This window comes from Cucumis sativus, chromosome 6 (genome assembly GCF_000004075.3).
Source record: "Cucumis sativus cultivar 9930 chromosome 6, Cucumber_9930_V3, whole genome shotgun sequence".
NCBI classification, from domain to species: domain Eukaryota; kingdom Viridiplantae; phylum Streptophyta; class Magnoliopsida; order Cucurbitales; family Cucurbitaceae; genus Cucumis; species Cucumis sativus.
The window spans coordinates 9,751,045-9,823,133 of NC_026660.2; the positions used below are offsets into that span (position 1 = coordinate 9,751,045).

The 72,089-nt window shown below is 30.8% G+C and overlaps 5 protein-coding genes and 1 long non-coding RNA gene across 8 annotated transcripts; 4 read left to right on the forward strand and 2 right to left on the reverse strand.

Moving 5' to 3' along the window:
- The first annotated feature begins 11,128 nt into the window (after positions 1 to 11,128).
- On the forward strand, positions 11,129 to 13,256 carry LOC101219918 (peptidyl-prolyl cis-trans isomerase FKBP5). Its single transcript, XM_004149992.3, has 3 exons — positions 11,129 to 11,534; positions 11,746 to 11,934; positions 12,250 to 13,256. The coding sequence occupies exons 1-3, from the start codon at positions 11,349 to 11,351 to the stop codon at positions 12,742 to 12,744; spliced, it is 870 nt and encodes a 289-aa protein (XP_004150040.1). The 5' UTR covers positions 11,129 to 11,348; the 3' UTR covers positions 12,745 to 13,256.
- Positions 13,257 to 22,075: 8,819 nt separating this feature from the next.
- Positions 22,076 to 32,712, forward strand: LOC101220862 (cyclin-T1-3). The gene is made up of 7 exons (XM_011658676.2): positions 22,076 to 22,336; positions 22,946 to 23,181; positions 24,120 to 24,201; positions 29,830 to 29,964; positions 30,486 to 30,661; positions 30,760 to 30,911; positions 31,226 to 32,712. Exons 2-7 carry the CDS (start codon positions 22,949 to 22,951, stop codon positions 32,161 to 32,163), a joined length of 1,716 nt encoding a protein of 571 aa, XP_011656978.1. The 5' UTR covers positions 22,076 to 22,336; positions 22,946 to 22,948; the 3' UTR covers positions 32,164 to 32,712.
- Positions 32,713 to 33,165: 453 nt separating this feature from the next.
- On the forward strand, positions 33,166 to 37,309 carry LOC101220153 (uncharacterized protein At4g15545). 2 transcript variants are annotated; one of them, XM_031888057.1, is made up of 10 exons: positions 33,166 to 33,450; positions 33,543 to 33,826; positions 34,695 to 34,763; positions 35,425 to 35,475; positions 35,575 to 35,638; positions 35,767 to 35,838; positions 36,062 to 36,313; positions 36,523 to 36,568; positions 36,660 to 36,738; positions 36,836 to 37,309. In XM_031888057.1, exons 2-10 carry the CDS (start codon positions 33,554 to 33,556, stop codon positions 36,926 to 36,928), a joined length of 999 nt encoding a protein of 332 aa, XP_031743917.1. In that variant the 5' UTR covers positions 33,166 to 33,450; positions 33,543 to 33,553; the 3' UTR covers positions 36,929 to 37,309. The 2 variants fall into 2 exon arrangements, with proteins under 2 accessions (XP_031743917.1, XP_011656979.1); XM_011658677.2 differs by having other exon boundaries at positions 33,172 to 33,450; positions 33,547 to 33,826.
- On the reverse strand, positions 37,140 to 38,451 carry LOC116404727. Its single transcript, XR_004217759.1, has 2 exons — positions 38,047 to 38,451; positions 37,140 to 37,590 (listed from the first exon to the last, which is right to left on the reverse strand). It is a non-coding gene; the product is annotated as an uncharacterized LOC116404727 (long non-coding RNA).
- A 6,623-nt stretch (positions 38,452 to 45,074) lies between these two features.
- Positions 45,075 to 47,087, forward strand: LOC101221095. 2 transcript variants are annotated; one of them, XR_969742.2, is made up of 4 exons: positions 45,075 to 45,598; positions 45,731 to 45,874; positions 46,233 to 46,380; positions 46,524 to 47,087. XR_969742.2 is itself a non-coding variant. In XM_004149997.3 (4 exons), the coding sequence occupies exons 1-4, from the start codon at positions 45,173 to 45,175 to the stop codon at positions 46,605 to 46,607; spliced, it is 813 nt and encodes a 270-aa protein (XP_004150045.2). In that variant the 5' UTR covers positions 45,075 to 45,172; the 3' UTR covers positions 46,608 to 47,087. The 2 variants fall into 2 exon arrangements, 1 of the variants encoding a protein (XP_004150045.2); XM_004149997.3 differs by having other exon boundaries at positions 46,222 to 46,380.
- Positions 47,088 to 66,163: 19,076 nt separating this feature from the next.
- On the reverse strand, positions 66,164 to 68,844 carry LOC101220394 (LOB domain-containing protein 4). The gene is made up of 2 exons (XM_004149994.3): positions 68,508 to 68,844; positions 66,164 to 66,844 (listed from the first exon to the last, which is right to left on the reverse strand). The coding sequence occupies exons 1-2, from the start codon at positions 68,688 to 68,690 to the stop codon at positions 66,506 to 66,508; spliced, it is 522 nt and encodes a 173-aa protein (XP_004150042.1). The 5' UTR covers positions 68,691 to 68,844; the 3' UTR covers positions 66,164 to 66,505.
- Between the last annotated feature and the right edge of the window lie 3,245 nt (positions 68,845 to 72,089).

The window sequence follows — 72,089 nt, forward strand, 5'->3', positions numbered from 1 at the left end:
TAATGATAGAATGTATCTCTGTCTATATGATCATTTAGATATTGGTACATGATCTTGGTCAAATCTAAATCATGTACCAAATCTAAACGATTACACAATCTTGTACCAAATCTAAATGATATTGATACAAGATCTTGTACGAAATCTAAACAATTGTGTACCAAATCTAAATGATTACACAATCTTATACCACATTTGTACATGATTGTTTAGATCTTGGTAAACGATGGTGTAGTGAAAAAATAAGATAAAAGATGACGAACAAGGAAGAAATTATGAAAGAGGAAATGAAGATATCACAAACAAGAAGGATTGAAAATATGAAAAAGAAGAAGTAATAATATAAAGAAGATGCGCAGGAAAATCCAATACTCATCTCATAAAATTCAAAAGTAACCGGAGCAAATACGGAATTTAGATATTTTTTTTCGTTTGGTGTGTGTTTTTTTCTTTTAATTTGAAATTCTAGAGAATTGTGTAAAATTGAAATGTACATCCTTCTAGAAAATGATTATAATTAAAAGGTTTTAATATAATTTCAATGGTGTTTGGAAGAAAGACCTAAAAGATTCAATCAAGAGGTTCCCAAATGTCAAGAAAAATAAATTGAATTCCCAAGAAATGTTATTGTTGAAAATGAAACCTTTCTACCCTTTCAAAATCAGATTAAAAAAGAAATGAGCTCTAAGGTGTGTAAAAAGGAATAAAAGAAAAATATTGTAGAATTATTGGTGGATCCTTTGAAAAACGTTGGGAGTGTACGGATGATGTTTGAATTTATTGGTCACCTTCCACTTCTTTCTCTTGCTACCCCCATCTTCTTCTTTTTTATATCTTTTCCTTTTCTACTTTATTTAATACACTTTTCTCTTTCTCTTTTCCTTTTCTAAATCAAATTGGTTTAGTTTGGCACGTGTATCCAATTAGGGTCAGAAATTTTGCTAGTACCCTCAAGTACAATTTTATTTTTATTCCAAAAATATATATTTTTTAAATCATACGACACAACGACTTCTGACTTCTGACTTCTGTCGGTGTCTATTAATAACATTAATAACGACAGAAGGACTTCGCTACTTGATAGAAAGATCTATTAAGCTTCACGTTCAAATTTTGAAAGTTGTATTAAAATTAATCCAATCAATACTGTCACTAAATTTTAATATGCAATAATTTAATGTTTTATAGTATTATAAGTATGGATTTACATAAATTTGTATATATAAATGATGGTAAGAGTTTGTATATTTGTTGGATATACACACATTTGGTGTCCATGTAAAGTTAAGGTGTATAATAATTTAGCAAACACATTAAGTTGGAGGTTGAAGGTTGAAGGTTGAAGGTTAAGATATTGTTTATATTAGTTAGAAGGATAGAGAGTAATTTATTATGAAATGGAGAGAGTAGATGACAATTGACATAAACTATTACCGACAAAAATGTTAGGTTTGAAGGGCATAATTATAACATAACCAATTCTAATTAGCCCTTTCCCAAGCCGACTCATCTATTTCCCTCTTCCTTACATCCCCACTCCCAAATTACATATATCAACTCTTCTCATCTTCTACACCCTTCTTTCACCCTTCACAAATAAAATAAAATCTAGATAGTTACGGATTCTAACTCTACCACACACTAAATAATATCTAAATAAATGAAAGAGGTTTAGAGTGACACTACACCTAACAAAAATATGTCCAATTCTATAAGAAAAGCCTAATAAAAGAAAGTTCAAACTAGACTGAACAAACTCAATATATAACTCATGATCATGCCCTACACAGCCACACCAAATATTTGAGCCAAACAAACCTTACCTATCACCCAATTAAGTAATGGGAGAAGCCTACTCATCATATATACAACAACCTCCTCATGCTTAAACACGACCCATTCATGATTTGATGAGAGAGTGGTGTTTTCAGCCTAGGAAAGATATCTATTTGAGCTTACGGTTCCAACTTCTTTCTTTTTCGTTTTGAAGAAAAGAATAATAGAGTTAGGTTAGTTTCAAATAAAACAAAATGCTATCACTTCAACGATGGAGATGATCGAAAGTTTGTTGCATTACACATCACGTGCATGCTTTGGTTACTTTCTTAGGGATTTTAGTGCTTCAAGTGTTATTGCAAAAACCATACTTGTGAGCAAATCGATCTTCTTAATTGTTTTACAAATTTTTTTATTAAATATGGCACATAATTCACCTCAAAAATAGGTAACGATGATATTCGTGTTTGACACACTTCATAATTTAATATAGTTTTCAATACAAATTTTGAAAATGTGAGACGAAAAAAATAGATCGAACCCATCAAATTTTCACTCCGTACGTGTGTATTAAGGTAGAATATAATTGGAGTCAAATTGATTGTGATGTAATTGAAATTGAAATGAAAAGAAATATATTATATATATTGTTTATGTGGGAGAAAATTGTGACAACACAGTGCTGAAAAATCCAACTCTATTGACCAATAAAGCTGTACACAATTGATTGTATATTTAATGAAGATGAAGAAAAAATTGGAGCTCCAATTATGTTGGCCTCACAAAGCTCACATGGACAAGTAAATGTTGTATATATTTTAGCGTGTGAAAGCAAAGAAAATTTATTTACAAAACAACAAGAAAAAGAAAGGATTGAAAAGAATTTAATTTGATTTTTATTTTCAATAAAAGAGGCTGTGGTTTGAATTGTTCAATCTAGCTTTGCATGTGCAAATCTGACCATTCAAATAAGGTTTTAAGGAGTTATTGGAGTGGAAAATATGACTTATTTTAACTCTTAAATTTTGTACTATACTATCTAGTCAATCCTAACGTTTCTTTCTATGACAATTCTAGTACCGTTTTAAAAAAAGGAAGAATTGTAACAATCATCTTAATTTGAAGCACATTGAGTTCGGTAGTCAATATACATGCTTTGTAGCACTAGTTAGGGTTGGAAAGAGATTTTTTGGTGTGATTGTAATAATTTTTTACCCTAGAGAAAATTTTTCACATTAATACTAACTTTTTTTAAAAAAAAATTATTGTTTTCTTTTAATTTTTTATTTTATTTTATTGGAACGTAACAAAATACTAAAAGTTTAGTTATTCTACATTCGAAAAGTTCAAGAAATTGATGGACTCTAAGCACTAGAAAAGAAGCTTATGCATTTGGTTTTTAATCATTCCAAATTTAAATAACTTCAAACTTGGTATGTTATTGGTTCAAGTTCAAATGTGTGAGCGAACAATGCTTTGAGAGAGTGTTATCACTACAAGAGCTTTTAATTGTTCCGACACTTTTTTATCTTGATGCCATAACTTTTCGTGAGCAAAAACGTATCTCTCGAAAAAATATATTATTGTAATAGAAGAAGGAGAGATATTTATATATGATCGTAATACGTATTCCCACCGTTAATTTTTCATTCTTTCACTAGTTTAAAGTTTTTCTAGGTTGATTCTCTTATGTTATGTTGTTAGATATTCTACTGCCTTCTTTCAATCTCTCTGGCGTATAGTTTTGGCAACACACATTTAAGTTGTAGATGGAGAACAGTTGGTAGGTAGGAAGAGTATTCTCATTTTGTTCCAAAGGGTTTGGGTTTAGCAATGTGAAAAGTTTAACATATAAGTTCTTGCTTCTTTCTTTACGTAATGATTAATTATGATTATGTATAATGATTGTATAGTTTTAAACTTACAACTTGGGTTTAATTTGGTCATTGGTCAACATGTCTGCCTTGAATATGACACCTTTGTTTCTTCTTTTTATATTCAAAATCTGACTTTTAAAGTTATTTTGAAGTGTTTCATGTTTGACTCTAAGTCATCACCCTCACATCTATGGTAAAGTTTTGAACTTTTAAAGTATTTATTTTAATTTTATTTTAATTTATCTAAAAATGTTTGTTAAAATTGATATTTAATTCATATTTCTTTTGAAATTTTCATCCAATTAAGAACTTGATATATATATATATATAACAAAAACATGTGGGAAATGGGAGACTAAGAAACAACAGAAAAGAAAGAAGAACTTGCAAGATCTCTAACAATGGATAGGAGAGAGCGACCGTTGGGCAACAGCCCATATATTCAAGTGGGCCAACTTTGTCAGCTCATTGGGCTCCGTTGGATCCGTCGTCAACAAACATTTTTCTGTCTCGTTGACGTTTGGGCCAGACACAAGCAAGGCCCATCGTGTAGTCCACATCACGGCCCAGCTGTACAGAACAATATAAGTTAGTTCCTTTAGTATAGCAAATATGGAGATAGCATCTACTAGTGTGAATAAGATTATTAGAAAATGGGAGATGTGCACATCTATGGAATTATGTTAATCTCAACTTTGTCCCTCATTCTAGGATAGTTGGTAGATTCAAAAAGCAATGAGGTAAGATCTCCATTGCTTCACATCATCCCATGGTTAAGTTTCCCTTTCTTCAAACCAAAACAATTCCTCTTGTTATTCTTTCCTATACATTATGATTCAAAATGATCATTTGGTGTAAAGTTTGTTGTTTGTGTAGAAAAAATGACATCATAAGAAAAATGAAGTTTAGTTGTTAATTATTATATTGTGTTTTGAAATTTAAGAGGTAGTAGACATATTTGTAGACTCAATCTTAAAAAACTAAACACTAATTTAGTTACTAAATTGGTGGAAGTTACATTTTTTATAAACTTATGTTGCAAAATAGTTGAGAAATGATTAAAAACTCGAAGAATAAATATTTATTATTTATTATTGTAAAATAGTTGGAAATTGAATGAATCTAAATTATATCCCAAACACTCAACCTATGTCTAGAGCACATAAGCAACTTATCATAAAATTGTAAATAATAAAAAAATAGAAAAATAAGAACGACATAAAAAATTATACTGATTCGTCCAAAACTTGAAGCTATGTTCAATGTTTGACAATGTATTACAGGTTCTAGTATGATAGAGAACAATACAAAATTAAAAATTAAAAAACCTCATACTTACTCTTACATATCTATTTCTCCAAATAATCTAACAAAAGCCTATTTAAATAAGATGTCACAACCAGATATGTTTGGAATACACAATAAGAGAAACCCTAAATCCAATTTTAAAAATACATAGTATTATACTTAGGGAGAATTGTGGAAATAACAAATTCTTAAATAGCAAATTGAAAATAATATGAATTATAGCAAAATCGTTTCCTTCCCTCTTTTTTTACTATTATTTTAAATTCGATTATACCTCTTAATATAGAATAGATTTCAAATACAATATATTTGAATAGTTCCAAATATGAGGCAGAATATCGCAATTGACGAAGACGATGTATTTTTCAAATAACATTCAAATTTGGTACCAAATCTTATCTAAATCACTTATTTTGTTGCTAGAGAATATTGCACTAACGTCCCCTAAAATAATGTCAATATTTTCTACAGATTTTCGGTTTTTTTATATTTCAAACAATTTATTTAGATAATTCATAACATATATGTTTAATAACAATTTGAATTTAAATTTTAGATTATCTTCCTAAAATAATGTAAAAAATAAATACAATAAATTTGGATTTTTTATATTCCAAACAATTTAAACTCTTTCATAGAAGGTGTCCACACTTTCACTATCACGTTATGTTATTCATCAAGTCTGTCAAATCAAACCACTCAGAAAGAGCTATGAAGACTTCATCATTATCCAATATACAAATCATGGATCATTCAAAGGTTTTAGTATCACCAATCAAGTCCATTTAAGGACTATCCACACAATGGGATATGGATGAAGTTTATCGCAAAAAACCACCCAGTAAGAGTCTATAGACCATCAAGCTTATCGCAATAAACCACTCAAGATCAAGTGTTATGGATCACATAAGAGCTTTATTTTAGCAATATCAAGTGTTATCGTCATGTTCACTAAGGAATCTAGAACCACTTTCCTAGTTAGTCCTTTGGTTAAAGGATTAGCCAGGTTCTTCTCAGATCAAATAAACTCTAAGGAAATAGTCCCTTATTTTAGCAATTAGTTCACAACTCCAAGTTTAAGACCTATATGTCTTCTTTTGCCATTATAAACATTAAATAACTATGGCAACTTATGAATCATAGTATATAGACACTGGTACAGATGTTTCCCACAATGATATATATTCCAGTAGGCTTTTAATCCACTTAGTCTCTTGTTCTGCCAATTCTAATGCAATAAACTCATATTTCATAGTGAATTTGGTTATGCAAGTCTGTTTTGCCGACTTTCAAGATATTGCTCCACCTCCGAGCATAAATACGTACCCACTAGTAGAGTTAACCTCATCATTTTGTGTAACCCAAATTTCATCACAATATCCTTCTAATACAAGAGAAAATTTGTTAAAGTGCAAACAATAATTTTTTTTATCATTTAAGATATCTCAACAAATTACGTAAAACATCCCAATGGTATCTAATAGAATTATGTGTGTATCTACTTAATCTACTGACAACATGTGCAATATCAGGTCTAGTGTAGTTCATTAAATACATAACACTACCTATGATCTTTGAATATTCAAGTTAATACAGATTATCTCTCTTATTCTTCTTAAGATGTTTACTAGTGTTATGATATATATATATATACATATGTCCTTTATTGTCATTTTACATAGTCTCTAGGGTTTAGTTTATTCTCTATATAAATATGTAACATTGCTTTGACTCTATGATAATAAGACAGATACGTTTCTGAATTCTAAATTACAACTAGGATCATAGAGAGTTCTCACTAGAGAAACATCAAAGGAATCAAATTTCTTTAGTATTTTCTCAACGTAATGAGTTAGTTAACACAAGGACAAACCACTTTCAATTTTTCTAATTTTAACACAAAGAATTATGTCTACTTCTCCTAGGTCTTTCATTTCAAAATATGATGAATAGAAACAACTTGATATTATTTATTAATTCTATTTTTGTTCCAAAGATCATCATCAACATACAAACATATTCTTACACAATCATCTCCAAACAACTTTGAATAAACACATGTATTTGAAGAATTTACCTTAAACCCATTGTTTATCAAAGTATTATTAAATTTTTCATACCGTTGTTTAGGAGCTTGTTTAAGACCATAGAGATATTTTTTAAGTTTACATACTTTATTTTCTTGGCCTGTGATTTTGAACCCTTATGGTTGTATCATATAAATTTTTTCTTCAATATCACCATTTAGAAAAATAGTTTTTACGTCCATTTGGTAAATAAGAAGACTACGTATGACAGTTAGATAATCAAGGTTCTAATTTTAATTATCTTGGTTACAGGAGAATACGTGTCTAAGTAGTCAATACCTTATTTTTTAGTATACCCTACCACTACTGATCTAGCCTTATATCTTTCTATTGACCCATCTGGTCTTGTTTTTCTTTTGAAGATTCACTTACACTCAATTGGTTTACTTCATTTGGAAAGGTCTACTAATTCTCATGTTTGATTCATGGTTAGAGAATCTATTTCACTTTTAATAGCTTCCTCTCACATACTCGACTCTATAGATTTTTTGGCTTCTTAGTAAGTTTTAGAATCCTCATCTATTAGATTCAAACTCATGAAATTACAGTCGATTTTCTCGTACCTTTCCACTGCAAAAGTGCTTAAGAAATCCATTCCAAAACTTTTATCAGTTCTCTGTCTTTTACTTTTTCTAGGTTCTAATTCACATATTGCATTGGAATTATTAACAGTTTCATATTCAAATGTTTTACTAATAGTTGAGGAATTTGCAAGATCACACATACTACTATACAAGGAAGGAACAAACGTAGATTTGATTTTCTTTAAAGGAAAAACATGCTCAAAGAACTTTGCATCCCTTGATTCACTTATAGTTTTATCATTTAAACACATAAACCTATATGCAACACTATTTTGAGCATAACCATTAAATATACAGTCAAAGGTTTTAGACCCCAACATAGATTTCTTCAATCCAGGAAATAGTACATTAGCTAAACATCTCCAAACCCTCAAGTAAGAAAGATTTTATGCATATCCTTTCCACGGTTTGTAAGGAGTTTTATCTAGTTTTCTATGAGGAATCCTATTAAGAAAAAAACATGCAGAAAACACGACTTTCCCCCCACATGTTTTCAGATGGTTCATAACTAAATAACATAGCATCATCATTTACTTAAGAGTTCTATTTTTTCACTCTACTAAACCATTTTGTTGTGGTGAGTAAAAAGTAGTAAATTCATGAATAATACCATTTGATTCACAAAATTCCTTAAGAGATTTATCACTGTATCCACCACCCTTATCTGATCTTAATCTTTTTATCCTTTTACCTAATTGATCTTCAATTTATGCCTTAAATTTCAAAAACATGATACCAACTCCATCTTTTGTTTTAATAAGATAAATCTTAGTAAATCTAGAAAAATCATCAACAAAAGACACATAATAATCTTTTCCACCTCTATTTATAGTGTTTTTTAAACAAGCTAGATCATAATGAATTATTTCTAATAGTTCAGTACTTTTAGTCACAACTGGTTTGAATGGTTTCTTAAAATATTTACTGTCTACATAAACATGACATTTACCAGTTTCATGTGAATCAGATGCATTAATTAGTCTTAAATCCTTAAGCTTCCTAATTTATGCAAATTTTACATGACCTAGTCTGCATTGCCATATACCAACAGACTCAACTATGTAGGCGAAACCATAAGCATTTGCATTCATTGAAACGATATTAAGTACAAATAGGCCATTAGACATATACCCCTAACCGAAAAATTCTTCATTTTTTGGTGAGGACAACCTTGTCACCTTCCCGTATAATCTTAAGACTTGCTCGATTCAACAGACTTCCAGACACCAAGTTCCTACATAGGGAAGGGACATACAAAACATTACTTAAAGATAAAGTTTTTCTAGAGGTTAATTTCAAATAACCTTCCTTTTCTTGAGTACTTCTGCAGTAGCTAAGTTTCCCATATGAATACGCATTCTCCATATGTAGTATCCTTCATAGTCATGGAGAAGTTCTCGATTGGTGTAAAAGTGTCTTGAAGCTCCAATATCAAGAATCCAGCCAATTAGGTTAACCTCCACAACATTTTGCTATGACATTGTCATCTTGTTCAACAAGATTGGCTTGTGGTAAAGGTTTCTGGTTTAATCTCTCTTTCCTTTGATGATGTTGATAAGATTTGTGTCCCTTCTTCCTACAAACATAGCATATAAGCTTCTTCTCGATTTTTCTCCCAACAGCCTTGATTGTCCCTTCTTTTGTGAGGTTTTCCCATTATGCCTTTTAACCTACTTGAATTTGTCTTTGTTAGCAGCAAAAGATTCAATGAGGTTATCATTAACATAATTTAGATTCGTACAAGCGAGCTTATCTTTCAATATATTGGCTTCTTTTGTGCGCATATGACTATTCAACTTTTAAAGTTTCAAATCCTTTTTGTGCTTCAGGTAATTTGGAAAGTCGTTCCATGACGGAGGACATTTCTCGAACAATACATTTGCTTGGAGTATTTCGCACATATCCATTCCTTCAGATAAATCATTTGCCACCTAGGTTTTCATATTCATGATTTTGTTCCACAATAGGCTTGTCATCTGAAACTGCAACTAGTTTTCAACAATATACTTTTTAAGCCCTACATCATCTCGACGATATCAAGATTCCAAAATGCTCAAGTTATCATTGGAAGTTTTTTTAGCCGCGAACAGATCGAACATTGGATCCCACATGTGGTTCAACATATGTGCACAAACTGTCTTGTTGTCCTTTGCGTATTTCTCAGGATCGGTTGTGGATATCTGCTTCACTTGGCCAACGACAATGGTAGAAGGACCTGTGGATGATTTTGGATCAGAAGTAGGTGCTAAAATGTTACTAGAGGATCAAACGGTGGATCGGTGGTAAGAACATAATCCATTTTCAACTGCTTGAAGAAGATCAATAATTTTTTGGACCAGCGACGGTAATTTGTTCCATCGAGCAGTTCAAGTTTAGATAGATCCTGTAAAACTTTGTTGAAAGTCTTGATCGACATTGTGTTAATTGCTTTCAGACGATTCAAAATGAATGTCAAAATGTTGAACTCAAATAAATTGATGTGTCGTTATGAACCATTGCCTTGAAAGCAATTACAGTTGATCCAGGTGTCAATCATGTTGTCGATTGCTCCCCAAAGTCAACACAACTCCCCTACTCAGACGTGCACTTGTCGAAATAAGGAATAGAAACAAATCAAATAATGCTCATAACAATATTTTAAGGATTATGGAAATGGAAAAAGATAAAAAAATGGAGAGGAAAGATGAATGAAAGAAATTGAGATGATTTTTTGTGTTGCATTTGAAATGGTTGAGAAGTTGAATTTATAGGGAAGGTCTCAAACTGTAATGCCCAAAAAGACAACACACCTCAACGACTCAAATATGGCCCAAGCGGTGACTTGACTGACACTGAAGATTCGGCTAAAAATGACGACAGGAAGTTGACTTTGAACAAGTTTGAAACTAATGCTGAAATGGGCTTTAGATCGACGATCATTTTGAATAATATGTGCTAAAACTTTGAATATAATGATTATATATGTAACCGTGTGTGCATTGTTTTAAACAAAGAGTGTTGATTTAAAATGGATGGAAAGTAAAATGAAGAATGAAGGTTGGAAATTGATTTGAAGAAAAATAATTGAAAGGACATAAGAACACAAATGTATAAAAAGCAGGGCCCCTCTAAAGTGGGCGGCCTTTTAATCACCACATCCCATCTTTTCCCACCTACCTTTTTAGTTTGAATTCTTTTTTTGAAATTAAAAATAAAATTGTTTTATATACGTTTGAATTTATTGTTTTCTTTATATCTATTCCATCAACAAAGTTTTAAATAGTTAAATTTATAAAATTAAATTAAAATTAAAAAGAGAAACTTATAAATTTATAAAAGAGAAACTTATACAAACCTATTCAGGTTGTTGAGGCATGGTTGATGATGATCCAATCTTCCCCACATTTTATTTTTTTAAAATAAAATTATAATTATAAGAATTAAAAAATTAAAAAATTAAAACCAAATTTGAAAATAAAAGAATAATATAATAACAATCCATGATCTGTCCATTGCTACATTACTTGTTCATTCATCCGCGAAGCTTCGCGTTTCACGAGGCTCTCCTTCTGCTGCCTGCCGCAATCCTCATTTCTCCAAATTCCTTCTTCTCCAATCCTTTCTCTTTCCAGTTGCTCTCTTCAATTCCCCATTTCTCCAATTTCAGTTCTCCACCCACTTCCACCACTTTGCTCTCTTTTTTTCTTTTAAGTTTTCTTCACTAGGGTTCCATTCAAATGCCTATGGCTACCGCTCCCTTGAACAAAATTGAGCGAGCCCATCAGATGTACCGTGAAGGACTCTATGCCGAAGCTCTGAGATTCTACACTGAAGCCCTTTCCATGGCTAAGACCAAGTCCCAACGGATTGCTCTTCATAGTAACAGAGCTGCTTGCCATTTGAAACTTCATGATTTCAACAAGGTATATCTATATCTATATCTATATCTTTGATTTGGGGCTTTTTGTGTTGTTCTGTCACGATTCTTAATTCTGATTTCGATTTTTCATGCGTTTCCTGTTTAACCCAGAATTTGGACTCCCATTTCGTTAATTGTTATAATTTGTCTGGATTTGAATCGTGCTCATCGAATATCAAAGTTTGATTCTTTTCATCTTATTGGTTGTGTTTTAGGCAGCAGAAGAATGTACATGGGTTCTTGAACTTGATCACAAGCATACTGGAGCCTTAATGCTTCGTGCTCAGACTCTTGTCACACTCAAGGAATATCATTCTGCTTTGTTTGATGTTAACAGACTTATTGAGTTGAATCCGTCATCAGAAGTTTATCAGAATCTTCACACTCGACTCAAGACGCAACTGGTATGGACTTACTACTTTTTATTATTGTCTTACTGTTTGTTCTCTAATCAAGTTGATGAAGGACTTAGTTGTTGGCATTATTCTTTGCTAATCTTGCCTGTTTATTATGCGATAGTTTATCTTGCTAATTGAATCAATTTAATGGCGGATTTGAGTTGTATTAGGGTTGGCTTTATTTGTATTACTGCAAGATGCTGATGTGATTGCTCGGTTTGTTTGTTAATCTTCAACTCTGGTTCTTGCGTGATTTTGTTTAATTATAAACTACTGTGATTGCGACCGTTGGTAAGAGATGTTTTTTCTGCTTAAGGAAAGTCACTTGCTCCAATACCTGAATCAGAAGCAGAGCTAGAAGAAGAGGAGGAAGAAGAAGAATACGTTGATGAGTTCAATGAATATGCAGCCAATGAGAAGTGCATCGAGGGAAAAGAATATGTTGTCACTCCGACTTTTGAACAAGTACAGAAACCCGAGCATAATTGCAATTTGATTGAAAAGAAGATTATCAAGACTCAGGGTAACTGTGGATTATCTGAAGTAGAAAGGGTCAATCAGAAAGTTGAGGTGAAATTGACGGCTAAAAGTGAAGTTGTTGCCCCTCAAGGACAGATTAAGAAGGGCACAACAACCCAAGGTCCCAATGGCTGGCAAACAATCCCAAAACCAAAAGGACACTCAGCGTTAGACTATGCACGTTGGGATAGAGTTGAGGATGATTCTAGTGAAGATGATGATGACGACGAAGAAGAAGACTCAGGACCTCAATTCCGTTTTCGTGTTAGAACCGTTGGTGTTAAACCTGTGAAATAAAGTGGAGAAGCATCATTCAATCAATTGCCTTGCTATCTTGATAGAAGAATGAAACACTGAGCAACTCCAAGCCTCAGTTGATTTTGGAAGTTCACATGTCTAAGATCAGCAAACTTTCAGACCTATGTAAAGTGTATTTGGTTACAAACAAAAGTAGCATTGTGAATATGATTGACGAGCAAGCTTCACACATGAAATCTTATACGGAGCTCCAGCTGATGCTGTTTAGTTTGAGTAATGTTACGTCTGCTGCACATCAATTTCGGGGTGGTTATCACAAATGAAGATCCTTTCTCTGGATTATGGATAATAGTTCTGGTATATGATGTTCAATACTTGTTTCTGTTTTCTGTGAAAATGTAGTAAATATTATTATATGCCGCAGTCCGCCATTGATTGATGGTAGATTCAGCAGTGCAGAAGCTTCAAATTTCATGATATTTGGAAGAACAAATACTTGTATGATGATACCTTAAAATCAATTCACTGCTTCTTCACATATACTTTACCTATGTTTTTTACTTGTATTCCTCTCTCTTTATTGTGTTTTATGAACTTTTTTTCAAAAGGACCAAAATCATGAGGATTAGGGAAACAGCAAATGTGGAGGTAACTGTAAGTAGCCATTCTCTTCTCCCTGTAGCATGATTCTTCTTGATATCTTAGGAATAATCCCATTCGAATAAATGTTTATGTTTACTTTCTCTCTCATGTTGCAAATTCTGTAGCTGTTTCTTTAGCGTTTAGAAGTTATGCTGTTGATTAATCTTTGACACTAAGCAAACCAAGATGTTGGGGAAATGGATGGCGTAGGGAATAGGCTAAAGATTACCGGTACGCAAGCGAAAGAAATCACTTCTTCTGGTGAAGCAACTGATAAAATTAATGGTCATTGCTGACATTAATATAACTAAACTTTTTGGACCATAACTTTGGTTTTTAAATGCTACACTTCTATGAGTTATCGTTGTATTTAGTGTAGGGCTAAGGGATCAAGTCAGCCCCCCTCAATTTTACAATTTTATGCTCTATTGTAACCATTTGAAACTTGACACTCAATTGAAATCAAACTATTTCAATTTTATAATTAGGAAATTTCCCAAAATTTAAGGATAAAAATACCTTTCCAATCATTTATTAGGCTTGAAGTTCTAGACATTCAAGTATGGTGAAGCATTCGTTTGGATTGAATTAAGAACCAAATGTTTTTCAATAATACATTTTCTTTTAAACATTTTTCTGAAAATGAGTTTAAAATTTAAATCCTTAATGTTTGGTTAGACTTTTTTAAAAGTGTTTATATGTGAATTTGGTTTTTAAAGGTTTCTCCAAAATAAATTATTTTATAAATCAATTTTTTTAAAATGGATTATTTTAATTTGTTAAACACTACCATTTTTAAAAAATAGTTTTTTTTGGACAAAATTAAACATTTTAGAATCTCAACAAAACACACTCTAATTGTATTTAAATTATAGTTTGCATATTGCTATTTAATTTACAATAAACACTAATATTTTTTATTTAGTTTTTTTGTTGAGAAATATTTGACTTATTTTAAACATATTTAAATTGATATTTTAAAATATTTTAAAAAGCAAACATCAATTTATACCTCAAATCTTTTAGAATTTTATTAATTTAAACTCTAGTCTAACCGTTGTATCAATTTAAATTTTGAACTTTAGGAATAAATATCATTTAAACTTTAAATTAACAATTGTATCAATTTAAAACTTTGAAGTGATTCAATTTAGATCATGAACTTTTCATAAATATATCAATTTATGTCTTAAAACTAGTAGTTTGTAACTTTAAAATCATATTTTATTCAATAAAGTTGTTATTGAGAAATCATTAGTGAAATTAAATGCTATAATCTTGAATCTAATAAGATTCCAAGGACATCTCAAGTAAACTTGAACTTTATGTACGATATAAACATGGATCAAGTTTGAGATCATAGTTTAAGTAGTTCATAGTATATGAATAAGGTTTAGTGTCTTATTCTTATTATAGGGACATTATGGATGCAACTCGTTTTGTAGTTATTACAAACGATGTGATCTTGAATCACTCATATAGAGACATGAAATCATATAGAGACATGAAAGTGAAGGCATCCTATGTAGAAAGTTTACATAAGGTTGAACAATGAAATAATCACTTTTACATTATAACATCGTTTACTTATTGAAACTAACTATTCCATTAAATAGTCATTTTTGAACTCCTCTTCACACAAGATTATTCACTCTTGTCCATTATAGGTTGGACTTTAAACCAACTGTTCGATAATGGATGAGTGAAACTTAAGGAGCAAGATGTAAGTAACACCCAAGGCCCATGATTCAGATCAGGATTCAAAATTTGAATAACCAACATTTTCTGCATCCCAGCGACTTGACAACATCATCCTTACATAGCTTAAAAAGACTTATTCGAGTGCATCATTTCAACAGGTTTTGTCCTTACTCACATGCATCCTAGGAAAATTCTCACAAAGTCACTCAACATAGAATTGTTCTAAGCTAAGCACGCTTGACTTTGAAGTTCTTATGATCGAGTCATCAAAAAGGAAGGGTGCACCTTAATGACATAGATAGTAGCTTTTAATTCTTTGCGTAACGTCCAAAAATTAAAGTAATATTAATTTAATTATCTTAATTTTATTTAATTTTGTTGGAACTATTGATCATTAAAATGGAATTGGAATTAATTAAATATATTTTTTTTGTTGAAAGTTTAATTAATTAGTAGAATTGGATTTTTGGTGTTGTTGAGATTGAATTTAATTAAATAATTTAAGTGTTTTATTTAATTTAAATTGATGAATGGAAATTTTGTTAGAGATTTGATAATTATTTATTTATATGTATATGCGGTTATATTTATATATAATTACTATGGAGAATATAATTACTATGGAGAAGAGTAAATATAATTTTATCCATCGAAAATTAATTATTGCGGAAGATAATTAATTATTTTGGAAAAAGATAAATATTGATTGCGGAAAGAAGTTGGTATGATTTGATAAATAAGGAAAAAGAAAGAATAAGATTTATTTAAAAAGAGAATTGATAATTATATATTGGAATATAAATATTGAAAAAAGAAATCTAGCATCTCAAATTTTATGGAGCTTTAATTGATTATCTAAAGTTGTTAAAGAGTTATTTTAAGGTTTGTAGTTAAAATTGAATCATTGAATTAAATAATTCAGGATGAAATTTATGAAATTTTAAAACAAATGATTTATTGGAGAAGATTTAGTTAGTTGAGAATAGAGATTTTTGAGTTAATTTGGGAAGGAAAAGTTGGTTTTGGTGGTATTTGAATTATATATATATATGGATATGAATATTTAATTAAGAATTTAGATATTTTAGTAGAATATGATATTAATTATATGAATTTTTTTAAAAAGTTAATATTTAAAAGTAAAATTAGTTATAGGATATAATATAATTATAATTGTTGAAAAATAAGATAATTAATTGGACTAGAAATAATGATGTATTTAATTGGGAGATAGAATAAAGGTTTATATATATATATAATATGTTTATTATATATTTTTGTGAGACAATAATAATAGCAATAAAGATATATTATTATTAATAGTTATAAATGTCTAGAATTTTGTGCATTTAATGATTTGATTGAGGAAAAATTATGAGAATAAAAATATATGTATATATCCTAGAAGGAAAAGAAAATAATAATGATAAATATTATTATTATTTGGGTTTATAAATAGTATTGGAATGCTTATAAAAGGTTATTCATCCTTTTCACTAAGATATTCCTTTGTTGTTGTTTCACTAGTTTTGGTTAAGATTGGTGACTTAGGTCAGCCTCACAGTTTTGGTTAAAATTGGTGACTTAAGTCCATTTAACAAATCTTGAAAATTTAAATGATGAATTTTTTTCCATCAAGGTTGAATTGGTTTAACCTTAAATTTTTAGATTGATTTAAGTGGATAGTTTTTACTATAAGCTAGGAGTGTTTTGTTTGGCTAATCTCTCATATAAGGGATTCTACTACTAGACCTTTAAATTAAAACTAAGAGCTTGCATGTATTTTTCATTATACATTGATGTAGCTAAGATATGTAATGTTGATGACCGATATAGACGATTGATATGTTATGACACATGATATATTAATCACATTATTAAAGACGTTATGATTAATATCCATGTCATGTTTATGATGCTCATGATGATGCCACATGTTATGAATGAGTGTTCTGTTAACTTTGTCTATTAGGGTTGTACTCATTTGGGTGTCCCTTGGAATCACCACATTTTCACAAATTTACGACTATGTGCGTCAACCATCAATCTATCATGTTATGTTAATGAGTAGTCTGACGGAATCACTACAGCCTGATATCATAGGTGTTTCTTCCGATCACCAGTAGATGAGAGTGTTCCATCGGGCACACGATAGTTACAACCCGATATCATAGGTGTTCCTTTGGGATCACTAGATTGCGTGTGTTCCATCAAGCACAAGATAGTTTTGGGTACCTCCTCACGTGATCCTAATGAGAAGTTAACAGACATCTAGTGAGACTAGTAATGAGTCATTTATTGGGTATATTTTATATACTAACTTTTTTCTATATGTTTAATATTTCAAACAAAGGTAAAGGAATCGAAAAGCTAGCGAGCGGCGGAAATGGTTTGTGACATGCCACATGGAAACATAGTTATGCTTCCGCTTTTATGTATCATTTTTTCACTATTTTATTTTTAGACATTTTTAATTAAATTTTTATCCTATTTATTTAAATTTATTTTATTTAAAGAATTGTTACTCGCAGGGGTCATGTTTTCATAGTATTTTACTGAATTTGCATTCGTATATTTATTTAATAAAAATTTAGTTAAAATTTTAGTTTTTCTCTCTTGAAAAATGTATCTTTTGCTATTGGTCTTTTGAATAATGACCTCAACTTAGTATAAAGAGTTGAATCGTTACACAAAATGTTAGACTTTTTTTTTTTTTTTTGTCAAAGTTAAACTTTGACTAATTTTAGAAAAAGACCATTTTGCCCTTAGTGAAAATATCCAACAAATTTGTTAGATAATTATATTAAGGTTAGTGGGCTAAGTGTTGTCTTATTGTGAAGACAATAAACCCACTAAACGTTAGTGGGTTATGTGTTGTTGGGCTTTGGTGAAGAATAGACATGCATATTGCATGGTTTTTTTTAGATTAATCGTGAGAATGATAAATTTTAGTATAAAAAACTAAAAAATAGCAAATCTAGAAAATATTAAGATTTTTGGATAAACATGTGGTTTCATATATATATTTACTTTTTTTCTACCCGTTTATACCCCTTTATGTAGGACAATACATTTTTTTTTACAGATACGGTGTATTTGTATGAGACAAAGAATGAGGTGGAATTTCACACATACCATGTATTTGCAACTACAAACAATTTTAGAAAATCTTAACTAATTTATGATAGTTTTGGATTTGACAATATTTCATCAATATCCCCTAAATCTATGCCTATAATTCATAACACATTTTCGGATTTGTAGTATTTAAATCAAATTAATTAACATTTATTTATTTAATTCATAAGCCTTATGTTTAATAACAATTTTTCCTAAAAATGGCTAAGAGAGTTTCAACTAATTCAATATATTTCATAATATTTTAAATTCAAATATTACATCATACCCTAAAACAATGACAAACATAAATTCAACATTTTTAGATTATTTATATTCCAAAATATTTATAGAAAATTTGCAAAGCAACAAATTGCCCTGAAGAAGAACATGAGTCATAGGAATAAGAAAGAGTCTTTAAACAAACAGGAACTTGCTCTTCAACCTATTGAAATCTTCTTCAACCGTTCGCCAAATGCTTTCTTCAACCAATTGGAGATTTTGGAGCAGACGAATGGAATAAATGTGGAGCGAAAGAATGTTTTTCAATGGAGGGATGGCAGGAATGCTTTTTGGTGGAAAGATGATTTTTGAAAGGATGCGTTTCTGTGAACAAACGTAAATTTGTGTGGAGCGAAAGAATGCTTTTTGGAGGAGCAACAAAGATAAATTGAAAATTTGCTACGATTTCAAAGTGGAGATATGATGCCTTCAATGCTATTTTCAATGTCTGCATTGTTTGAATGTGATGTGAAAGTGTTGCAGACATTGAGTGGAGATTTGATGGTGATGAGTTTTTTTTGGAGAGGGGGGATTAGAATTTTCTTAGGGTTTAATTGACTATGGTAGTTTTTTTATTATAATATATTTGGAGTTTATTTCATTATTTATTGACGATTCAAGTTTTTTAGTTAGGTAGGGGCATTTAAGACAATACTCCGACTATTTTTTTTCTACAAATTTTTCTGTTTTACTATTTTGTCGATTTAAAAATAGTTTTGCCATTTATCCCAAGTGAACCTTTTATTTTGCCATTTATCCACTCACAATTGGTTTGTAAAAATCAATTTGCTTCACCAAAATATCTCTCAACCTTAGATCAATTACTCAATTTTTGTCTCTCTCTCTCTCTCGATTCGTTCACCCATTGGGTTTGACTACTCGATTCTAAATTTGGAGAATAATAGGTCAACTCTAGTGCTGGTTTGGTTTGTGTTCAAATGAAAAAACAAGCGATTACAAAGCTATGAAGGTGAGATTTCATTTAAACCTAATTTATTCATTTAGGTTTTTGGATGTTGCACCTCTTCTGCCCCATCAATTTGTGCATCGGGAGAGACCTTATCTCCTGATGCAAGATCTCTTAACGGTTTAAAATGGCGTCGAGAGATCCACAATTTATTGTAGTGACCTAGGCAAATATATATGTTTAGAAAATCCTCTTTGGTCATTTCTTGGATGTTAAGTTGGTTTTTAATGGGCCTCTGTGCCATTACATCTTGTTCCGAGAGGTTGAGGATGAACGAGACAACCTAATTAGTTTTAAATTACTCGGTCATAAGGTCTCCTTTGAACGGGAGGATTTTGATATTATACAAGATTGAGGTTTACGTTGAAAGGTGTCGTTCAATTTGAACAGAAGAAAGCCTGGGATTGAGACAATTTTACTTGGGCAATAAAACAAATATGAATGGGTTTGAGTTGGACAAAGAGTACTTGACCTTGAATTTTAAAAGCAATAAGAATGCGGTGAAGATGTTGCTACTTTATTTCATCAAGTTGGTGATGATGGGAGGGAGAGGAGGCAACACATGAACTGGACCATTTTAGGCCTCATAGACGATTTGGAGGACTTCGTAAGCTACCAAGTTGTCTTACATAAAAAGAAGCATGCAAACAAGAAGCCTCTAAGTCCTATAGTCTCTATGGCTTTCGCCTTTCAAGTTAGTAATTCTATGCTTATTATGTTTTTTTTCCAATAGTTGTATGCTTGTGTTAATTTAAAACCCAAAAACCTGTGACCCAATCACCTTTAACCTAGATGAGTGTGTGCAATTCCATTTCATGATGCATGGTATCACATCGTGCAAAGTTCTATTGATAATTAGCCCACTGATGGTGAAACTATCTCATAGGCATAAACCTACAAATGCAACGATATCGTTAACACAAGCATATAATTACAAACCTAAAAGGCAAAGAGAAAGACATATAGGCTATAGGACTAGAGACTTATTGTTTGCGGGCTTCTTCTTATGCAAGACAACTTTTTCATTCAATGCTCGTTTCAAGCTATCCAAGGTCTTAACCCATACCAACTCACCCTAGTCGTAGCTTACGAAGTCTCTCAAATCGTCTGGGGCCTAACATGGTTCAATCCATGTGCTGCCTCCTCTTCCTCTCCATCATCACCAACTCGATGAAATAAAATAGTGACATCTTCATCGCATCCTCGTCGCTCTCAAAATTCAGGGTTAGGTACTCTTTGTCCAACTCAGATTTATTTGTATTTTTCTTATCGTCCAAGTATAATCGTCTCAATCTAACGGCTTTCTTCTGCTTAAACTTAACGATAAGTCTCGACCTAAACCTCAACCCCGTGCTAATATCAAAATTCTCCCACCTAAGTGAGACCTTCTGACCAAGTAATTTAAAACTAATTAGGTCATTCCATTCATCCTTTACCTCTTTCAACAAGATGTAATTACACAAAGGTCCATTAAACACCAAGTTAATATCCAAGAAATGACCAAATATGGTTTTCCTAAACATATATCTTTCTAGGTATTAATTTATTTTTGTATGTTTGACACGGTCTTTGCAAATTGAGAACAACATGTCAAATTAGCTAGGAAGAAGCCTTTAGTATTGATTTTGGTGACAAAAGGCATATGCAAAACAGAAAACACATATAACAAAGCAAAATCAGTAACTTGTCATAAAACTAGGGGAATCTTAAGGCTATCTTAGTCGAGAACAACATGAATTAAAATATTGAACTCAGACAACAATGCATCGGGATGTCACAAGATAAAGGTTTTATATGCATGCATTTTGTGATATATCTTAGATCAATCTCGATGAAACTGTCTATAAGATTACCCCACAAAATGCATGTGAAATGCAACAAATCTCAAGACTCATTCAACAAATCTCGGGAAAATTTCATCAATCTCGATCAATATTCTTCATCTACACGAGTCCAAATTAATGAAATTGAGGAGATTTATCCAAGGAAACCACTTGCATTAACTTAATTTTACTTCTACATCCAACTACAACAGAAAACCAACTATATATATATATTTCCATCCGCCTCATATTTCATAGAAAACACTATAACAAAACCTAAAATCCAGCCTTAAACTATTTGTTCAAGGTTAATCACCTTCACATATTAAAACTTGAGAATGAATTCTTGAAACTTCGACGAGCAAAAATAAATCAAATCTCTTCAATTTTGGGAGCAAACACGTTTCGTCTCGATCGAAATGAACACAAGGTTTAAGGTTTACGAATATGTAACATTTGAGCTTCTAAGATTATTTTGGTCATTTGAGAATACTATTTATTTTGAAATTTAAAAACAAAATCCACAATTTCAGTGCCGATATAAGGTGAGATGGATCGAAAAATTATATTAAAATAAATTTTCAGAATTTAAGAAGAATCTCGATGACGAGGTCGACTGAAATTGATCGAGATTTTAAAAGTGTTACTTATGAAACGTGATACAAAAAGTGTGGTAATTTGGCCAATTTTGGATACTTTTTGGTATCAATTTGAAAATGAATAGAAACCAAATATGATTTAATTATAGTTAATTTATTATGGTCATCGCCATTAGTTAATTATTATTTTGTTATTGATTTTTCGAGGGTTCTTCCCATCGTACGAAAGGAAAAAACAGCTTAAAATTGGAGAGCCTCCGACTCAAAGCATGAAAAGCACCAACAAAATTCTTCAGCTTAGCTCACTCTTCACTCTTTTTAATTCTTTCTTCATCATAAACCCTAACCCTCCATTCCCAAATTTCTTCTCTTTTTCTTCTGGGCATTTTCATTAGCCCTCATTTTTCCTACCCATAATTTATTTCCTTCTACTTCACCAATTGCTTCAGTCTTCGCAATTTTCCCACAATTCTTTTCTCCTCTCTTCCCACTTTGTAAAGGTATTCTTAATCGCTGTAACTTTGATTACTTGACCATCAATCTTGTATGTAAACGAGCCGCTCTTTTGTTTGTGCAATCTCTGTTTGTTTGAATCTGATTTTTTTTTTTTTTTTTTTTTTAGTTTGGGGAATACTCGTTATCTTTTGTTACGATTTTCTTGCCTGGAATTTTGGGCTTTCTTTTGAATGTTTTGCCCGGAAGTCAATGGAAAGATTTGCTCGAACTTAGGGAATGGGGGGGTAATTTTATGTTTTCTTTGGCCACGGGTGTTGGGGTTGGACATTTTTCCTTTTATTTGTTTTTCTTCGTGGAGCTTGAAGTTGAGGCATTGGGTATTTGATGAGCACTGATGTTATCATCTTAGTTGGCTTACACGGGGATATGATACACCACTGTTCTTAAATTTTTTATGAGAGAAATTGTTTTGTGATTTGTCAGTGTCATGTTATTGCTAATTCACAAGCATGTTATTGTCATTGTTTATTTGAGTTTTGAATCTGTCTTCTGGATTTATGATTGCAATTTGTAAGTTACTGGGCTTGCTGTTTTGTATCTATCTTTCCGTTTTCCTGAATAAGCTGCCGTTGTGTGTGACTCTTGGGTAACAGGATATGCATATGGAGAATTTATCTTCTAGTGATCCATCACATTCGGCAATGTATGAAAATAGTGATTCGAAGCACTCACAGGATGGGTTGGAGGATGGCTCTCGATGGTATTTTTCTAGGAAGGAATTAGAGGAATTTTCACCTTCTAAACAAGATGGGATTGACTTGAAAAAGGAGACATATTTACGCAAATCATACTGTACATTTCTTCAAGATTTGGGAATGAGACTTAAAGTGTGAGTACTTTTACAATCTCTGAGCATGATATTGCCTTAAGGCTTATGCCTTCCATTCTGTTTTCTCAAGTGAAAGGCATTCAGTTCTTTTGCTTCCTTGTCTTCTGTTCCCTCTTTTAACTGTAGTTTCAGTTCTTTAGAATCATCTCATGAAACATATTCCATTCGCTCCTTGATTTGATTTAATTCCAAGTGTTGTTAAAGAGAGACATTAAATACACTCTAGATATTTTTTCTATTGTCTGATTTAGATGTAGTAAAAAATGTAAATGCATTTATTTTATTATATCGACAAAGAACTTTATTAAAAAATTTTAAGTGGCTTCCTATCTTCATTTGTGTCTCTTTTTCCCGTCTTTCTCTTGCCATCTTCCCCATGAATGCTTGGCTCTTTTCAACATATTTCTTCCATGTATTTTTGGGATCACAAAGGGTGATTTTTTGTGGAGCATAATTGGCTTATTTCTGGCTTCAATTTTGTGCACTTATGGGAATTTGAAGTGGGTGCAATTTGCAATACTTGCCCTCTATATATATATTGTCAAACTTTTATGTGGATTAATTAAAAGAAACAAAATCTCCAAGGACACAAATTAAAGAACATAGAAAGAATAAAAAGAAGCAAGCTAGGAGGAAAATAGGCATTCTCCAAATTATGAGAATACTTAACATGAAGCTTCAATATTGACTTGATCAAACCGTTCTTGCCATAGCAAATGCTTTTCTTCAAAGATCCTCGTGTATCTTTTAGAAAAATTTCATTTAACTCAGGCTGTTCCTTTGAGGACATCCAATAGTTAACACACGTTATTTTTCTTTCTAACAGAGAAATTAAGAATTTTCCGTTTACTTTTCTTTGTCTCTAGCTATCCTCAATGATTATTCTGTTATCTCAAACTACTATTCTTTCCTTTGTGGGTTTCGTTCTTATTATGCAGTCCCCAGGTAACCATTGCTACAGCAATAATTTTTTGCCATAGGTTCTTTCTTCGGCAATCTCATGCAAAGAATGACCGAAGGGTAAGTTCATTCTTCCAGTTTTTGAGAAATATTTATTTTGTGTACATAAACTAAGAGAATTGTTTTCTCAAGGTGGACAAATTATGTTCTTTTGTTGATCTGGTTTGCTGGCATTTTCTTTGTTGAAAATTTTCAGATGCTCATGATTAAAATGCCTTTTTAAAGCTGTCTTTTTATGTATTTGATCTTGATGTTTTTCCATTGAAGATTATGGAGCTTCAGTGACCTATAGATTACAAGTTTAATTTTTATAGGAGTAGCTTTTGTTCTGTTTCTTTTCACAATGTGATGTGTTGAATGGCTTTCCTTTGAGAAACTGAGATACCCTTTTCATGTTTGGGTGAAAAGTTTTATGAAAAATGCCAAAGCCTCTTGTTGAATGTTTGATGTCCATGGACCATGGGAATCCCAAATTCATTCTAGGTGGAATTTCATAGATAGATATATGGTAGGGCACCGGTTTTACATCATTATGTTCATAGAGGAAGAACGGGTAAGCAAGTGGTTTCTAGTGAGTTGGGTGAATCATCCAATAGGTAGGATGATCATCTTGGGTAGATTCTAGTGGTTAGAAGTTGGTTAAGAAGGGGTTCTTTTTACAGTTATTAAGTTATGTGTTTAAATAAGATGTTATTGTGTAAGGATGGGGTAGGTAGTCTTTCAGTTAGAACTGTGTGGGGTTCTCTCATGTTGGAGGAAAATTCTATGTAATAGTTAGATAATCTATAATAAGGGAAGTTTATTTCAGTACCTATCAATATATAAATAGTGCAATCTCTAATATTGTTGTATTCAAAATTTGTGCCCTGACTATTTACTGACATATATAATAAGTGAGAATACATAACCCTTTTTCTCTTTTTCCTAAGTTTAAGTTCGTTTACCGTATGGTGAAACCAAAATTTATCTGTCCTCATAAATGAAAGCCACAATAATTTTACTTCCAAGCTTCCATTCAAAATCATCCATATTTTAAATAATTCAAGTCTTGGCTTGTCTTTGTTGTAAGAAGTCATTTTGGATCTCCTGTCTCCATACAAGGGCCATTTTGGCTATATTTTTGAGCATTGATAAGTTATGGGAAGAGGTTTAGGGTTTGACGTATGTTAACATACTTGTAAATTCATTTGGAGGTGCTCTTCGTTTATGGTTGCCAATGATTGAGGATCTTGAAAAGTTGGTTCGTTTATTAAAAAAATTCCAAGTAACGCCTCTCTATTAATTTTCCAAGTGCTCCCTTGTTTGGGCCCTTCTTTCTCGTAGATCCATTCTCTCATACCTTCGTTAGTCTTTGGTCTTCCAATCAAACTTCATGACTGTTTCTTTCAGTTCATATAACATACGTGCTTCAAAAATCAAGTGGAGTTTTATGCTCCAATGGAAGATTGTGCTTTTATGAACTATGGAGATCGTGGTTTGGAAGGTAAAGCTTTTTCTAGGGGAAGACACTAACCAAGCCACCTTTCAGGACCTTGTTAGAATTCTTACTTTTCTTATTTACTCTACACCCAAGACTTTTGAAGTTAGTGTCCAATTCTTGTCAATAGGGAATTTCTTTTGTAACACCGTAGGTGTAGTGGAGATATCTCATCTTCCCTTCTTTTGTACTATCTTTTTGAAACTAAAATATTAGTTTCTGATCAAATTTACACACACGTATACATCAATGCTTAGGTTCATCAAGGCACTACAAAATCCTGTTTCTTAAATTTCTCTAAACCTTGTATCTGGTTGCTCATAAGCCATCTTGATTGGGTCTGCTTCTTTTACTTCATTGATTAACATCTTACGGAACCAATTTTGAAATACAAGATAAAAGGAAATAGAAGGAAAGAAATTGTTAATGAACTTATTCACTTGACACCGATGTATGCTGAGGACCAAAAGGTTTGTGGTTCAAATTCCCCATTCTCATTTGTTTAAAAAAAATTTACGAGGAATAACAACCTCCCAATAGACTCATACAGTACACAATTCTCTCCCCTTCTGGATTTCCACAATTTAACTAAAACAGCTCACTACAAAAGATTTCTAAAACTAAGGAAAGCACTAACTGTAATTGTAGGGATTCACTAACTACTGAGATTGACTTTGTAGAGATACAAAGGATAAATATTTATTGATATCTAAAAAGCTAAAATCTATAAACTAAACAAAAATAAACAAAGTAGACTTGTTAGGATTGTAACACACGTCCTTTTTTGTAAGATTTGCTTGGGCTTCTTCTTACTCTTATGTTTGGGAGGTTTTTTTCATTGCAGTGATATTGATAACTCAAACTTTCTTCTCCTCCTTTGATTGAACTTCAGTATTTGATCATATCTCTAGCTGTTTTTTAGTCATTGATACGGTTATGTCACAAATTGTGTCATTGGAACTTGTTCGTAGTAGATATTTGCAAAATACATGCATGGCCTTATTCTTACACCTCTGCTTGGTATGTTTAAGAGCAAGTTATTCTCTTTTTATTCTTAATATTCCTTTTATCCATTTGGGCCATTTGGGTACACTTTTTTTTAATGATGTATCCTAAGTAGCCTCAAGGAGAAATCCTCCCAAAATCAAGATTGTGAATCTTTTATTAGAATGATAATGTGTTTTATACGACAGGGGAAGACTCCTCTTTATAGAGATTTATTACAAGTGGGGTAAAAAGGTAACTAAGCTTGAAAGTTGAATATTACCTAATTAGTCTCATTCCTCCCATCATTTTATCCCTCCAAAAAGAAATATAGTCCTCAAGTTTTAAAAGGAAAATGAAGCAAGCAAGGAATGAAATAAACTTGTTCAATGGCATATGGTCAAACCAACCACCTACATTTTGAGCAAAATTTTTCCAGTTAAAAAGTAACTTGAAACAGAACAACCAAAACATGAACTTCTCCATTGACCATAAATTAAAAAAAGAAGTTTCCATCAAGTTCATTCAGAACTGTAATCATAGATCCAATCACAAAAGAATTTGCTTCCTAATAAAACTCTTCAAGAATCATATCTTCTTCATCATTTACTTAAAGTTCTTTGATGTATGGTAGTCAATTTTCAACTCAATTGGTATGTTGTTCTTGGTTGATTTTTTGATTTTTGTCTCGAAGTTTACTCGATGTTCTGTTCTTTTCTATCTTTTTCGTTGGATTTTTCTTCATCTCTCGAGACTACCTTTGGATCAACATTTTCGAACTATTCTTTTTGATCTTCTACTCCTTTTGCGTGAATTTTGTCCCCAATCATCAGTCTCAACAAGATCTTCTCCAAATTTGTCTTCGAGATTTTCTATTTGAAAAGTTATTAATGGAGGTCTTTGTTTTTTTACTTTAACATACAAAACCAATTCTTTCTTGAACTCCTGCAAATGAATTGATAGTTGATCAATGCGTTGAGTCACTTCCCCAATGAATGATGGATTTCTTTTATTGTTTTCTTTATTTTCTCCAATGCTATGGGATCAAAGGAATCATTTTGTTGGATGCTTGAATATGTTTCAATCTCATAGTGGGTGTAGGACTTACCCATTGATTTTCATGAATCAATCTTTCTTGATCATGTTTTATAACCAGAATAGTACCCATTGATTTTCGTGAATCAATCTTTCTTGATCACGTTTTATAACCAAAATAGTAATTTTGAGTCTTAAACGTTCTTAATGGGCTGTAAAATTCCATTCTTGATGGTTCTTTAATTCATCCTCACAACCTTTATATTGATTTCTTAAAAAATGGGTTTGATTAGATTGTTGAACCCTTTTTCGATGTTGCTATTTTGTCCCGAACTACCTTAGAAACATCATCGAAATCACTAGAATCAAATTTCCAATGTGGACAATGATAAGTTCTTTAAGAAAATCGGACATGCGCAAAATTAGCATGTTTGCATTCTTCTTCTAAATCACTTGAATCAGAAATACAACATTGTTTTTTGAAGTAAAATTGATTTTCTTGCCTATACCAACTTCTAGTTTTTTCTTGGACATCTTTGATCGGTAATAGTCAATTCTTGCAAAATCTTGATAAATCTTTGGTTTCTTTCATTATTTCTTGGAATTTCAAGGGTTCCCCCTAATTAGATGTGTGTTGTTTGGAACAAGCATAACTCACAAAGCTCCCTTTTGTGGTTTGTGTCAATAAGAGTTTCTCGGATTTCCAACGGTGACAATCACGTTGGCCTAGGCAAGCGCTCTGATACCAAATTGATGTAACCTAAGTAGCTTCAAGAAGAAATCTTTCAAGAATCAAGATTGTGAATCTTTTATTAGAATCACAATGTGTTTCATACAAGAGGGAAGACTCCTATTTATAAACTATAGAGTTTTATTACTAGTGGGAGTAAAAAAGGAACTAATCTAGAATATTACCTAATTAAACTCATCATTCCTACATCACATTAGTATGTATATTTGCTCATTAGGCTTGAGCTTTCATACCTTCGCTTATTATGGTGGTGACCATCATTCCAATTGTACCATTAAATTGTCACACTTCAAGCTCATAATTTATTCACGTGTAGCTTTTTACAGTTTGGGTTTAGTGTTCGTGGGTTTCAGCTTTCGATCAGTTTGGTTCAGAGTACCGGTTATGTTAGACCAATTCCAGTTCAGTTTAATCAGCCTGGTTTGGTTCAATTTGACTTGGTTCTCTGCTTAATTGGTTATGGTTTTTAGTCTTGTTTCGTTTTTCAAATCTTCCAAGGTCTCCTGTTTTCAGATCGGTTGTTCGTAGGTTTTGTTATAGATTTCTCTATGAGGATCTTTTTTCTAGCCCAAAAGTTCTTTGTTTTCTTCTTTGTAGGTTTTCTTATGATTTCTATATGAGAATCTATGTTTTTAGCCAGAAGTTTTTGGTTCTGTTCTTTGTGGGTTTCTATTTTTAGTGTAGAAGTTCTGTGTGTGTTTGGTTCTTCGTGGGTTTCTGATTCTATCCCAGGTCTGCTGATTTGATTCGAACGTTTCTTCACTAACTCTAGTTTGCCATTCTACCACCTTGAGTTTGAGGGAGGTTGTTAAAGGAAATTAGGCTTTATTGGGTTTATTCCTATTTAGTATTTTTCCTTTATTCATATTTTGGCCTCTATTTATTCACCAATATAAAAGTTTATTGTGTACTTTGATTTATTCAATATATTATTTAAAATCATCAATTTCATTTCTTCAAGGAAATTGTTTCTTTAACCCCCCACCACCACCAAAAAAAAAAAAGGAACTTCGTATGAAAATGTTTGCCTTATTGATTAGGACTAACTAATTGAGGTGGTTCCAGGTGTCCAACTTTACATTTGTTCTCATGTTCATTCTACCATTTCATTTCCCTCATACATTTTGCCATTCCTTTTCGCCATATAATGAAACCAATCGTATCTTAACTACCTTCTGCATTCATTCTAAATGGTTTTCACATTGTTTTCCAGTACTACTTTAAAATGATTACTTACCAGCCCTCTTCTCACGACTACAAGTTAAATGCAGCCTAGAAATTTTCAATGAATAATAATTTCTTTTCATTTTTGTAATGAGAATTTTGTTGCCTTTTTAAGTCTCCTTTGTTGTGCTTCATAAAAGGTGTTAGGGTTGAGCTCATATATGTTTGAATAGATGATGTTATTTTAGTGCCTCAGTTTAGTTTAATTTTCTTGCAGACAATTGCGACAGTGTGTATGTTTCTCGCAGGAAAGGTTGAAGAAACCCCTCGCCCGTTGAAGGATGTTATCATGGTCTCATATGAAATCATCAACAAAAAGGATCCTACTGCAGCCCAGAAAATTAGGCAAAAGGTATCAAATGGTTACAGTGGGTCTGCTTTTTGTTCACATTTTATGGTGGCTGCTATGTTATCTTGTAACCATGTGTTTTTCATTTCTGACGTTGTTGCTTATTCTAGACTACAATACTGGGTGATATATTCTTGGTTGCTTGTGCCTTTGTGTATTTAAATTTCTGTATTTCCTCCTTGTCCTAGTTACAAGTGAGCTAGTAGCTCTTTTATTTTTGGCTTCAACAACATTATAAACTTCCAACGAGCATCGTGATAGGCTATAATTTAAACGAAACAGTATTGTGGTTTGTACACCTGTCGGCTAAAAATTTGGTCTATAGTAACGTAGTATTTAGTGGAACTGTGGAAGTAAAGATTATATTTAGTAAACTTCAGAGCCATCATGGTTTTGTCTTTTAGTTTTTCAGTTCGATTCTGGGTCATACTTTTAATTTGTCTACCTTGTAAGATGAAAGTGAAAGCATATATTTATTCAAACAATTAAATTATTTATCAACATATTCACATAATCTCCTGCAGGAGGTGTATGAACGGCAAAAAGAGTTAATTTTACTTGGGGAGAGGGTTGTTCTTGCAACTCTTGGTTTTGATCTTAATGTGCACCATCCTTACAAACCCCTTGTTGAGGCAATTAAAAAATTCAAAGTTGCTCAAAATGCCTTGGCTCAAGTAGCTTGGAATTTCGTCAATGATGGGTATGGGCTGTATGGCAGATTGCATGCCTTGGTTTTTTTATTGCCTATAGATGGCTTTTCTCCATTCGCTTTTCTTGAAATGGGGATGTGGTATGCAGATTGCGGACATCTCTTTGCTTGCAATTTAAGCCTCACCATATTGCGGCCGGTGCCATTTTCCTTGCTGCCAAATTTCTCAAAGTTAAACTCCCATCAGATGGGGAAAAGGTGTGGTGGCAAGAGTTTGATGTCACCCCACGGCAATTGGAGGGTCAGTGTCAATGCATTTTCATTGAATGTAGTAACGCACCCAAAACTGATGTTGTGCATTGAACTTCATTTTGTTGAAGTATACGCTGAAAAATTCGCCTTCATTTCATAGATCGTGTGCTGGAAAAAATCTACATTTTATGCCAGGGATAAGTTTATTCTTTTAATTATATATTCATGCATAAGTGATGCATTTGGAAAATGATATGTTTTAACTGTTCTAATTTTCCATTGTTTCTTTTTTGAAAAAAACCGTTCTCATTTTCCCCTCTAATATTTGATTTGAATCTAACAGTGAATAGTTATCTTTTGCAGAAGTCAGCAATCAAATGTTAGAACTTTATGAACAAAATCGGTTACCACCTTCTGGTGAAGCTGAGGGAAGCATTGGAGGTGGTCCTACTAATCAAACCCCTACAAAAGCTCCCACCAACAGCGAAGAACGCGCCATAGTAGACAATCATGCACTTGGTGTAGGTATTGCTACCTCAAGGCTTGGAACCTCAAAAGCTGGTTCATCTAGGCCAGCATCTGAACACTCATTTGCAGGTGACCAGCCATCAAGAGCAATGCAGAATCATAGTATTGAAAGTTCGAATGTAGATTTTAGAAGTCCTTCCAATCATAAAACAGGTAGTGAATCTAAGGTTAGACAGGAGATGGAGCCATCGGCTTTCCATGACAAAGGAAACACTCAAAACTCACTAAAGCATCAGTCAGAGGGATTGGCTGAGCAAGACCACGGAAATGATATGAAAATGAATGAAGCAGCGTCAAGGGATGCAATGGAATTGAAAGACAAACATGTAATTCGAAATATGGATTTTAGAGAAGTTACACTCGGCAAATCTCAGGACGTTATCAAAAAGATCGACAAGGACAAAGTAAAGGCTGCGCTTGAGAAACGAAGGAAGTCTCTTGGCAGCATGACCCAGAAAAAAGAATTGATGGATGAGGATGATCTCATTGAAAGGGAGTTGGAAGCTGGTGTTGAGATGGCTGTTGGCAGTGAGAAAAACAAGCGAGAACAGAAGCAAAGTTGGAATAAGTCATCAAATAAACAAGAATATGATGATTTGTATCGAGAGGACGATAAAGAGGAGCATCCTCAACGAACACGGCAGTCGTCATATAATCTAGACTCTAGCAACATAGAAGAAGGGGAGTTTGCAAATGCTAATGAAGTCAGTTATGGGTATCAAGATTCCCCCAAGTCAAACAGCCGTAAGAGAGGCAGGGAGCTCACAGGATAAACTTTTGAAGGGAAGCCAAGTTGTGTCGTGTCGGTGCAGCTGGTCAAACCGAAGAGGGACCACAAGAATTGTATACCAGAAAATTATGTTTGAGAAGTTCCACCAGAGGTCTTTTTCTTCAGAATGTTTTAGGTACTAGTCATTCCAGGAATCACTTATGTCCAATATTAAATGGATATATTGACTTGAGAAATTCAGATCAAGGGCTATGCTCTCTTGTGGATCCTCTTAGAATGTCAGCTTCTGCTATGCTTTTCATGTATGCTCAACTTTTAACACAGCAACGATTTTGAAGTACTTCACTGAGGGTCTCTTTGATATCAGCATAAAAATGTGATGATTAGTTACATTTATCGTCAGCTATAAATTTTAAATAATTTAAGCTTAGTCATTATGCAGTTATGTCAAATGTTTCAAATAAAAAATAAAACTTGTTGTAAGTGTAACACTCGGTGGTTTATTCATAATTTCGATGGCGAAGAGCCATGTATCTCATTGAGAGTTTGATCATGGTAGACATGCTTAACAATAAACACAATGGTTGGTTTTGATGTTCTCTCCTCATATTTCATCTCTTTAGTCATGTGCCTCCATCGTTTCCATGGAAAACAACTATTAGTTTTTTTAAATTTTTTCAAAAGAACCGTTTAAACAAAATTTAAATGAAAGATGGAAAAAAATCTAAATTAACTATGTTAACTTATGTGATTGTCGTTAAATTAGAAAGAATAAGTTCGTTTAAACAAAATTTAAATGAAAGATGGAAAAAAATCTAAATTAACTATGTTAACTTATGTGATTGTCGTTAAATTAGTAAGTTCAACCATCGATAAAAACTTCAATAATTAACGATAAAAACTTCCTTCAATAATTAACCATAAAAACTTCATCAATAACTGAGATTGGTTGGGGTTAGATACTTATCAGTTGAGTGTTACTAGTTGTTTTGAGAGGTGTAAAGATGGAAACCATCAATTTGTGTGATGGTGTAAATCAAGAGTTGAAATGCAATAGACTCTTGTAGTTTGGTGGAATGGAAAGGAATGGGTGTGTTTGGCAGTAAGCCAATTTGGAGGGAAAAGCTTACAAATTCAAAAATGAGATAAAACAAAAAGCCACTTTTTTTCCTCATTTCATATAGATTTTCGAACCTACAGAACGATTCTACCTACTTCAGTTCAAAGCACGAATTTGAAAGTCAGACCAAACCAATGAACAGAAGAGCGTGCCACAATTAATTGATCGATCGCAATATATTCGTTGTTAGTGCAAAATTTTACGTTTTTGGTAAGCCCTAATTTTCCTTTTCGAGTTCTTGTTTGTCTAATTCCTGCTGTTGAATCCTCTACCTACCACTTCTCTGTCTGTAATTCTTGGAGATAGATCGAGTATGTCGCAAAGCAGTGGGCCTGATTTCAATCTACCGGATGAGATTTTGGCGGTGATTCCAACGGATCCATATGATCAGCTCGATCTTGCGCGTAAAATCACCTCCATGGCGATTGCCTCTCGTGTGTCGAATCTTGAAGCTGAAATGATAAGGATGAAGCAAAAGCTTAAAGAGAAGGAAAAAACTATTTATGACCTGCAGGAGAAGATGTCCCACCTCGAGCACGCGAACCAGGAAGCTGAATCTAGGTTGAAGATTGCGCTTGATGATAATGTAAGTGGGTACGAAGTTTGTTATTAGGAATAATGGAAAATATTGTGTGTGTCATGTGTGTGTGTTTTTCATTTGGGTCTAGATAACGAAATTTGGGTCAATTATGTTGGAGAAATCACGATGGTTTTGGCGGTATCTTTGATGTGTTGTGATATTTTTCGATTGAGAATGACAAACCCATTTATCCGTTTTGCTTAAATTCAATGGCTCTTGATTGTTCAGCATCTCAATTTTCCATGAAAAAGAATGGCTGATAGCTCAGTACTTTGCTTTTGGTTGACAATTCAAGAAAAGACCAAAATATTCCGAATTATCTTCTTAATATCAGGACTGGAACATAAATTATCATCTAGCTCAGATAACCATATGTTGGTCGGTTTTTTAGATTTGGTGACCAATGTGAATTTATGAGATATTGCCATCCCAATCAGAGGAGTGAATCAAGGACTAATATCGTTTGAATAGGCTGGAAGGGGATTGTGCACTCGGGCTTTATATATAATCTTTATAGTTCTCCTGGCTTGAGCAGTTTCGTTAACTTGGTTCTTTTGGGGTTGTCTGGAAGACTGGATTATGGGATCTAAGTATATTATGGGATCTATTAGCGATCGAAATACCCTGATAGTTGTTTGCCGTAGTATATTTAATTGGTTCTACTAAGATGTAAATTATAGGAATTTATCTGAGCAATCAGTAGAGTCTTAATTTCCTTTAAGAATGTAAAAAGAGGTGATTACTGCAACATACTTTTACATCCTGAGATTTTATTTTGATAAACTCTCAAGCCTACTTTTTTAGTTTCCTATTGAAGCATATTGACCTGATGTTGGTTTTGTTACTTGTTTATTACTTTTTTTTTTTTATGAAGACGAGGCTTTCCAGGGAAAGAGATTCTCTATCAATGACTTCAAAGAAACTTGGACGTGATTTGGCAAAGGTAACAGATTGAGGCCACTCTTATACAGAAACAAGTTACCTTTTCTTCTCTGGCTGTTTTACCGCTGTTGTTGTCAAGCTTGAGACCTGTGTAATATTTAACTTTGGCTATAATCAAGAGTCTCTAGACTTTGCATGAAATAGCGACTTTATGGTGCACACTGAAAGGTGGTCTGTCTTGTTTTGCTCATAGACTAAGATAAGAGCTAGCATGTGGGTCCATTATGGCATATGATATGTATAGAACATAAACATTTTCCTGGCTTCTGGAATAGAATGATAGAGACCTTAGGATATGAATCCTCAAAGATAGTTCATCACTTTTTTGACGAGAAATATAAACTCACTATTGATTTCTTGTATCATTCTGTTCGTTGGCTTCATGAGAGAACAGTCAGAATCTTGGGAAGTTGGGTTAGCGTAATTAAACAATTAATTATGAAGGAAGATAAATTGTGTCTATTTCTCTGGATTGCTAGGTGATTTTATATAGAGATTGTGTACCTATTCGACCAAGTCTAAATTTGTGCCTTTGCTCTTTTCAGTTTTTAGTGATCATTTCTCATGTTGTTCTAATATAATTTTAGGCGTATGAAATGAGTACGTCAATTCATGAGATTTCATATTTTTTGTTGTGAGCATGGTCTCTTTCTTATTGACAGCTGGAGACATTTAAGAGACAACTTATGCAATCATTAAGTGATGAATCCTCTGTAAGGTTCCCTGGACCATGAATTTTACCAGTTATTTTACGCTTGGCGTAATGCATTATTCTTCATGTATAATTTCTCATGCGATGTCTTCTTTAACAGCAAACTGAAACTGTTGATATTGGAACCTGTGATCAAGCAGTTCCTAAAGCATATACTGACAAGGGTATTATAGAATTCCTTGATCTCATTATCCTTAAATTCTGACATCTCAAGGAACCATTAGTTTTCAATTTTCATCTATTTGATATATTTTCGGTATTCAATTGGACTTGACTTTCACCTGGACTTCAGATGAGGTAACTAATGGGCACGCCACACATTCATTCGGTGGTTCCACAGAGACGAGAAGCACAATAGTTGAAGGTATTCATTATTTTATTACCCTGTTCAATGCAAAAGATAGAATAGAATATAAGGAATTGGTAATAATTAGACTATGGTTGTAAATATCAATACCAGATCTTATACAATCCATTTGTTGAAATTCTGGAGAATGTCGTTTTTGTTGCCAGTTGGCTTTCAAGAAATCCTCTTCAACTTTTGGTGGGTAAATTATACACTAATGGCGACGTTTCATCTCAAACAGGAAAGCATATTGGACAAAGATTTTCATCGCCGTATATCACCCCGAGGCTCACTCCATCAGCGACTCCAAAAATTATTTCAACCAGTGTATCCCCCAGAGGGTATTCCACTGTTGCTTCTCCACAGATAATGTCTGGTTCAACTTCTCCAACAAAACACTCATACGATGGACGCATTGCATTATCTCCATGGTACCCATCAAGCCAGCAGTCTTCAGCAGCAAGTTCTCCTCCTCGTTCTCGTCAACTGTCTGGTAAGAGAAAGTGTTATCTTTTATCTCTTGAAGATTACAATATTCTTGAACTTTTTGAAGCATTTTGCAATTTTATATTTGTGTGTTTATTCTAGTTACCTACAGGAAACATTTACATTTAGATGTTCCCTTCGGATAAAGATTTCAGCTATTCCTTTGCCTGTTTTTATTATGATTTTTTCTTAATCTTTTGCACTTAAATACTGTAGGTCGCCCTGCACGGGTGGATGGCAAGGAGTTTTTTCGCCTAGCCAGGTTTGTTTTTATATTCCACTGAATTACGTATTTTATGATTTTACGAATAGAAAAGAACATGTTAGACTGATGAATGCATAATTTATTCCAGGAGTCGTCTGTCACTAGAGCAGTTTAGTGCCTTCCTTTCGAACATAAAGGAACTCAATGCTCATAAGCAGACTAGAGAGGTAGATTTATCAGTTTCTAACGGTTCGCTATAAACTTTTGTATCCTGGGACCGTCTTTTTCTTGCTAATAAATGGTTTCAACTGCTTTTGCTTCCAGGAAACTTTAAGAAAAGCAGAAGAGATATTTGGGACAGATAACAAAGATCTTTTTCTGTCATTTCAAGGATTGCTTAACCGCAATGTTCATTAGGCATCTCTCTACTTGAGACTGTTTAGTTCACACAGGATCGCTTCTTTTAGATTATTAGAGAGAAAATCCAAAATGTTTATTCTCAACGGCCGTCTTGCTCTCTCTGGAGGCGCATGTATGCTACATGCAGACTCACTATGTTGTAAAATATAAAAAGATCAAACCCTTTTGGAGTTGAAACTTTTTTTTTCTGTAGAATCAATGAGTTTGGTTTTTTAGAAGAGTAAGCAATATAGATTTGGAGGGGAAAAAATGAAAAAAGAAAAGGAAAGAAAAAACAGTTGAGTTATCTACCTCCATCATGTGCTTTTTAGTTGTAGCATCTAAAGCTGCAGCCAGTCTCTTTGACAACTCTATTTGGGGAAAATATTACTTTCAGTCCATGTTTCTCACTTTAGCTACAAATTCGAAGAATTCAAACTCAATGCTGTCAAGTTTGCATTTAAAGGAGGGAAGTCAGTGTAATCTGATCGAAAGAAACTAACTTGTTTGTGATGAAGTTCAGTCTTTCACTAATATTATTTGTGAAATATCAGGGCTGGCTTGCAAGAGAACCCAGAAAAGTGATCATCATATGCTCCAAAATCAGCGTACGTTCACTTGCAAGCTATCTGCTCCATCACAACTCCAACTTGTCTAGTCAGGTACCAACTTGGGTTAGACTGATGAAATTCAGAATTATTAGATGGTGACTCAGGGGGTAAAACCTTAGGTAAAAGTTGTGGTTCTTTCTGCCAATAAAACAGATGGGAATCTTTCTGTTTTCCACTTTTCTTTTTAGGTTATATATTTACTATTTTAGTTCATTGATTTCAAATTTAAAAGTTCCCCACATTTTTCCAAATATTTCAAAACCTTTTCCTCTTATCAAATGTTAGTAATCTTCTTCTTAGTATCATGTGTTTCTTTTTTTCATTTCTTTAAGTATGATGAAGAGAAATGATGAGTTGACAGTTAATATAGAATTTGCAGGTGAAACTTAACCTCTCCATTTGATTTTAAAAAAACCATATTCCCCAAAACCGATGCCCATTTGTACTGGGAAAAAAGAAAAACCCACATCCCAGAACATAGCTAGCATCATCTTACAGTAATAGAAATGCTTTGGAAGAGATTACCAAACTACATAATAAGGCCAAAGTGCAAGTGCCTTTTTTCTTGAAATCCCCTCTCCCCAATTGAAGTGAAGTGTGATGGTACAGAACAAGGACTGTGTAGGGGATCAAAACATTAGGGACAGTTAGCAGATAGGAAGTATTTGGTGGTTTGTAGGGTAGGGGGACCCAAAGGCCAAAACAAGAAGAAAGAAGAAGTTGGTATTAAGCTTTGGGGTATTGAAGGAAGAGAAGAGAAATTGATTTGTACAATGATGGGATGTAAAAGGGTAATCAGAAGCACCTGATACTCTCTCGTAGGCTTTAAGAAATATTTCAAATTCGATCTATTTTATTTTTCTTTCTACTTTTTAGGCAAAACACAGAGGCTGACGGAAAGATAAGATTTTGGTCAAAAGAATCTGCAAAAATGGCTGTCCACTAGTTTTGATAAGATTGAGGTTCTCAAGTTGTTCCTTCTCTTTCGGCATAAATATAAGATTGAATAATATAAAATACCCTTATTTTTTTTCAGATACGTTTCAATATGCTTCTACCTTTATGTTTTTTAAATGTTTCATTTTTAACTTTGACATACGTAATAACTAGTATGCAAGAGTTAGAAGGACCGTGCATTGACTCTCATCATATTTATTGATAGTTGATGTGATCAGGTCTTCTAATTTTTACATTTTAGTTGGTGTGTCAATTTTCATTTTCTAAACAAAAAAAAATACTCTTAAGGGGTATTCGTTTTAGATAAAAGTTCGAATGCAAAATCAAAACTCTTGAAAGTTTAGGTTCATAACTGAAACATACCCAAAGTTCCCAAGTCTTTAGTTGATGTCTGGAAGAGTGAATGTGTGTGTGTATATATATATATATATGCCTTCGCTTTAAAAGCATTTCTCTTTTCAGATAACCAGAGGGTGACCCACACATCATCTTTTTTCAAAATATATTTATTCACAAATGGAAACTGATCCTCTAGAACTTCATCCTTTACATATTATGAAAAGAAAAAATCAATTTTATTCCAAATGTTAGGAAGTTAACCAACTTTCATGCACAATTGTTTAGGACTTAATTTTATTTTTTCCAACTTTAGGGTGAAATGTATATTATATTGGACATATTTGTTTTGTATTTGCCTTTTTGTTTGGATGTAATGTTTGGTTAATGGTGAATCAGAACTTTTAATTCATGTCCATTTCTCATAAGAAGTTTCATGTTTATTAATTATTTATTTGCTTTTTGACTTTTCTAGATATATATTTTCAAATGGATAGATTACTGTAGTAGAAGTATTTATATTCGTCGAATTGAAATATTCGTGAATATGTCGATATATTTGTAAAGTAAATAGTTTGGATATTGGTATTAAAGATTCATGGCCATATTTGATATCTTATATAAAAACAAATAAAAGAAAAAAAAACCACATATATTGATCTCAATATGATTAAGAACGTTAACAAGAAGATTTATAAGTAAAAGTAATTTAATTATTAAATAATACAAATTATATAATAATATGTTTTTCCTCTTTAGTTTAGAAAAATATTGAAATCTTGAGTTTACATCCATTAGCTGATACTAAATTGTACTAATTCACCTTTTGTTTTTTCTTAAAAAATGCTTCCATGTTAAGAATAATTTAAAGGGAAGAATGAAAAATGCACGAGTAAGTGTGGAGAGTAAACTATACCGATACTAAATTTTAATTTATATACATATACATTTTAGAATATAACATAATAAATCAAAATATATAATTCTATTTGTGTTATGATTGATATAATATAAAATTTTGTTATATTTTGTAGGAAAATTTTCAGAAATAACAAATTTGATAAAATATTTACACATTCAATAAAATTTTCAGATTCTATACATTGATAACCACTAGTGATGGAAGTCTATCAGTGACTAGCATTGATAGATATCAACATTTTGCTATAGCTTGTAAGTATTTTAACTTATTTTGCTATTTTTAAAAATGTCCCTATTTTCCATCCATGTATATAAATTATAATTTTAGTTTTGTTTAACTTTGAAAGTTAAACAATTTTACTCCCGAATATATATTTGATAATGATGTAGTGCTATATTTGTAAATATTTTGTTTTATTTTACGATATTATATTGAATGGGTTTTTTTTTTGTTTTTTTTGGGTTTGCACCTCTTTCCATTCCCTTCCTGTGGATGTTGAGATATAAATGGAAGAACCAAAATGCAATTTAAGATAAAAAAATGTAATTTCTGTATAAAATAAAAAAGATTTATTTAAATTTATTTAATGAAAGAGTATAGGTGTGGAGAGGCCACTGAATACTTATATTCTTTTCAACTAACTTTACCCTTCTAAAAGTTTCATAAATATTCTAAAAGTTACCCATTGATTTCAGAAGATGCTTTTTTACTTTCAAATTCATTTTGAACATCACTTGTATTAACCATTTTCGTCCTTTGGTTTCAAATATTAAGAAAAATATACATTACCAAAATTTTAAATCTCCCAACTAAAATTGATTTTAAACATTAACATACCTAGTTTTGATTACTACCCTAGAATTAAAACAAAACCAAAGTTGTTAAAATAAGATTAGTTTACATATATAGAACAAAACAAAAAATATTTACGATCCGTGTAACAAAAAAATAAAAGTCCATGAAACTATCATTGTATTTTCATAAATTTTATATTTGTCTCAGTTCGTTTTGCATTCAAGTTGAATGTCTTACTTCTCTTCTTCTTTCTACATTATCTTTTTCACAAAGATAATGTTTTTCTTTCTTATTCTTTTTTCATTATCAACTATTGTGTCTTTCTTCTTCTTTCTTTCCTATAAGATCGTTTAGACTGAATACAATGATATAAGATCGTGTACAAAGATTATATAGACTTGGTATAATGGTACAAGATCATTTAGACTTGGTACAAAATTATTTTTTCGCGTGTGTTTGACCGATTAATCATATTTTTGTTATTTTATGTTGTGGGTTTGTGGAGATTTTTTTTTCTTCAAAATTGTTCTATACTGTGTAAATATTTTTGCGCTTTGTTCTATTTTTTAAAAAAGTTCTCAAAATAATTGATTATTTAGAGAGGTTTGTGTATGGCTAAATTATATATATATATAAATAAAAGTTTGAACTTGTAGGTTGAGTTAAAAAATATCCTTTTACCTACCAAAAGTTTGAATAGTATTCTTAAACTAAAAAAGAATTCAAAATTATTCTTACCATTTATTTTTTCTTAATGTAAACCATTAATATTTGTTTAAAGAAAAAAATTCCTTAACCTTTGAAAAAGTTCTTAAAAGATACGATGATTATGGTTAGCATATATATAGATAAAATTCATTAATACCTTATTTAAAAAATATGTTCTATTTATTTTTTTTTTAAAGAAAAAAAAATACTAATACAACTTTTAAAAGTTAAAAGCTGTATTTTTAATTAATAGCTTGAATATTCTTTTTATTATTTTAAAATTTAAGGATATTTTTCAAATTTCTAATTAGAATTTTTTTTAGTCTAACGATTTTCAAACTAAGTGGGTAAAGTGTTTTCAAACTATTTTCTAAAGTTATTTTTTAAACTTTAAAGGATGTGAAGTTATTTTTTCGAAAATTTCATATATAGCATTGTGAATGATGAACTAGTTTTGAAAATTTAAAAATTGAAGGATACTTTGAACCCAAATATAAAAATCAAAAGCATTTTTTAAAATATAATTTTGCATTATTTTTAAAAGAAGAAAGTTAAAAATGAAGTACCAAATTGAATATAGACACATATACGTGATAATTAAGTTAGAGTATTACATCTTAGCCCTTAGCCCAATTAGAATGTCTTGTCAACTTAACCAAATATAAAAGATATCTAACTTTACACTCATAACTATATATATATATATATTCATTTTCCTCTTTTAAGTTTTCCTTTTAAGCCCTAAGACCCAATTTAATTTGAGAAATAATAAGACCAAACAGTGTATATATGCTTTGAGTAATAATAATGTTCTTTGGGTTTGGTCAAGACAAAGAAAAGATAGGTAGCCATTCAAAAGCTAGCTTTGTTCATATTGCACCATTCTAATAATTAATTAAAGTTATATACAGAATTAAACAAACAAACCTTTTGAGATAATCAAATAATATATATATATATATATAGAGAGAGAGAGAGAGAGAGAGAGAACCCAATTCTATGGTCATTGCAATGACTAAAATTCAAATCAATCCTTTAAAGGACATCTGAAAATGCCCAAATGTTGAAGAAAATAAGGACATTGAATAAGCAATTTAAAAGGAATATTGTTTTTTCATCACTTTATCATCTAATGGCAATGCTATGAAATTATATATATTTTTATAAACAAAAAAAATGATGGGTAATCAAGAAAGAAGCCTTCAGATTTGGGGATATATTGTTGTACTTTGATATCTTGTATGTTGCAAACCCCAACCCATGTGTTAGATTCTCATATATATATATATATATACTTGTTTATTTATTTATTTCAACAAAAAAAAAAAGAAAAGAAAACCTTTTGATTTGGGCAGCAAATTAATCAACTAACATATTTTTACAGAAAAAGATATATAGAAAAATACCATGATTTATCTACAAACAGTTACGATACACCAAGATAGATCAATTATAATATTTTGTTATATTTATAAATATTTTCGATTGTTTGATGTTTTTTAAAATAATATTTTGAACTGTTTGTTTAGTTTTTTTTATTGAATTTCAAAATTTTACCATTTTATATATTCTCGAAATATGAGTTTTTGTTTCAATTTTTATCAACAAATTTCAAAATTTTACACTCAAATTTATACTTTTCACTCAATACTCACTTTTTAATGTTAATGTGCACTAATTCACTTCTATATCTTTCAAATTTGAGTTTAATGTTTAATATAATTTTACACCCTTTTCAAATATTTTTTTTATACAACTAAAATTGGTTTGAAATGAATTACAAAAATAATGAACGCTTTGAGAAATGAGAACAAAAGGCTGTTTTAAAATCACTCAAAAAAATATCTCATTAATTATAATTCTTCAAATTATTTTTAATTAATTAATTAACACAAATATTTAATATAAAAATTAAGGTTAAAAAGTATAAATCTTAAAACATAAAACGAATTTGAGATAAAATTTAAATTTAAAAAATAAAGTCAAAATTTTTAAAAGAATCTTTATAGATTAAATTTAAAATGAACTAAAAGTTGTAACATGTTACAACTTAATAACTAAATGAAAACGAAACAGAAGGAAGTTATGAATACAGATTTTTTATTTCTATTTATTATTGTAAAAGAAAGAAAATGAAAAAAGAGAATAGGGTTTAGTTCTTTTAGAAGTACTTAGTGTGTCTGAAATAGGCACTTTAATCAGTACTACAAGAATACTATTCGCACGAGGCCTGTCATTTTGCCCTTTTTCTTCATGGCTTCTTCATCCCTTTTCCCTTTTATCTTATTAACCTTCTCTTTTTAATACAATTCTCTATCGTTTTTCTCCTTAATTTTCTCTAATATATATATATGTATGTATGTATAATAAACATTATTAATTACACTCTCTTTCTATATATTATCAACAAGAATATGATAGGGGCAGTGATTGGAACGTACGTAATTGAACTATGTTCATATATGAGTTATTTTTATTGGGATTTAATTATAAGCTACTTGTTTGTACACAATGAATTATTATGAAAAAATAATTAATAATAAAAGATATATATCCTTAGAGACTTTTAACCCTATATATTGGTGTATATATATTATCCTTAGACACTTTTCTTTTCTATCATGGCTAAAGATAGAAATTGATTTAGAGTTCTAACCATTTATTTCAATCATCAACACTCATTTATATATTATAATTTTGTGTAATATTATTAAATAATCAACTAAAACTTTACGGGAGTAAAATAGATAATACTACAAATCAAAGAAGGGAAAATAATAAAAAAAGAAAAAAAATAGTAATTCGAAAAAAAACCATAAATCATGCCAGTTTAAGTTGTGTAAAACGTTAATGTATACCATTTATTAGTTGGTATTGGTTCTATTCATCATTTTAATAGAAATATCTCAAAGGGTATATATTACTCTTTGAAACAATTTCAAATTTAAATGGTTAAAATAAAACTTTTCAAAAACTATTTTAATTTATATAATAATATAGGGTTAAAATATAATTTTGGAAGTTTGGTTTGATTTTGTTGTTGTATTTTTAAATGTACAACTTTAGTTCCAAAATTTAAGATTTTTTTTTTAATTTAAGAAAAATGGTAAAAGATAAAAAAAATTAACAAAATATTTATCCTTATAAAAGAAAATCAAGATTAATGAATTTTTATTTTTTAGTCGTTTTTTTATAAAGGGTGAATAATTTATTCTTTTTATTAAAAGTCAGTATGGTTTATTTATTTATGGTTGATTTTTCACACATTTTTATTATTTATTAGCATTTTCACTCTAAACTTTGAAAACATATTGACATATTACTATTATTATTTTGTATGCAAATTAATATTAACTTAGGCAATATTGATAAATTATAGTTTTGAAATTGCAGAGATTGAAAATTGAACAAATTAAATCTTAGAGTATTGAAACCAAGATGACATGCAAAATGAGTATAGTTTAGTTTAGCTGTAATTAAAAAGATATTCAATCCTCTTCCTCTTTGATTGTACTAAAAAAGAGCAAAAAAGGACTATACTTTTACCTATGTAAATTTATATAATAATTGAAATCTACCCCAAATTTCATGCTATTTTGCTAATTTAGCCAAAGAAGAAAGATTAAAGAAGAGTTTACTGTGTGATGTTTGGGAATTTTTTGTTGGAAATTTGAGTGAATAATGAATAGGAAAATTCATGATGCGAATTTACTGTCCTACCCCCTAGCCAGACTAACTTCTTTATTTTTTTCAATTTTATGTATTTATTTATTTATGTTTCTCCATATTTTGTTATCTATAAAAGTTGAATGCATTAACAAAAGCATTTGGGTTAAAAGAAAAAGCATAAATTTTTGTATTGAGAGACCCCAAAGTATCCTCTCTTTCCTTTTCTCTCTTTCTTTTATCGGCCAGATCTTTAATCAATTTTCTATGGCTTCATTTCCTCATAATTTCTACCCTGACCTTCCTTATCCTAACAATTTTTCTGACCTTCAAACCCTATTAATGGCTGCTGGAGACACTGGAATGTGTGGCATTCGAAACAACCACAACAATGACAACATCGACTTATTCGTTTCGAGGGAAGAAACTTTTGTCTCTTCCTTTGATCAAACCGTGTCACCCGATCAATCATCGTCTGATACCAGCCTATCGCCCTTCCTAACAATGCAGCATCCTGACCTATACGGTCCAGTCTCCGATATGACCGTTCCGTCGTTGCCCGAGTTTAACATGAGTACGTATGACATTCATAGCTTAATCAACTGTCAACCACAAGTGCCTGGTACATGTAACTACGGCGACCAACTCATAGGCTTCGTGCCCGAATTGAAGCCCCTTTACCGCGACACATGGGTAATTAATATTTACTACTGTTTAGGGTAATTAGTATAACTAATGATCACGGTTGATTGAAAATTTAAACCTATAATTAACTTTTTAGTCAGTTTTTGATATATGAAGTTGAAATTAAATTTTGGGATGCAGGGAAATCAGAGTAGGTATGAGATACATGCAGTGGAAGAGACAAATATTAAGGTGGCGAGTCGCTACTCAGAAGAAGAAAGGAAAGAGAGAATTGTCAGATATTTAAAAAAGAGAAACCAGAGGAATTTCAACAAAACCATCAAGGTCTAGACAATTTTCTATTACTTTCTCTAAATAAAGAAAACTTCCTTAGATAATCATTTAGTTTTTTTTTTTGTTTTTGGAATTTAATAATCAGGCCTATAGAAAACTTTGTTCAATTCACCCAAGGTTAGATAATGATTTTAGAAAAGGGAAGCCAAAATTTTGAAACTATATTTTTCTAAAGCTTGTTTTTGTTTTCTTAGTGGAGCTAATGTTAGAAAATTTTAAAATAATACAAAAGAGAAAAAAAATGATTACCAAATTATGAGGCAATTAATCTATTGTTTTTTATATGTCGATCTTGAAACAATCGTCATGACTAATTAATTAATTTATTTTTATGTTAGTATGCATGTAGGAAAACCCTAGCAGACAGAAGAACAAGAGTACGAGGAAGATTTGCTCGGAATAATAATGAACTGTGTGACAATGATCATGAAATCCCTCTCAAAACCAACCAATTTTCTACCCCTAATCACAACCTAATCAAACAAATAGATCAAACGGTAAGAAACCCCCATACCATTTTTTTACTCTTTCATTTCCATTTTCTTAATTATTTTTTGTTCATAAAGATAATACCTTTATCAAATGGGGTTAGTCAATATGCTAATTATTATAGTTATGATTGTTTTTTTTCTTTTGACAGAACAAGGAAGAAGAAGAGAGCTGGCTGCAAGAATTGGCAACAAGTTTAATGTATTTACCTTATGTGGCAAATTATGGAGTGTAATTTGAGTAAATTAACAATAATTATTACTCAAATGTAAAATTATATATATATATATATATATATCTACCCTTGTATCTTAAACTAACTATTTAGAAATGACTTTTTTTTTTTTTTTTTTGGTAGGATGGGGTTTCTAAATTCTCTCTCTTTTCAATCTAGTGCTTCTTCACATATAAAAGTCAAGTTATATTTGATTGCTTTTGTGAAGATCATGTGCCTGTAATCTCTCTGTGTGCTGTTGCTATGTGTAGTCAGGGCCCCTTTGGCCTTTGACCAAAGCTTCACATGATCAGTTATCATTTCATTTTTTATTTTTGGTTCATCAAAATTCATGTGTTTTCTTTTCTTATTGTTATTCTTTATGCATTGTCAGACTGTTTGGACGATGTCTGTAATGTAATGAGTCTGTGATATAGTGTAATTCAAAACTTGACTTGTAATATCAAACTCATTCTAGTAGTCTTCCAGTTTCCTACTTAATTCTCTTTTCCATTCTTTTGTCACTCTTCACGACTCATTTCTTTGTCTTATTTTCATCTTTTTAAAAAAGAAACATTAAATTTGAATTCATAATCAAATTCTAAAAGAAAATATAAGTTTTTCAGAAACTATTTTTACTCAAGTTTTTCAAACAACTATACTTGTCGACTTTCGACGACCAAATCACGAATAACATAGGACATCATTTTGGAAGACACGATAGCCCTGAATTGGTCTTTTTGGTCAACTAAATCCTATATTCTTTTTCATAATTATGATGCTTCTACCATTGCCCTCCCACTAGCACGTATCTTTGTAGCTCTCTTATTTTCGTGTTAGATTTCTCTCACACGTCTTTCCTTAAATATCATTTTCTAATTTTCTTACAATACTTGGCTTAGATTTTTTTAGAACACCCATACAAAGCTGGGGTAGTTATCAAAACAAATAAATCTCTATAAGAAAAATTGTGTTAATTTAGAGATTGAAAAAAAAAAAACATGGGGTGCGAGGTTAAAATTAAAACAAAAAGTAACCAGTTAAGATATTCCAAATGGGTGTAAGTTGTTGGCCCTAAATTTGGCCTCAAAATCAAAGATGCATATGAAATCATTTAGGAATTGAGAAAAAGGTGATGGGGGTCACATTAGGGTTTTGGGAGAGATCTTGTCATGTTAAGACAGCACTAAGTATGCATATAATTGAGCCTTGAGAAGTGGGTGACCTATTCTGTGGGTGACTTATTGCCTCCTTGGATGTGTTTTACAAAGACACTTTCATGGATTCTTTCCCTTTTTTCCTACTTGTAGTTTTGGGTGGTTGATAAGCCATTTAAACATATAGATTCTTTTCTTTCCTACCATATCAATAAAAGATAAACCAAACCCTTTGAAAAGCCATCTCAATTGTTGAAGATGCGAACATTGTCTTACATCAAATACGAATGAATGAATAAATAAAATGGATCGTTCCGTGCATGTAAGAGTATTTTAAGACTTTTTATACACTTATAGACTTAAATACATAGACTCAATTCTACAATTGTAAAGTTTAATATTTTAATAAGAATAATCTAATAACTTATTATTTTAAGCAAAAATTGACCAAATTTACTTTATAAATGAAATCTCTTTGACTAGAAACAAATATTAATGTGAAAATCCTACATTAAATGAACATTAACTGAAATAATAAATTTAACCAAAAAAAGAATTAAATTAAAAAATATTTCCCCTCTATAGAACAAAACCACTAAAATACAAACTTTATACACTTAATTTCACAACGAAGGATAAACATTTTGTCAAATGTTATAGCTTTTTTAATTTATCAAAATTTTCTTAACAAGATACTAAAACATTTATAAAATATGTGATATACAATAGATAGATGTTCCAGGCGAAGAACTTTAGTGTAAAATAGACAATCTGTAACATACAAATGTGGGGTTTATTGAAAAGTTCCATGAGTTTCAAGCCCACTGGAAACTCATACATGAGCCCAACTTTAATTTGTTATATAGTGTATGTATATCAGTATGTATATGACCCTCTATGAGAGAGTGCTATAGTATGTAGTGGTTAATTGGAGCATGAGTTGGATAATGGCTATTCTGTTGTTTTCTATTCTTATTTCTATGCTTAAGAATGTCCATGTTTATACAAAGTTTTGGGATCTTAATTTTGTAAAAATATTGAGGTTGATGGTGTATTTTGAAATAAAAATTAAAAGCAAACATTTTTTATACCAGTTAAAATATTTAATTATTGATATCATAATAATTTATATTCACATTTTCCTTACTTTGATGCTTATTTTTCATATTTAATGGATTTTTAAAGATACAATCAGAACATTGATTCATCCTTAAATATTTCTTATGTTTCTCTTTCTTATGCTTTGCTGCTCCTCCCATGGTGAATTAGTGTCTGTCGAGGTAAGCGAACTGGATTCCCCCAAGTGGCTGGAAAATTAAAAACTAATACAGCTTGGTGTGGTAGGCTCAGGTGGAGTGATGTGGGTTGGATCATCTGTGACTCTGATCTACTGGATCCTTGATGAGGGTGAGCTTTCAAAAGGTTGTAGAAACAATGGAAGATCAAATGCTTAGAGATGAAAAACTATTGAGAATTTAAGATGGGCTTGAGGGCCTTGCTATTGCGTTTCTAGTCTTTGATGCCATTGTTGGTTGTAGAATCCAACTTGTCTGAGGCTATTTCTGCTTTGTTGGACCTGAATAATGACCTCTCTGAAATCAAGAATATAATCTATCATGTAATGTTCAGATGTTAACCAATGCCTTTAAATCTATTTCTTTTTCTGAGTGTCCGAGGGAGTATATATAATATGGTTGCGCATTAGCTAGCTAGCCAAAGTTAGCTGTTTCTTCTATTTGAAAGTTTTTATTGGACTCTTGTTCGTCTTCCTCTTCTTTGAAAGATTCTGTGATAGTGTTCTTGGGAACAACATTTTAGCTAGGGTCTTCTTTGTTTTGTGTGAGGAGGGTCTGGACAAGCATGTTATACTGTGGTTGTTTACTCAAACAAACAAACAAAATAATGTGTTGGATGTAAAATGACAAGAATTACTTGTGGATTTTGGCCATAAAATGACAGCCCGATTGATTGAAAGAAAACCAACATTGACATTGGAAAAAAAGATTCTATTATTTCTTAAAAGAAAATGGGAAGAGAAAAAAAATAGCGTAGGTAATCATCAAATTCTTTCACAAACATACACTAAGTACCCCATAAATATCCTTACAGCAATTATGATGAAGGCACCTAACAATTTGACACATGCAAATGTGTGTTATAAAATCTTTCTTTAATGAAAGATGAGAAGAAAGAAAACTTATACAATTATAAAATCACTTATTGAAAACATCAAAAAAATTCATATTCTATGAATCACATACTAATAAAGTCCTCCAACTTCAAATTTATCTCATAATCACGAAAACATCACTTTTCAACTAACTAACAATATATTATGACATCACTTAGTAACATTTTCCTTTTATGTTTTCTATTTTTGTTTTCATTTTTTAAGAAACGAAGTTGTTTGGTATCGTTTCATGTTTCTCGTTCTAAAAAAAAAAAAAAATAGAAACGTTTATCATTTTATAAGAAATTATTGAAAAAAAAAAAAAGTAGTTTATCTCATTCTCGTTTCTAAATTATTTTTATAGGTTTCTTTTTTCTTTTTCTCCATTGTTTCTATTGGTTTTATTTTCTTTTTTTCTCATTTCTTTGTATTGATTTATTTTTCTTTTTTCTCAATTCTTTTTATTGGTTTCATTTTCCTTCTTTTCAATTATTTTTCTATTTCATCTTTCTTTTACATTTCCCTCGTGTGATTTCCTTTTTCTTCATCTTATTTCCATTTTCTTCCCCAAATAACCACTCTCCACGTGGTTTTCTTTTTCTTCCTCTTATCTCCATCGTCTTTCCCAAATAATCATCCTCTTCCTCTTCCTCTCATCGTCTTCGTTGTCTCCCTCTTGGCCTCTCATCGTCTTCCTCTACACGACGCCTTCCTCTTATCTGGATCTGAGTTTTTTTCCTTCCTCTTTGTGTGAATTGTGTTTTCACTATGATACGTTTTCACCGAATTTGTGAGTTTTTGTCAGATCTGTGTTTTAGCCATGAGTTTTTGTCTTGCTCTTTGCCGTGAGTTTTGGTCCTCCTCTTTGTCATAGGTTTTCGTCTTCCTCTCATCGACTCTATTCTTCAGATCTCAATCTTCATCTTGTCTTCATAAGATTACAAGAAGACCTTTCTATCTAGGTTTGATAATTTTATTATTTTATGTTTAATGGATGACATATATTTTGTTTGATGTTTAATTGAATTAAATGTGAATAAAATAAAAAATAAATTTCAAAGAAAATTAGGAAACAAGAAACAATTATCAAACAAATTTTCTCAAGAAACATTAACAGTTATCAAACATATTTCTGTTTCTTGTTCTAAAAAAAGAAGGAACAGGAAACCGAAAATAGGGAACAAGGAACGAGAACGTTACCACACAGACTCTTAATGTCTTCCACTATACTAACTAAGATGCCATTTATAACCATTTATTTTTGTCCGACTTTATTTAAAATTAATTCATTTGCTAAATTAAGTTTTGCCTTAATTTAATTTTTTATATTTTTAACTTTTGTGATTAACCACATTTTTCTTAAATAAATGATATTTAACTAATTTAAAGCTGGATGGAAACCAAAGTAATTAAATCAATTACTTAGAGTAACTATGATAGGTGGATAATTTAGTGGTAACTTTTTAAAATGGATTTTGGTTAAAGGCTCCATGCCCTTTTGAATGTGCCAAAGTTGATATTATTTCATTTTTTTTTTTAAATTACCAATTTAAATTTTTAGCCATTTTTAAAAATTATTTTGGCTCTAAATAACCATTTTCTTCTTCTTCCATGAGAGGACACAACATGAAGAAAAAGCCACACAAAAAAATCCGAGAGATTTTTACAACCCCTCACATCCCATTTTCTTCATTTAAACCTCTAGTCCCCATAGCCATTACTTCTCTTAGCCTTCATCCCTTCTGATGAAAAAACCAAAAAATCTATATAACATCTATTTTGTTTTCTCTTTTAACACTTCAAATCTTCATATTTATGCAAAAAATTCTCTACAATACTAAGAATCCAACATATAAGAAAAATTCTAATTTAGTTGGAAGTGTATGATAGATTTTCGATCCCAATGATCCGCACTTCAAACAACAAGATATTTTAATATTTTGGATTTTAAAACTTTTTCTGTTTTTCTTTCTTAGTTATTATTCTAATTTCTCTATTTTCCTTTTTTTACATTCATTTTTTTTTATTGTCTTTTAGTCTCTCTTTTACTTATACATATTCCATCATATCATCTTATTGTTTAATTTTATTATTGTTTCTTTCTTTTTTTATAATTTATTCTTTATATATTTATTTTTAATTTCTTTATAGTTACCTTTGTATGGAGACTTTTTTTATAAAAAAATATAACAAATCGGTAAAATATATACACTCTATATAACAATTTCAAAAACGAAAAAAAGTCCACATGCCTACAATGGAAAATACAAAATATACCATATTCAACATGCAATTAATCGACTACACATGCCGCGAGGAATCTTCTTCTAAACGATTGTGTACTATAGTCTAAACGAATGATCTACAATCGCTTAGGTTATGATACACGATTGTGTAGTTTTTTTTAACGATGAAAAAAATGGTTCAATTTTAAATGATTGTGTTGACCATGCTAAATGATCTCTGACTATGGTAAGCGATCATTTAGATTATATCCACACGATCATGTAGTTCTTTTTAAACGATGGGAAAATGACTTCAAATCTAAACGATCGTGTTGACTATGTTAAGCGATTTTTTAGATCATATCTACACGATTGTGTAGTTCTTTTTAAACGATGGAGAAAGTGCCTAGCTGAAATCTTAAATGATCATGTTGACCATGCTAAAGGATCGTGTTGACTATGGTAATTGATCGTTTAGATCATATCAACACAATCGTGTAGCTCATTTTAAACGATGAAAAAAAGGCTTCAAATTTAAACGATCGTATTGAGAATGGTAAACGAACGTTTAGATCATGTCAAAATGATATTTACACGATTTTGATATTCTCGAATATGAAGCATATAAAGTAGCTTAAAAAAATCTTGCTGAAAATGGTGAAGATGAAATAGAAGATTTAAATAGAAGAATAAATCGTTTAAAAATAGAAGAAATAAAATTTGGAAAAAGTGATGAAGAAATCTGGGAAGAGAAAATAAATAAATCACACAAAAAAAGAAGAAAAAAATTTGATGAATCGTCTGCAATATTCATGAGAAAATCTGGAAATCATGAAAATATTGTATTGACTTCATGGTCTTCTGCTTTTTGTTACACAGACCGTAAATATTTTTGTGTTTTTAACATTTATGAAAACTAACATTTTTTAAGGAAATTGTAAAAAATAGAACATAAAAAAATATTTACACTTCATAGAAAAGAGTTTAATAAATTTTGTATTTTAGTGGTTTTGTTTTATGGGGTGTAAATGTTTTGTCAATTTTTTCTATTTTTGAAAATACCCCTTTTTTATTTATTTATTTTTTCATTATTGTTTCTTTAGTATTTTTCTCATTTTTATATGCTTTTTAATAATATATTTGTGCCCTATATTTGTTTATTATTCTTATTCTTATTTCTCCATTTTTCTTCTCTTATAAGAAATTTATTTGTTTATGTACATCGTTTCATATCTTGTTTATCCTTTTTTATTAACTACTTAGAGAGGTTTGTGAGGTGCTAACATTTTCCTCATACACACATGATTTATAAACTCGACTCTAGTTCTTGCAGACATTTTTTTTTTTTTTAATGATTTAACTACCTAAATTAATTAAACTTATATTGACTTTAACATCTCATATGTTGTTCTCTTGTCATTTATTTCTAAGATTGACATCTAATATGTCAATCATGAGATAAATATGAGCTATCTCTCTAGTTATAAAGACAAATTAAAATTGCACCATCATTGATATAGTGTCAGTTAAAAGGGACATTTTTTAGAAGTAACATACTATTGGTTTTACATTTCAAAAGTAGCATAGTTTTAGAAAACTCGTAATCTATTTTTTTTGGTTCATTTCGGTCGACCTCGACACCGAAATTCTTCTCAAATTTTAAAAAATTATTTCAATATGATTTTTTGATCCATCTCGGTTGGAATCGTCATCGAGATTGTGAGTTTGTTTTTTTTTTTTTTAAATTCAAAATAAAGGGTATTATCTCAAGTGACCAAAATACTCTTGGAAGCCCAAACATTAAATATTCTCTCAAAACCTTAAACCCTAAAATTGTACTCATTTAGACTGAGACAAAATATGCTTTGCTCCCAAAATCGAAGAGATTTATCTAATTTTTGCTCTTCGAAATTTCAAAAAGTCATATTGAGCTTAAATTTGTGGTGGTGATTAGCTTTGAATGATGGCATAGTTTAGGACCGGATTTTAGGTTATGTTATAGTGTTTTCTATGAAATTTGAGGTGAATGAAAAAACATGTAGTTGATTTTCTGTTGTAGTTGTATGTAGAATTATATTTTAATTTAATGCATGTGGTCTTGTTTGATGAATCTCAATAATTACATCTATCTAGGCTTTTGCATATGAAGAAATTACCTCTCCAAGACCATCCTCTTCCTTTGATGCACCTCCTTCCCGCCCATTGCTTTTTTGTGTCTACTCCCAACAACCTCTACCACAACCTTCATACTCATGTCCTCCATCAATGGCTTCTTCATCATGTGATTCGGGACCAAGTGATGATCTTTGCAGAGGTAAATGCAAGTGTACTTACTTTGTTTCTTTCTTTGTTTTTCCTATTACCAGTTGTCTCCTCTTACATATGTTTTTATTACGTCTCTTGACTCCATATCTATTTCTAACACTGTTCATGAAGCTTTATTTTATCTTGGCTGGCAAAATGCAATGATTGAGGAGATGACTGGTTTAGATGATAATGGTACTTGGAATTTGGTATCTCGTCTTGTAGGAAAGAAGGTCATTGGTTGTAAATGGATGTTTGCTGTCAAGGTGAATCCTGATGGAACAATGGGTCGACTGAAAGTTGTGTTGTTGCCAAAGGTTATGCCCAAATCTATGGAACTGATTATTCAGGTACATTTAATTTCTCTAGTTGCCAAATTAACTTCCATCCGCCCTATCTCTCCATGGTTGCTATCCATAACTGGCATTTGCATCAACTTGACATTAAGAATGTTTTTCTGCACGGTGATCTTCAAGAGGAAGTTTATTTGAATCAACCACTTGGGTTTATTGGTTAGGAGAAGAGCGATAAAGTATGTCGCTTTCGAAAATATTTGTATGGTTTGAAACAGAGTCCACATGCGTGGTTTGGTAAGTTTAGTCAAGCTCTTCTACCCTTTGGTATGCATAAGAGTAAATTTTATCATTCTATTCTAAATTTATAAACCCACCATTTTGGAAGTTATAGTTATGACTCAATAAACATGTGGTAGGGAGGACAATATTGGAAAACAATGAACTATAGTTCTATTTTCTTTCTAGAGTTAACTCTTGACATTGGTCCATGCAAGCACGAAGCTCTCAACAAATGATGGAAACCTTTAGTATATGTTCCATATGCCCCACGGGGGACTAATTTGAAATTAAGTCCTTTATAAATTTTGAACTGTTTGATTTGTAAAAATCAAAGTTACCATAATTGGACCAATCACCCACAAAGAAACATGGTGGTGGGCTTGCTCCCATTTCTGACCCATGGAATTAGGGAAAAGAAGTTTTCCACTTCCTTTACTATTACAAAGTTGACAATACTTCCACTTTAAACACTAAAAGAAAGCTGCAAGATATTATAGGGTAAATAAAGCATGAAGAGTACAAATGAATCTTGTATATCATATTATTTTTAACCTTCACACCAAAAACCCTTTTGTCCTGTCCTTCTATTTTGATATATTCTTTTTCATTTTTGAATAAAGGGTATAATATACAACTCCTATCATCATATTGATCTTCGTATAAAACCAAACTTCTTAAGGACTAAAGTCAAATAAGTTCTGATAAATTGAAAAATAATAGTTCAATCATTGAACTCAAGAAAGAAAGTTAAAAGATCTTTGCCACTTTGTATCTACTATGATGGAATTCACGAACCATGTATTTTGTTTCTTCGTATAGAGTAAGATATATATATATAGGCATATAGGTTATGGTAATAGGGTTTCTTTTTTGTTTCCCATTATTAATGTTTAGTCAAATTCAACCTTGAGTTGAGCCTATAAAGAGTCCAGAAAGAAAAAAAAAGAGTTCTTGTAGAAGAAATTTTTACCATATGAAGGGACTGATGGCCCATATTTAGCAAATTACCTTTGACTTTAGCAATGTTAGATCGAGAGAAAAGAAAATTGTGTGATATCATGTTTGGAATTTTAGAATAGAAATATATGTTGAACGAAGTTGATGTTCAAGAACTTTCGCGAATGTGACCTTTTTCTTCCAACTAATATGTATAAGCAATTTCCATTTTTTTAGTTGAAGTGAGTGAGAATACTTAGGGTTATATGATTATTTTTAGAAAAAGTTAAGTATATGATATAGTCAAGGTATTTTTGAGAGCTTTTTCCTATTTTTCTCGGAACTAATAATGCTACCCAACAATGAACAATTGCACACATCTCCAGCTCCAATGATTAATATAGTTTGAAAAAGAGAGATAGAGTAGGTTGTAGAACAAACTTTTTATTTATTTATTTATATTTTTCAAGGGTTCTCTCAAATCGTAAAATTAGAAAAACTTATGATTTAATTTGGAAGAATGGCCAAATTAAGAAACGAACTTTTATTACACTACAAAAGATCAAAAGGACATAAATATGTATATTATATATGATATGACTTTGTTATCTTTGTTAGAGGACGAGTTTGTGACTTAATTATTAGTGTTATTCATTAAATTTTGGTAAAAACCATTCACATATGCACAAGTTGGGACGTATATTGCGGAAACGATTAATTAAAGCTATGATAATCATCTCTTATTACAATAAATACTATTTTGTACCAATTAGCTATCGTACTTAATACTATTCAAAACTTCTCATTTGCTCTAATATTTATTATTTGCTATAGTTCTTACCATTTTATATTAATCATTTTTTTATTCTTTGCTACATAGTTACTATTTCTTTCTCAAACTAAAATAGTTTACACAATCTCACGTACTACTATATTAGAGTACTTATTAGTTATTAGTGCTAATAACTAATAAGTACTCTAATATTTGGAATCACCCTAGAGAACTTATTAGGTAGCCTATGTTGTATGGGCCTAACTCCATGCTCATATTTTATTTACTAAAAAGAATTTAAACATTTTTTTAAAAGAAATTTCATGATAATGTTTGATTGGACAAAAGTCTGCTATATATATAGATATAGCTCAAATTGACACCTAGGTACAATTAGAATATGAGATACAAACTACCGACTTTATAGTTATTAGCACGCGCATATATGCTAAATAAACTAGGTTCGTTTCAGTTTGAAACATTATAGTTTTAACACGCTGGTATATGTGTGTTAAATGAATTAGATTCGTTTGAGTTGAAATCAATATTTTTAAGAACTTAAAAAGGATTTCTAAAGCAATCGAAAAAATGACTTTAATATAAAATTCAAACTTGTTTCAATCTCAAAAACAATTCATGATCTGATCTATAATTTCATTAATGTAGGGGAAAAGTTAAATACTATTCGGCATAAAATATAAAATTGAGAAAAAAGGAATTGAAGAAAAGGGCCAAGGATAGAAATTAACAGCCAGTTTGTATTTAAAATCGTGTGTGGAATTGGATCGGTTTAGAAAATTTAATATTAAATGCATACAAAATAACCATTTATCACCACATAAAAAAATGTATCAGACGAAAGTGGTTGTGAGATAACCCTTCTTCCGACGACTATCTTAGGCTTTGGGGACATACAATCAATCTCCCGACAGTGTATAAATTACATTGGAAGATTAATCTTTCAAACTCTGATCGGTTTGTATTCTTCTCTTAATTGAATGTTGTGATGTCAAAGATGAATCTATTTGGTCACGATATACAATCTAAAATTTCTATTCTATATAGTTTTAGGAGAATGAAACATGGTTATCTAGCCATTATGGTGGCCGTTATTTGTGTTGAAATGATGTTATAATGGTTGATTTTGGTTATATTTTTGTTTGTGGGGGTGGGGGAGTGAGTGTCTTGCTTGTGTGTAGAAAATTGTTACACTTCAAATAATTTTGGTTTAAGGTGATGTTAAAATTATTTTACTGCTTTGTCAATTTAGTTAAGGTGGGTTAGATTTGCTCTTTTTTTTTTTTTTCAAGGTGTTTCATTTTTGTTTATTGATGTTGTATATGATCATTTTTAATGATGTTAAGAAGGGTTGATTTATTTTTGGTTTAGTGAGAGACGAGTGTATGTTTTGCTTAAGTTTAGGAAATTTGTTAGACTCTAGTTAATTTTGGTTTAAAATGATGATAAAGTTGTATAATTGTCTTGTCAACTTAGTTAAAGTGAAGTATATTGGGTAACTTTTGTCAAGTTGCTTCATCTTTTACTGGTGTTGTATATGCTCATTTTTTAAGTTTGAAATTAAGGTAGAGTATATTCTAAGTTTGGAACTTTGTCAAGTTTGCTTTGTTTTATTAACATAATAATTACAAATCTTAATATATAATAGTGCTAATTAATTGCTCATCTTGATGTTATTTTAGATCACGTTGGAGATTTGAAATTTGAAGGTGTTTTTTAAGTTCGAACTTGAAAAAATTGATGTTACAACAAGCGACTCAAGAAACACTTGTTAATTGATTTATGGGTGGATCTAATGTTATTTGATTTAGATATGTTATGGTTTATGGAATAGTTTGTGTTATGTCTTGTGAAGAAGCTAAATGTTGTTACATAAACGTTGATATCAATATTTTCTGTAGATTTTCACTTTCTAAAATTAACTGTTGTATATCAATATTAGGTTATAAAGATGATATAAAAAGATTTTAAAAGGCAATAAAAACTCCCATGAGTTAGAACCGTTAGAAGATATCGTAGGGAGAGTAGGGTTCCAAACTTTTGTTTATATTTCAGGGATAAAACTTTCCCTATTTGATGGGGCTGCCATTTATGAGGATAAAAACCCAATATATATATATACAGAGAGCAAACCTCCTACTATTAAGGCAGTAAAACAAATGATAATAAATAAATACAGCTGGATACGATTAATTGGAGACTAAAATAAATAAAAGAAAAGTAAAATCCAAGTAATTAGGAGAAGCTTTTTGGCGTTGCCACAGTGCTTTGTTTTCTTTTCATATTGGTGATCTTCCTAACATAGTGGTCAAATTTACAGACATTTTATTTATCTAATAAAATAAGGTAGTTTAATTTATTTGACATTTAGTTGCATTAATCTACAAAACCAATAAACTAACAACCAATGTTATCTTCTGTTACCTAAACATGTATGTGAAGACATATAAGTGGATCATACTTAAGTGATAACCTAAATGATCGGTAGATGATGGATAATGTTGGATTGGATACCTTATCCTGGTGACACTATGAATACAACCTGCTTTGTAGTTGTTTTAATTGTTCTAAAGTGCTACAAATGATTTGATTCTAATCATTCATGTCGAGACATTAGAGTAGAGGTATCGCCAGTTGGATCGTTGATTTCTATCTCTTTCTCGATCTCGATCTCTATCTATTTTGATCTCACTCTCTTCTCACAGCTATCTCTTTCTAATTGACAGATTCATGTAGCTATCACTATCGCTTCAAATTCTCACACCACACTCACCTTCGTCATTGCTGGCTAGTGATCAAGCAGATTTTGTCACCTAAATTCAGATAAATAATTTAATCGATCACACACTAAAAACTAATCTTATTGGCAAGACTCAGTCGAACATAGGAAGCACGTAAAATTCGCGAATAAATGGGATCCAACTCGAGGTGGGGGGAGGTTGGATTGGTTTTAATTAAAAATAGAGTAAATTACATAGAAGTAAATTGGAGGAATTCAATATTAAAAAGAGTCTAGCTTAGGTTTACCCAAATTCATTCTATTCAAGTGATCATTACTAAATTGAATTTATGGTCTTCACGGAACCAATTTAAGTAGATAAGCTAATTAAATCGTCCTAATAATCAAACTAGCTTTATCTAAAACGATAAAAAGTGTACCAAGTCGAATGAACCTAATTGCATTACGATTTAGGAAAAGTTGGGGTGAATAGTTAACTTACATGTTTCTAGCTAATTAATTATTCAATGGTTCAATTCTAATTTGATTAGAACACTGCTCATAAACATGTGAAGCTACTCTAATTTATTGCTTCATACAATTATCATGCAACCAAGAAACTTACATAACACTAAAGCAAATATAATATAGTCCACAATCATTTGATTTAGAATTGAAATACGACAATATGACAATCTAGCTCAAACCCTCACAAAAGCCAATAAATGTTATAAAACCCTAGGAATCCAAGCTACAATAAGCATAACTAAGATGCTTGAGAGGGATGAACTAAAAATGCTCATTATTACGAACTTGAAGTGCTACCCATTGAAGCCAAACCACCCGCATTATCTAACGCGTCTAAATCAAGAAAATAGTGTTCCTCATGCGCACTACTCAGAAAGTTAGATATAATTTTTCCAGACATAAAAATTAACAAACGTTAAACAAATGTGAATATCGCAACATAATTAATGTATAGAAAAATGACTAAATGTGTATACGTAAAAAAATATTGTTATTCATCATTGCTTGACTCGCTTTGATGTGATGATGATTGTTCGTCATATTCATCATTTATGAAGTTGTCCGCGACATGACATACATTTGGTATTTCCACTATTGTAGGATCGACTTCAGTCCTACACAGAGTGTCATCATCAATGACGTGTTAGTCCACACAATGTTCGACGATGATTTCCAGTACATTAAGTTGGTCATTCTCGATATCTTCCACTTTTGACACGTTCCATACACGTTTATTCTGCACCACTTCAACAGTTTTCCAATTGGTACCATTTTTAGGGTCCTCCAAGTAGAACACCTGGTGTTTTAAATGATAGGCCACCTCTTATATTTTTTTAATTATACAGTAAGGACTATAGAACTTTTGTGACAACTTTTCTCATATTTTTCTTGCTAGCGAGTTCTGTCCATATGGTCTCAATTTCAAATACACTTGGACGCCCACTTGGATGTTCAATTCTCTGAGGTGTAAATCAGCCTATTTTTTCATTCGGTTATGAATAACCACCAGTTTTTCTTTCAATGCATTGTGATATCCCTATCCAATAATGCTTATTCTACACTATTATTTACTGTTTTTTGGTTTCCATAAGCAATCAGAGGAAGTGGGCCGAGGTTAACTGTAAACAGCTTGAAAATGAGATATTTTTACCAAGCATGAGAGGTAGTATTGTACAACAATTCTGCCCATGGTATACATTTGTTCCATTTTGCTAGATGTAATTCATTACATAAGTAGCTTAAGTATGTCTTCAAAAATTGATTCATCCTTTCTATTTGGAATCATCGGTTGATGGTGTGTTGTACTTCTTTTTTACAAAGTTCCCATCATTACAAAACAACTCCTTTAAAATAACTACTTAAGAAAATTTTGTCACGTTCAGTGATTATTGATTTTGGGATCTCGTGCTTACTTACCACCTTGTCAATAAACACATCCACAACTTGTTTGGTTGTGACCAAATGTTTAAGAACAATAAAGTGGTCAAATTTACTCAATTGGTCCACCACCACCATAATAGAGTCATATCCTCCCCTATTTAGGCAATCCATCTATGAAATTCACGATATAACCTTCTATTATTACTATGAAATCCCAAAATTTCTTAAACATTTGAAATTTAAGTCAAGGATAAAAGAAAATGAAATTTATAGGAAAAGAAGGTGAAAATACTTGGAATTTAGGTTTATGTTTGAGAAAAAGAAAAAAGTTGAAAATGTGGTTAAGTGTACAAAAGATTTGACATTGGGTGTTTAGGGTTAATGTAGGTGTTTTTAGGCATTAGGGCATTCAATTTAAGGTTAATGTAGGTGTCCTAATCATATTAGCATGCATTTTCGCTGCCAAAAAGGACATGAGGGAGATGATAAGGTGTAAGTACACGCTTAAGAGGTGAGTCTAATATGAAGGGATAAAGCTCATGGCGATAGAAGATTTTAGAGAACCATTCCTCAATTTAATTTGAAAATCTCAAAATACCAGTACATTGACAATAATAATTAAGAAACTAGTTTTCTTATTAAGACTTACAGGTTAAATCAAATTATAGATTATAGAAAGAAAAAAAATTATTTATGTCTCTAAATCTACAAAGTAATTCTCCAAATTGGGACACCACCCGTCGAACACCTTCTTATCATCTGCGATGAGATTAGTTTGTGGGAACCAATTGTGATAGAAAAATGTTTAGAGAGAAACTATTTTTCTTTTTGCAAAGAGCAAAAACATTGACATTTTTTCTTATTTAATTCATTAAAGAAAATTGTTTTCTTCTAGATATTTATAACTCTCTTTCTTTCTTGGATTAGAAAAATGAGTAGGAGAGAATCATTGGATTCTATTAATTTAAAAAGTATTAAATTATTAGAAATTTCAAATTTACTAATTAATTAATCATTAATCAATTAGTCAATAATTAATTAAATGTAAAATTTTCAAAAATAACAAATTTTACAAAATATTTACAACCTATAGCAAATTTTATCACGGATAGTCATTGATATGCTATAGTGATAGAAGACTGTCATTGATAGAATCCAAAATTTTATTATAGTTTGTAAATATTTTAATTTATTTTGTTAATTTTAAAAATATCCCTAATTAAATCATATTTAATTAATATTTCATTTAAATTTTATTTAATGAACATCTCTCCAATTTCTTACCGTTTTATATAATTTAATCAAATCAAAATTTATTAAATAATAATAAACTAAAATATTAATTAGTTCTCCAATTAATTAATAACTAAACTAAATATGTTATATTTAACTTAAGTTAAATTTGAATCATATACAAATGTAAATTTCTCTAGTAACCAACATTTTTAATATGAATCCAATTCATATTAAATTAATATTTGAACTCATTCAAATATTTTATCTCTCATAAGTTTGATAAACTTTATATTATGATGTATCATTAATTAATTGTTATATTTTAATTCATATTTGAATCACATTCAAAAATAAATTCTCTCATAACCTATAGTTTTAATATGTATCATATATGCATTAAATTTTAACCTATAGTTTTAATATGAATCCAAATCACATTAAATTAGTATTTGAACTCATTCAAATATTTTACTTGTCATAAATTAATTTTGAATCATATCCAAATTAAATTAAATTTATATAATAAAACTTTAATTAAAATATAAACTTTATATTATAATGTACCACCATACATTATACTAATTTTCAAAGTAAACTTGAACATTTCAAATTACAACCAATATAAATAAATCTCATTACCCTTTACGAGCTAGCAAGGGGACCTAATGAACCTACAGATCAGAAACTACAACGATTTAAGATTAATTGGCTAAATTCATTAACCACATTAATCAATATTCGTTAGCCGTGTGTACATTCGACTAAAGACTCACAGCTAAACTCTTCTCACTGTAGATATATTTCTATGTGCACGAGTATAGACCAATAACAGTAAGTTAGTCCTTCACGAGTGTTTATAATACTAGTTGGGTCAAATTACTGTTTTACCTCTGAGTTACTTCTAGTCCTTAACTACCAGTGCTTCTCTAATGAACAACATGTTTATTGTCCAACGAATAAACAGAAATCCCTCTCATGCCATAGAGAGGGTAGGGCCTTTTGTTCAAGTTCCAGAGACATCATTTAAGAGAACATGCATCTACTTACCCTAAAGTTAGAAATGAGTGAATTCCATCTTGTGTAATTATCTTTCCAACTCCTCACTCGGTCTTGTCCCTAAAATGATAAGCATATTGAGTCGAAAATCTGGCCACTCTTATCCATACAAATCAAAGGACAATTCTTCGCGAACAGAAGTTCATAATACACTCAAGATTAAGACTAAGTTACATAGGTCCTCCTAATGAAATAGAAACATAACTAGTTAACGGAGTTACATCTAGTGGTTACTATTTTGTGGTCCGGTCTTATGCAAAATCATTGCATATGATACCCTTACTTGCATGTCACCTACACGAACATGTTTAATCATTGTGTTTGTATCAAATACAAAACGAGTCATATTCATAGTGTTACCAGGATAAGGTCGTACCCAATCTTATCCTTATACTATAGACCCTTTAAGTTGATCTCGAACATTGATCCATGTATATCTCTACATACTATTCAAGACTCATCAAACAACTTAGAATGTTAGTTTATTAGATTTAGTTTATTAAGACAAAGCTAATAATATAATCAATAACACTTGTTAAAATAATAATAATAACATTTTGATAATAAATAAAAGTTAATGATTTATATTTACTATCTACGAGTTTTAGGACATAAAACTCTAGTCATTTTGGGATGTACATAATAAAGTAATCCTCAAATATTGGAAATGGTCAAATGTAAAAGTATATTACTTAAAACGTATATATACAAATACAATAAACTAAGGCATCCTCATACCCATTACACATCTCCCATTTGCCCTAGATTACTTAATGTACATATCTCGCAAATCTAGACTTTTTAGATGACCCTCGAACACTTTAGTCGTGAGAGTCTTCATAAATGGATGGACATGTTCATGTTTGGAACAACTTTCAAATCATGTCAGACTTTCTGAGCCAAACTGCTTCTTTTGCTGCTTCACAAGCAGCTACGTATTCAACCTCCACAGTAGAGTCTGCAATGTATCCTTGCTTGATGCTACGTCATACCACAGCTCGCCCGTTTATGGTAGATACTAATCCCGACATGGATTTCCTAGAATTCTTATTGATTTGGAAATCAGAGTCAGTGTATATCCTGTAAGGATCAAATCCTTAACTCCATACACAAGCATGTAGTCATTCGTTCTCCTAAGAGAGCTTGAAAACCATTTAAAAGGATGTAACAACAACGAGAGCACATAACTTTGATATTCCATAACTTTAATTTTGAAAAAAAAATCTTAGAACATAATTTTTGTTTTACAAATTTTGGTTTATAATTCAACTTTTTATTCGACAAAGATAAAAACAGTCTTCATATATAAGATCGATGAAAATAAATTTAAATTTCAAAATTCAAATTATAATCATCAACCACGTAGATCTAAATACTTGTTCAATAGTCTTACTTCATGTTATACACAATATAATGTTAGGTTTTGGCTATAATGATTTTGGCTGTCAAGAGTGCACAAACATAATCTGATTATTATATAATTTGTGTTGGCCACAAAACATAGATAACTAATGATTTCGAGAAAAAAAAAATATATTGACATTTATTTTTCCTTATTGTTGATGGCTAATATTAATTATGTATCAAATCCACGGCTTGCCATGCTTGAAAATATTTCAATTTCATGCTAATTCTTAATTATCTTGTAAAATCATATCCTTAATATAAGTCAAAATTAGCGTCTTAATTTCACTTGCAAATTATAAGACCCCCTTTTTATAGAAAACACACAAATATTATTTATTCTTTTTCTAAACCTAACCTTTAGAAAAGAAAAGGGTTTTAACTAACATGATCATAGAGGATCTCAACCACTAATTCTATGACTTCATGTTCATATTTTCGTTTTTTTGTTGTTATTTGTTGATTATAGTTCTAATAAATAATAGATGTTTAATTTTATCTTTATAAAATTTATTTTCTTTTAAACTTTTAAGTTTACGTTTTCTTAAGGACTTTTGAAGTACAACTTAGGGTGAGTGGATGAGAATTTGAGCTTGAGACTTTTTATGTTAAGGAACATTTAAGTTTATGTATCTATTTTAGTTCTTGAACTTTAATTTTAAAGAGTGTTCAATAGTTGGGATCCTAACCTAAAATTTTGTACAATAAGTTTTAAATTTTAAATTTTGTATTGAAATATATTAAAATTTCTATGTATGATGCATGAAACCTTAAACTTTTAGTTTTGTGTTTGGTTGATCCATGAATTTTAAATCCTATAAAAATTTAATGATTAATTTTGATGATTTTGATAGTTTTGAAAAGAAATAGATATAAACCTCAAGTGCCCTGTAGATTATATCCTTCCCATCACACAACTGTATATATAATAAATAAAGGAAGAAAAAAGTTCACACATATGATAGATTGAATAATATATATAGGTAGCACAAAACAATTACCAAATTACTTTTGCATAACATAACATAAAATAAAGTAGGGACGGATAAAGGGAAAACAATGAACACTATATGAATAGTATAGATTAAAATTGAACATATAGAGACATGACACCTCATAATTTAATTACATTAATTGTTTTAGCATTTACAATATGGTTATCAATAATTATCATAATAATCTCTCCGCGTAGCACCGATTTTTTTTTTCTTTTCTTTTCTTTTCTACAAAGTTACATATATATATATATATATATATATTAAGAGCGAAAGAAGAAAAAAGAAGTATTAATAAAAGCAAACATACAATAAAGCAAGCCCCATTATAATGATAAAGAAAAGCACATTATAATGATAATTAGGAAAAATAAGAAGAAGAAAAAATAAAATAAAAGAGGTGAAGGCAAAAGAACGCACGCCTAAAGGCTTAAAATTAATTAGCTAGCAAGACGACCACAAGGTCTCCCCCATGCTGTCGTGGTCAACCATGTCCATGGAAAAATAGGACTTGTTTGGGGCCGGAATGTTCATCTTGCTGGAAGGTGAGGCGGTTTCCGGTGAGTGGCCCGCCGTTGGGTTGTAAGAGGATGACGGGAAGTGGCGCATCCGCATGTGAACCACCTCTGCTTGCGCTATTGCTAGTTGTGTTTGCAAGAGATCGATCTGTTGTTGTAACGATGATATGGCTCCAACGCAACCGTAAACGGGATCTCGTACTCTTGCGTTTGCTTCATACACCATCGAACTTACTGCATCGCTTCGTTGTTGTTCTGGTAGCTCCTGTTAATTGGGAATATACTTTATTGAAAATAATACGATGAAACCTTATCATTTTTATTAAATATATGATTACTTTAACTCTCTATTATCAATTAGGTTATTTGAGGTAGAAATGTTTACCAAGATAGTATCGAATATTAAACTAAAGAAGAGTAAATCTAAAGAGAAACAATTTGGAGGAGCTTATTAAGAAACTTCTCTAGGTTATCTCATAACACTATAGAGTTTGTATAGCAATATTCTCGTATGTACTTGAATATTGTTGTCACTAAATAACAAGTGAAGATGTTTCAACAACATTATATTATACTACTTATTTGCATCCATTTTCTCTACTAGTAATATATTGAGCAACCAAATATATTTTATTAGTAGTTATTAAAAAATTTAAAAGAAATGTATATACCAAACTCTATTTACATTACTTTTATATGAAGAAAGGATTTTAGATGTCATTATGACGTTAGAATGAGACAAATAATATTGATTTAGGATGGTAAAATAATTTTTTTTGAAAAAAAAAAACATTTAGAATCTTACCTTTCTTTTGGAGCTACCAAAGAAGGAATAAAAAAGTTCAGGTTGATATTGTAATTTAACGGAAAGGTATAAGGGTAATGGAGGGTTAAAGTTGAGAAGATTAAATAATTAATGAAAACATAATTAAATTATACTTTGGTTTCATGAAGTGTTAATTAACCAAAGGGTATGGTTAATTAAAGTATGGTTTGATTAATTAGTTAGTACAAAATTAAACAATCCCTCTTTACTCTTTCATACGCTAAGGAATCTCCTGAATTGGTCTTCCAACCAATTTTAGGGTTTGCTTTTTCAAAAAGTAGAGACACACTTTCTTTTTCTTTTCTTTTTTTCTTTTTTTTTTTTTAGAAAAAAGTGGGCTCCTCAACCGTAATTAACCACTATAACGGAAAATAAATAGAAGATACATAACATTATTTATATTGCCATCTTATTTAATTATCCAGTTTCAAATAATAATTTGTTTTTTTCTTTTATAACTCGAAGAATTATGAAATGAGTTACGATCATTAGTGTCCTATCGTTATAGTTTTAATTGGTTAAGTGTGTCGGTTTTGTAGTTCTTGAAAAGTTGAAAACTTTATTTTTTTCTTTTGCCTTGAAAAGTTAATATCATGGTAACTCATAATTAGTGTATTAAATTACTAGCTAGTGTGTGAAAGAGAGGGAAGGAGATGTTTAATCTTGTCGTGGCTTATTATCAAAGTGAAAAAAGCAAGAGAAAACGATGGAACACCAATGGAAAAATATCATGTAATTTTATATATTTTATAAAACCCTACTTTATTTTTTTCCTCTTTTTAAGTTATTGGGCTGTTTTGTCAATTTGTGTGTGGTTAGTAGGGATAATATGAGAATATAGAATGGTTGGCTCCTCTTTGTGACAAATAATCTAATTATTTTAACCACTAATTTGAGTTTATTTCAGCAGGTTAAGCCAAAAAATGAAGTCTCTCTCACCTCTATAATTAATAATCCAAACTTCCTTAAATTAAAAAGAAACTAGTTTAATTAATTACATTACCAAACATTAGGGAGAAAGCAAAAAGAAATATTCAAAAGAAGAGAGAAATTAAACAAAACCAATGTGTAATTAAAGAAAATCATAATTTGACTTACTAACCTGTAGCATCTTGTTAACATTACTAGCTCCGAAGACCTTATGAACACTAGCAAATTTATGAGGCTCGTCGGCGGGGAAGTAAGGGGCGAAAACACAATCTTGAGCACATCTACGACGGAGAAGCTTGCAAGCTGCACATGGTGAAAGAGATGTACCTTGTTTTCTTCCACTAATCTCCTTCATTTCTCTTTAATTAAGAGAATGCAAATTGAGATAGTTTTAATAACTATCCAATTTTGAGCTAAAATTGGGTTTTGGAAATACGAGTCAGAGGTTTTCTTGAGAAGTAGAAGAAAAGAGAAAGGAAAAGTAGGGAGCGATGAGGAAGAAGATGGAAGATGTTATATAGAGAAGTGATGGCAAATCTTTAGAGGGACCTACAAAAGAAGAACCCTTTAGATTTTCCCCATATCACCAAAATAATTTTTTTTTTTTGTTTATTATTATTATTTTGTTGAGAGAAGATCTTTCTTTTGCCCCCACAACTATATTATGATATTTTGTCTCCTCTCCATTTTTCTTTCACATCTTTTTCTTGCTCTCTTTTCTTTAATTATATTTGTGTAAAGTTATTCAACAATACCCACTTATTGCATTTTTTGTTATTATTATTATTTGTAATTTGGGACATTTTAATACTAGACCACATGCTATGAATTATATATCATAATTAAATTAATCCTCTAGCTTCTTCTCTTTTTTCTTTTAAATATCAATTTAAAACTTGTTGATTTGATGTCATTAAGCAACTGGATCCAATCCCATGGTATTTGATAAGTAATATTATTTATATTTTTCATATGAATGTTTTAATTTTGATTGGTGTCTTTTTAAAAAAAAAAAAAATCCAAGGGTGTGTGTTGATCACTTCAGTTGTCTCTTCAATAGATATTTAGATGGGTGAGTTACTGTTTGGAGATTTATTTAAGAGCGCTTATTATCATTATTTTTCATAAAAATATTTGATCATTTAATTAGGACAAACAATTTGTACTTAGTCGTTTGAATATATATTTTTAAATTTTGTTATTATTTTACTTTTAGAAGTATACTTACTTATGGAACAATCTTAGCTCTTCAAATAATGGATATATATCTAAAATTGTTTTACTTATGACTTACCTTATTGACAGGGTTCTTAGAAAACAAGAATTTAGAGAAAAAAAAAAGAATGAACGAAAGATAATAATTAAATAATGATGTATTAGAAAGTTATATGTGTGTGTGTAACTTTTAAAAGTCTACTTATTTGATTTCAAAGTAAATTGTCTAATATGTTAACTATTGTTTTTGTAATTTATAATGTAATAGGGTAGGGAGTGTGGAAGGAAGTAAAGTTTGGTTGAAGTTGAAGCTAATTAGGTGGTTAATTAAATGTTAAATATAGACATATAAAATATGAAATTGGGCGGAACTTTTACATACATTTCTTGGACAAAACAATAATGAATTATATTATATTTATACAAAAGGAAAAGATACGAATGACAAGATTGGAATCCAAAATGACGAAAGAATCACACGTGCTAATTTTGGACTTTTCTCTTATAATTAGATCCTATACTGTATCAGTATGCTATGTGATCTAATTGATGTTAATACTATTTTTTGTTAATTGTCTTTGTTTTTCTTTTATTTGTTTTTTAAGCTAAGCAAAGTTACATCATTTGGATTCGATTTTCTTTCATTTTTTTTTCTACATTATTTTCAATATTTTATGATATAAAAGCTATATGGTCCATTTTCTCTCCACTCTTTCAATTTTATGTATTTAATAATCTTATCTTCTTATTGGCCAAATGGAGCTCTAGTCGTCTTTAAAAATGACTTGAAACTTATTGTTTTTGTTATTATTATTTTGTACTATATCAACAAATGATAAATAATTCCATTTTGCTTATATATATTGTAATTACTCTCCCACCTATGTATTATCGGTTGATATTCTTTGTGTTGTAGAACATCATTGTTTTGAAACTAAATTTAGTCCGACTTTTGTAGAAATGGTATAAATTGGTTGCTTTATGAAGTTACCACAACACTTATCTTAAAATGCACACTCGTTAGAGAGACGGGTTGAACTCAACGGAAGAATTGATGCTTACAATAATGAACTTTGAGGAAGAAGATAATGATAAAAGCTATTGAATACTAAAATTAATAAAGGAAATTTGTTCTTTTAGTGAAAATAGTGGATGTTGATTGCATCCAAATGTGCTACCTATTCCTGCTTAATTTAGGATCGTTCTATGACTTTTATATATTAATTTGATTATTTTATAGGTTTCGAGAGTCAAAAAAGTAGAATCGAGTACTAAGAAGAAAATGAAGATAAAATAGACCAACTCGAAGTCCTAACATAGAAATTAGGGCAAAAGACAAATGAAATTACAAAATTGTTGTCGTGCATATATAAATTTTTGTAGCTTTGGATTTTAGGTCATACCATTTGATTTGGTTGGACATTTTGGGCATATGTCCCCTCGTTTTTTTGCCCTCTATCCATCTACATCATTAGATTTTACGTTTATTTTAATCTATTTTCTATAATATATGACAAGAAAATGTGAGTTTCTATCTTTTCCATCACTATGGAAAATGTACGGTCTTTGTTCTTTCTAGTTTTGACAATTATAGAGAAACTCATCATATTTTTAGGAATATTTTGATGATATGATTGAGATTTCTTGTCTATGTGTTTTACTCTTGATTTATTGGTTATTATGAATTATTCTTTCTTGTTATTGATTGACTTGATTGTGCAATTTCATGCTTTAAATTAATGTATAGTAATAGGTGACATATAATTGTATTTTAATCTCTAAGAAGTAATAGGTTAGATAGGCATGTGATGTCACACCTTCTTCCAAACCGGCCACCTACTCTCGACCTGAGGTCAGATGGCATGAAGTTAACCAATATTGCCTTTTACCCTGATGATACTTGCTGACTCTAATCCCTTTAACCTTTTCTTAATTTAAAAAACATAGCACAAACATAAAACATAACCTTTTTAGTTTAAAGAAATTTAATTACAATTCACCTTATTACAATTTTATATAAAATGTTTAACTTGCATAGTTCTTATCATAATCTAGATTTCTACCCACACTAATATTACATAATCACATCAATTCTGCAATTTCTTTTCAAAGATTAATTGGCATGGCAGCGATAAGCTCAACTTAGGCATCATGTCTTACTTGAAAAGTGAGAAAACATTTGAAAGAATGAGCTAAAATTGCTCAATGAGTGATGTTTTCAAAACACAATTTTCCAAATAGTCATGCATAATATATTTTAAACACCGAAATCATTCTAAACATTATAGTAAACTTTAGAAACTTTTTATAAGTTTCTCAAACATTGATACACTTTACCATATACCATACCAGTATCCTACTAACACTCATAACATAACATAGGTCAGATTTCACTGAACCTTTCCCACATAGGCACTAAGGCCTTCACTTATGTAATCGTCCTAGCTAGACCCCTCTATAAAGCCTTCACATCAATAATTAGAAATCGTATGTGCACATTAAAAGGTAATTTATATAATATTGGCATAATTTCATGAAA

What these genes read in the sequence shown, in the direction of transcription:
- LOC101219918 (XM_004149992.3), top strand. Translation starts at nt 11,349, where the DNA reads ATGCCTATGGCTACCGCTCCCTTGAACAAAATTGAGCGAGCCCATCAG. An exon ending in AACTTCATGATTTCAACAAG is followed by an intron (nt 11,535 to 11,745) that starts GTATATCTATAT and finishes GTTGTGTTTTAG; the next exon opens with GCAGCAGAAGAATGTACATG. An exon ending in CTCGACTCAAGACGCAACTG is followed by an intron (nt 11,935 to 12,249) that starts GTATGGACTTAC and finishes GCTTAAGGAAAG; the next exon opens with TCACTTGCTCCAATACCTGA.
- LOC101220862 (XM_011658676.2), top strand. Translation starts at nt 22,949, where the DNA reads ATGCATATGGAGAATTTATCTTCTAGTGATCCATCACATTCGGCAATG. An exon ending in TTGGGAATGAGACTTAAAGT is followed by an intron (nt 23,182 to 24,119) that starts GTGAGTACTTTT and finishes CTTATTATGCAG; the next exon opens with TCCCCAGGTAACCATTGCTA. An exon ending in ATGCAAAGAATGACCGAAGG is followed by an intron (nt 24,202 to 29,829) that starts GTAAGTTCATTC and finishes ATTTTCTTGCAG; the next exon opens with ACAATTGCGACAGTGTGTAT.
- LOC101220153 (XM_031888057.1), top strand. Translation starts at nt 33,554, where the DNA reads ATGTCGCAAAGCAGTGGGCCTGATTTCAATCTACCGGATGAGATTTTG. An exon ending in GAGTTTTTTCGCCTAGCCAG is followed by an intron (nt 36,569 to 36,659) that starts GTTTGTTTTTAT and finishes AATTTATTCCAG; the next exon opens with GAGTCGTCTGTCACTAGAGC. An exon ending in CTCATAAGCAGACTAGAGAG is followed by an intron (nt 36,739 to 36,835) that starts GTAGATTTATCA and finishes TTTTGCTTCCAG; the next exon opens with GAAACTTTAAGAAAAGCAGA.
- LOC101221095 (XM_004149997.3), top strand. Translation starts at nt 45,173, where the DNA reads ATGGCTTCATTTCCTCATAATTTCTACCCTGACCTTCCTTATCCTAAC. An exon ending in CCCTTTACCGCGACACATGG is followed by an intron (nt 45,599 to 45,730) that starts GTAATTAATATT and finishes TTTGGGATGCAG; the next exon opens with GGAAATCAGAGTAGGTATGA. An exon ending in TCAAACAAATAGATCAAACG is followed by an intron (nt 46,381 to 46,523) that starts GTAAGAAACCCC and finishes TTCTTTTGACAG; the next exon opens with AACAAGGAAGAAGAAGAGAG.
- LOC101220394 (XM_004149994.3), bottom strand. Translation starts at nt 68,690, where the DNA reads ATGAAGGAGATTAGTGGAAGAAAACAAGGTACATCTCTTTCACCATGT. An exon ending in ATGTTAACAAGATGCTACAG is followed by an intron (nt 66,845 to 68,507) that starts GTTAGTAAGTCA and finishes CCCAATTAACAG; the next exon opens with GAGCTACCAGAACAACAACG.